Below are 72,089 nucleotides of genomic sequence, written 5' to 3'. Positions count from 1 at the left end.
ACTTCCCAATAACACAACCTCCAGAAACACATCCTCATCACCTCCACTAACTTCCCAATAACACAACCTCCAGAAACACATCTTCATCACCTCCACTAACCTCCCAATCACACTACCTCCAGAAACACATCCTCATCACCTCCACTAACTTCCCAATAACACAACCTCCAGAAACACATCGCCATCACCTTCACTAACTTCCCTATAACACAACCTCCAGACACACATCCTCATCACCTCCACTAACTTCCCTATAACACAGCCTGCAGAAACACATCAGCTCCACTAGCTTCCCAATAATAGAACCTTCAGATACCCATCCACATCACCTCCACTAACTTCCCAATAACACAACCACCAGAACCACATCCTCATCACCTCCACTAACTTCCCAATAACACAACCTCCCGAAACACATCCTCATCACCTCCACTAACCTCCCAATAACACAACCACCAGAAACACGTCCACATCACCTCCACTAACTTCCCAATAACACAACCTCCAGAAACACATCCTCTTCACCTCCATTAACCTCCCAATCACACAACCTCCAGAAACACTTCCTCATCACCTCCAGTAACTTCCCAATAACACATCCACCAGATCCACATCCTCATCACCTCCACTAACTTCACAATAACACAACCTCCAGAAACACGTCCTCATCACCTCCAATAACCTCCCAATAACACAACCTCCAGAAACCCATCTACATCACCTCCACTAACTTCCCAATAACACACCCTACAGAAACACATCCACATCACGTCCACTAACTTCCCAATAACATAACCTCCAGAAACACGTCCTCATCACTTCCACTAACTTCCCAATAACATAACCCCCAGAACCACATCCTCATCACCTCCACTAACTTCCCAATCACACAACCTCCAGAAACACATCCACATCACCTCCGCTAACTTCCCAATAACACAACCTCCAGAAACACATCCTCATCACCTCCACTAACTTCACAATAACGCAACCTCCAGAAACACATCCTCATCACCTCCACTAACTCCCCAATAACACAACCTCCAGAAACACATCGCCATCACCTTCACTAACTTCCCTATAACACAGCCTGCAGAAACACATCAGCTCCACTATCTTCCCAATAATAGAACCTTCAGATACCCATCCACATCTCCTCCACTAACTTCCCAATAACACAACCTCCAGAAACACATCCTCATCACCTCCACTAACTTCCCAATAACACAACCTCCAGAAACACATGCTCATCACCTCCACTAACTTCCCAATAACACAACCTCCAGAAACACATCCTCATCACCTCAAGTAACTTCCCAATAACACAACCTCCAGAAACACAGTCACATCACCTCCACTAACCTCCCAATAACACAACCTCCAGCAACACATCCTCATCACCTCCACTAACTTCCCTGTAACACAACCTCCAGAAACACATCCACATCACCTCAAGTAACTTCCCAATAACACAACCTCCAGAAACACAGTCACATCACCTCCACTAACCTCCCAATAACACAACCTCCAGCAACACATCCTCATCACCTCCACTAACTTCCCAATAACACAACCCCCAGAAACACATCCTCATCAACCCAACTAACTTCCCAATAACAAAACCTCCAGAAACACATCCTCATCACCTCCATTAACCTCCCAATCACACAACCTCCAGAAACACTTCCTCATCACCTCCACTAACTTCCCAATAACACATCCACCAGATCCACATCCTCATCACCACCACTAACTTCACAATAACACAACCTCCAGAAACACGTCCTCATCACCTCCAATAACCTCCCAATAACACAACCTCCAGAAACCCATCTACATCACCTCCACTAACTTCCCAATAACACACCCTACAGAAACACATCCACATCACGTCCACTAACTTCCCAATAACATAACCTCCAGAAACACGTCCTCATCACTTCCACTAACTTCCCAATAACATAACCCCCAGAACCACATCCTCATCACCTCCACTAACTTCCCAATCACACAACCTCCAGAAACACATCCACATCACCTCCGCTAACTTCCCAATAACACAACCTCCAGAAACACATCCTCATCACCTCCACTAACTTCACAATAACGCAACCTCCAGAAACACATCCTCATCACCTCCACTAACTCCCCAATAACACAACCTCCAGAAACACATCGCCATCACCTTCACTAACTTCCCTATAACACAGCCTGCAGAAACACATCAGCTCCACTATCTTCCCAATAATAGAACCTTCAGATACCCATCCACATCTCCTCCACTAACTTCCCAATAACACAACCTCCAGAAACACATCCTCATCACCTCCACTAACTTCCCAATAACACAACCTCCAGAAACACATGCTCATCACCTCCACTAACTTCCCAATAACACAACCTCCAGAAACACATCCTCATCACCTCAAGTAACTTCCCAATAACACAACCTCCAGAAACACAGTCACATCACCTCCACTAACCTCCCAATAACACAACCTCCAGCAACACATCCTCATCACCTCCACTAACTTCCCTGTAACACAACCTCCAGAAACACATCCACATCACCTCAAGTAACTTCCCAATAACACAACCTCCAGAAACACAGTCACATCACCTCCACTAACCTCCCAATAACACAACCTCCAGCAACACATCCTCATCACCTCCACTAACTTCCCAATAACACAACCCCCAGAAACACATCCTCATCAACCCAACTAACTTCCCAATAACAAAACCTCCAGAAACACATCCTCATCACCTCCATTAACCTCCCAATCACACAACCTCCAGAAACACTTCCTCATCACCTCCACTAACTTCCCAATAACACATCCACCAGATCCACATCCTCATCACCACCACTAACTTCACAATAACACAACCTCCAAAAACACATCCACATCACCTCCATTAACTCCCCAATAACAAAACCTCGAGAAATCCATTCTCATCACATCCACCATCTTCCTAATGACCCAAACCCCAGAAACCCATCCTGATCCCCTCCACTAACTCCCCAATAACACCAACTCCAGAAACACATCCACATTTCCTCCACTAACTTTCCAATAACACAACCTGCAGGAACACATCCTCATCAACTCCACTAACTTCCCAATAACACAACCTGCAGGAATACATCCTCATCAACTCCACTACCTCCTCAATCACAGAACCACCAGAAATCGAACCACTTCACCTCCACTGGCTTCCCAATAATTCAACCTCCAGAAACACGTCCTCATCACCTCCAATAACTTCCCAATAAAACAACCTCCAGAAACACGTCCTCATCACCTCCACTAGCTTCCCAATAATTCAACCTCCAGAAACACGTCCTCATCACCTCCAATAACTTCCCAATAAAACAACCTCCAGAAACCCATCCACATCACCTCCACTAGCTTCCCAATAATTCAACCCCCAGAAACACATCCTCATCACCTCCAATAACTTCCCAATAACACAACCTCCAGAAACACGTCCTCATCACCTCCACTAACTTCCCAATAAAACAACCTCCAGAAACACGTCCTCATCACCACCACTAACTTCCCAATAACACAACTGACAGAAACACATCATCATCACCACCACTAACTTCCCAATAACACAACCTCCAGAAACACGTTCACATCACATCCACTAACTTCCCAATAACACAACCACCAGAACCACATCGTCATCATCACCACTAACTTCACAATAACACAACCTCCAAAAACACAGCCTCATCACCTCCAATAGCTTTCCAATAACACAACCTACAGAAACACATCCACATCACGTCCACTAACTTCCCAATAACACAACCTCCAGAAACACATCCTCATCACCTCCACTAACTTCCCAATGACACAACCGCAAGAAACACATCCACATCACCTCCACTAACTCCTCAAGAACACACACTCCCGATACACATCCTCATCACCTCCATTAACCTCCCAATAACACAACCTCCAGAAACACATCCTCATCACCTCCACTAACTCCTCATGAACACAACCTCCAGAAACACATCCACATCACCTCCACTAACTTCCCAATAACACAACCTCCAGAAAGGCATCCTCATCACCTCCACTAAATTCCCATTAACAAAACCTCCAGAAACACATTCACTTCACCTCCACGAACTTCCCAATAACACAACATCCTGAATGACATCCACTTCACCCCCATAAACATCCCAATAACACAAACTCCATAAACACATCCTCATCTGCACAACTAACTTCCCAATAACACAACCTCCAGAAACACATCCTCATCACCTCCACTAACTTCCCAATAACACAACCTCCAGAAACACATCCTCATCACCTCTACTAACTTCCCAATAACACAACCTCCAGAAACACATCCTCATCACCTCCACTAACTTCCCAATAACACAACCTCCAGAAACACATCCTCATCACCTCCACTAACTTCCCAAGAACACAACCTCCAGATCTGGCAGATGGAATACAATGTTGACAAATGTGAGGTTATCCATTTTGGTAAGAATCACGGCAAAAGGGATTATTATTTAAATGATAAAAAATTAAAACATGCTGACGTGCAGAGAGATCTGGGTGTGCTAGTGCATGAGTCGCAGAAAGTTGGTTTTCAGGTGCAACAGGTCATTAAGAAGGCAAATGGAATTTTGTCCTTCATTGCTAGAGGGATGGAGTTTAAGACTAGGGAGGTTATGCTGCAATTGTATAAGGTGTTACTGAGGCCACACCTGGAGTATTGTGTTCAGTTTTGGTCTCCTTACTTGAGAAAGGCCGTACTGGCACTGGAGGGTGTGCAGAGGAGATTCACTAGGTTAATCCCAGAGCTGAAGGGGTTGGATTACGAGGAGAGGTTGAGTAGACTGGGACTGTACTCGTTGGAATTTAGAAGGATGAGGAGGGATCTTATAGAAACATATAACATTATGAAGGGAATAGATAGGATAGATGCGGGCAGGTTGTTTCCACTGGCGGGTGAAAGCAGAACTAGGGGGCATAGCCTCAAAATAAGGGGAAGTAATTTAGGACTGAGTTTAGGAGGAACTTCTTCACCCAAAGGGTTGTGAATCTTTGGAATTCCTTGCCCAGTGAAGCAGTAGAGGCTCCTTCATTAAATGTTTTTAAGATAAAGATAGATAGTTTTTTGAAGAATAAAGGGATTAAGGGTTATGGTGTTCGGGCCGGAAAGTGGAGCTGAGTCCACAAAAGATCAGCCATGATCTCATTGAATGGCGGAGCAGGCTCGAGGGGCCAGATGGCCTACTCCTGCTCCTAGTTCTTATGTTCTTATGTTCTATACACATCCTCATCACCTCCACTAACTTCCCAATAATACAACCTTCAGATACACATCCACATCACCTCCACTAACATCCCAATAACACAACCTCCAGAAACTCATCCACATCACCTCCACTAACTTCCCAATAATACAACCTCCAGTGACCCATCCTCATCACCTCATCTAACATCCCAATAACACCACCTCCAGAAACACACGCAGATCCCCTCACTAACTTCCCAATAACACAAACTCCAGAAACACATCCACAGCCCCTCCACTAACTCCCCAATAACGCACCCTCCAGAAACACATCCACAGCCCCTCCACTAACTCCCCAATAACGCACCTTCCAGAAACACACCCACAGCCCCTCCACTAACTCCCCAATAACGCACCCTCCAGAAACACATCCACAGCCCCACCACTAACTCCCCAATAACGCACCCTCCAGAAACCCCTCCACAGCCCTTCCACTAACTTCTCAATAACACAAACTCCAGAAAAACATCCACAGCCCCTCACTAACTCCCCAATAACGCACCCTCCAGAAACACATCCACAGCCCCTCCACCAACTCCCCAATAACACACCCTCCAGAAACACATCCACAGCCCCTCCACTAACTCCCCAATAACGCACCCTCCAGAAACACATCCACAGCCCCTCCACTAACTCCCCAATAACGCACCCTCCAGAAACACATCCACAGCCCCTCCACTAACTCCCCAATAACGCACCCTCCAGAAACACATCCACAGCCCCTCCACTAACTCCCCAATAACGCACCCTCCAGAAACACATCCACAGCCCCTCCACTAACTCCCCAACAACGCACCCTCCAGAAACACATCCACAGCCCCTCCACCAACTCCCCAATAACACACCCTCCAGAAACACATCCACAGCCCCTCCACTAACTTCCCAATAACACAACCACCAGAAACACATCCTCATCACCTCCAGTAACTTCCCAATTGCAGAACTGGACACTGAATGAAAATTAACTGTTTTCACTTTCGTTGGAAATGGTAGAAGTTATTGTGTGAGACTGTGGAGAATTTCAATCACAGAATGAGCACATTGATATTGAGATGCTGCCAGATTGGGAACCAATGTAGATCAGTGAGCAGAGGGACGGTACGTGACTGGCATTGTGTGTGGGTTAGGATATGGACAGCAGAGTTGGGTGTGATCTGTGCTTCATGAAGATTTATAACAGCAATTGAGTGACTCGAATTTAATTGCAATAGTCGAGTCTGGATTTGACACAGACACAGATGATGGATTGTTCTGCGATGAGGCGATGGCAAGTGGGCAGGATTGGGAATAGAAAGAACATCTGGATATAAATAATTTCTGTGTCAAAGGGAGCGCGGATATTGTGACCCCAGTCTCCGATTTCAGCCAGAGAGCGGTGTGTGGATACTGGATAGGGACTGAGATTAGTGACTGGAACTGAAGAACATGCATTCAATCTTTCCAAGATGGAAATGTCCAGAGCAATAATACACTTAAAGTAGTTTATACAATAAATAACTGGATAGTGAGACTTACTAGGGACACCGACAACAGCCAGGAGAGGATAATAACCCGCCTGAATTATCCAGAGTAGATCTTGGATCCAATATGCTGAAAGGAAAGGATCTCGAGCAATCCAATAAAGACCCTGGGATAAAATCCTGTCCATTGCTGTAACGTTCCTGTGGATAGTTCCCAGATTCTGATCCATTGCTGTAACGTTCCTGTGGGTAGTTCCCAGATTCTGATCCATTGCTGTAACGTTCCTGTGGATAGTTCCCAGATTCTGATCCATTGCTGTAACGTTCCTGTGGGTAGTTCCCAGATTCTGATCCATTGCTGTAACGTTCCTGTGGGTAGTTCCCAGATTCTGATCCATTGCTGTAACGTTCCTGTGGGTAGTTCCCAGATTCTCTCCCTCCTCTCGGTCTCTCTGGAGCCGCTGATCTCTGCCAGTGTTGGAATTGACGCTCCCGCTGACAGTTTGGGATAACACAATGAAAGGAATCGCTTATTAATACAGAGACAAACCCTCCAGTGACACGGTTAGAATCCATAGAGACTGACATTAATCACAGTCACTAAACAAACAGGCTCAGTTAACCTCTTTCAATCCAATACTTTTTCTATCACAATGAAATAGAAGATTAGCCGGGTCTGGATCGGTTGTGTGACAGTGACTGAGCGATGGAGTGTGGAAATAGTGGACACACTGACCCTGATACTCAATCCTCATTGATACCTGAGTGTTTCCAGGGGACTGGGGCATTTTCACTGTGCCATCCTGTTTATAAAAGGAGAGAGAGGGATAAACCCTGGAGTGACAGAGCAGTCAGTATAATGTTAGTCACCAGGACATTTCTAGGGCAGACTGGGCAACAGGAATATTGCTCCTTCGCGAGGAAATGGTGTTATGTGACCAGAAACACGGCGATATTCGTGGGAAATCACATCGCATGTTGTTATTGCAGTTATATTTCAAAATAACTGGAGGATTAATGAGGGAACTGATATGAATTTATGTACTGGGACATATTGTGATAAATGTCATTTATTAGAGATGTTCTCGAGTCCCAAAGCCGTGGATTAAAGGGTCTGTGACAGTGAGAATGTGATATTGGCTAAGAAACAGAAAGCAGAGAGAAGCGGTGAATGATAGTTATTCAGACAGGAGGGGAGGAGACACTGATGTTCACTCGGGGTCCACATGAGGACAATTGCTCTTCAAGACACAATTCACTGCGATAGGCTTCAATGGAAAGAATTTCAACATTCACAAATGGCAGAGACTCAGCAATGACACAGTGAGCAGGGTAGCAGCAATCTTCAGCAGCATGTTCCCAGATCTGTGAAAGGGAGGGTCACGGGGAAAGTAAATTTAAATCACTGTCGTGTGGGTGATGCATTAGGGAGGAGGGCAGAGGACAGGAAATATAAACTAAACGGGACAAGTTTAAAAAGTGTACAGGAAGGGAGCGGGTACTTGTCCACACTTTGCACTGGAAGGTCATGGGGAGAAGATTGGAAAAACCTCAGAAGATATTTAACTTGATCAATAGAGGCGGAGACTCCGAAAAGAAGGATGTTAGGATCATAGAGTCATCGAGGTCCAGAGCACAGAAAGGCCATTCGGCCCATCTGGACTGGGCAGGTCAAAAACAACCACCTGAGTATTTGAATCCCACTTTCTAACACTTTGCTAATAGCCTATAGAGTTATAACCAGGTTTATAGAGAGGACCATAGCTGAATAATTGCTTCTTGTTCTGCCGCTAAATATACAAAAGGATGTGAGGATCTTGGAGACAAAACAAAGGATATTTAATGGAGTGTTGTCAGGGATGGAGGATTTCAGTTCAATATGGGGATTAGTGAACTGGAATTGTAATCTGTAGATCAGTTTAAGGTAAAGAGCAATTTCACAGAGGACTCCAAATTAGGAAGGGGTTTAGAGAGAGTGAGAAGAAAGGGTTCCACTGGAGTGTGTGTGTGGGCTGGGGAGAGTGACCTGGAGTGTGTGTGTGGGCTGGCCGGGAGTGGCCTGGAGTGTGTGTGTTGGCTGGCCGGGAGTGGCCTGGAGTGTGTGTGTGGGCTGGCCGGGAGTGGCCTGGAGTGTGTGTGTGGGCAGGCCGGGAGTAGCCTGGAGTGTGTGTGTAGGCTGGCCGGGAGTGGCCTGGAGTGTGTGTGTGGGCTGGCCGGGAGTGGCCTGGAGTGTGTGTGTGGGCTGGCCGAGAGTGTCCTGGCCTGGAGTGTGTGTGTGTGGGCCGGCCGGGAGTGGCCTGGAGTGTGAGTGTGGGCTGGCCGGGAGTGGCCTGGAGTGTGTGTGTGGGCTGGCCGGGAGTGGCCTGGAGTGTGTGTGTGGGCTGGCCGGGAGTGGCCTGGAGTGTGTGTGTGGGCTGGCCGGGAGTGGCCTGGCCTGGAGTGTGTGTGTGGGCCGGCCGGGAGTGGCCTGGAGTGTGTGTGTGGGCTGGCCGGGAGTGGCCTGGAGTGTGTGTGTGGGCTGGCCGGGAGTGGCCTGGAGTGCGTGTGTGGGCTGGCCGGGCGTGACCGGGAATGTGTGTGTGGGCTGGCCGGGAGTGGCCTGGAGTGTGTGTGTGGGCTGGCCGGGAGTGGCCTGGAGTGTGTGTGGGCTGGCCGGGAGTGGCCTGGAGTGTGTGTGTGGGCTGGCCGGGAGTGGCCTGGAGTGAGTGTGTGGGCTGGCCGGGAGTGGCCTGGAGTGTGTGTGTGGGCTGGCCGGGAGTGGCCTGGAGTGTGTGTGGGCTGGCCGGGAGTGGCCGGGAGTGTGTGTGTGGGCTGGCCGGGAGTAGCCTGGAGTGTGTGTGTGGGCTGGCCGGGAGTGGCCTGGAGTGGGTGCGTGGGCTGGCCGGGAGTGGCCTGGAGTGTGTGTGGGCTGGCCGGGAGTGGCCTGGAGTGTGTGTGTGGGCTGGCCGGGAGAGCCTGGAGTGTGTGTGTGGGCTGGCCGGGAGTGGCCTGGAGTGTGTGCGTGGGCTGGCCGGGAGTGGCATGGAGTGTGTGTGGGCTGGCCGGGAGTGGCCTGGAGTGTGTGTGTGGGCTGGCCGGGAGAGCCTGGAGTGTGTGTGTGGGCTGGCCTGGAGTGGCCTGGAGTGTGTGTGTGGGCTGGCCGGGAGTGGCCTGGAGTGTGTGCGTGGGCTGGCCGGGAGTGGCCTGGAGTGTGTGTGGGCTGGCCGGGAGTGGCCTGGAGTGTGTGTGTGGGCTGGCCGGGAGAGCCTGGAGTGTGTGTGTGGGCTGGCCGGGAGTGGCCTGGAAAGTGTGTGTGGGCTGGCCGGGAGTGGCCTGGAAAGTGTGTGTGGGCTGGCCGGGAGTGGTCGGGAGTGTGTGTGTGGGCTGGCCGGGAGTGGCCTGGAGTGTCTGTGTGTGCTGGCCGGGAGTGTCCTGGAGTGTGTGTGTGGGCTGGCCGGGAGTGGTCTGGAGTGTGTGTGTGGGCTGGCCGGGAGTGGCCTGGAGTGTGTGTGCGGGCTGGCCGGGAGTGGCCTGGAGTGTGTGTGTGGGCTGGCCGGGAGTGGCCTGGCCTGGAGTGTGTGTGTGGGCTGGCCGGGAGTGGCCTGGAGTGTGTGTGTGGGCTGGCCGGGAGTGGCCTGGAGTGTGTGTGTGGGCTGGCCGGGAGTGGCCTGGAGTGTGTGTGTGGGCTGGCCGGGAGTGGCCTGGAGTGTGTGTGTGGGCTGGCCGGGAGTGGCCTGGCCTGGAGTGTGTGTGTGGGCTGGCCGGGAGTGGCCTGGAGTGTGTGTGTGGGCTGGCCGGGAGTGGTCTGGAGTGTGTGTGTGGGCTGGCCGGGAGTGGTCTGGAGTGTGTGTGTGGGCTGGCCGGGATTAGCCTGGAGTGTGTGTGTGGACTGGCCGGGAGTGGCCTGGAGTGTGTGTGTGGGCTGGCCGGGAGTGGCCTGGAGTGTGTGTGTGGGCTGGCCGGGAGTGGCCGGGAGTGTGTGTGTGGGCTGGCCGGGAGTGGCCTGGAGTGCGTGTGTGGGCTGGCCGGGAGTGGCCTGGAGTGTGTGTGTGGGCTGGCCGGGAGTGGCCCGGAGTGTGTGTGTGGGCTGGCCGGGAGTGGCCTGGCCTGGAGTCTGTGTGTGGGCTGCCCGGGAGTGGCCTGGAGTGTGTCTGTGGGCTGGCCGGGTTACCTGGTAGTCAGCCAGCAGGAAGAGTTACCCGCGCAGGAGGCCTCCTCCAGTCAGACCCAGTCCACCTCCAGCTCCCTTACACATCCCTTCACCCACTCCACGCTGACTGCTCAGTGATACAACAGAAGATTCAGCAGGGCCAGGCCGCCCAGTTGCCCCCTCATTGTAGAATCATCTTGCGTATTCTAGAAACTCGCCCCATTTGTTACAGTGTTTCCAGGGAATAATTTACAGTGGTCCCTGGGCAGTATATCATTATTTACAGTGGTCCCTGGGGAGTATATCATTATTTGCAGTGGTCCCTGGGTAGAATATAATTTTTTACTGCGGTCCTTGGGTTGAATATCATTATTTACAGTGGTCCCTGGGTAGTATATGATTATTTGCAGTGGTCCCTGGGTAGAATATCATTATTTACAGTGGTCCCTGGGCAGTATTTCATTAGTTACAGTGGTCCCTGGGCAGTATTTCATTAGTTACAGTGGTCCCTGGGAAGTATATCATTATTTAGTGTGGTCCCTGGGTAGTATATCATTATTTACAGTGGTCCCTGACTAGAATATCATTATTTACAGTGGTCCCTGGGTAGTATATCATTATTTACAATGGTCCCTGAGTAGAATATCATTATTTACAGTGGTCCCTGGGCAGTATATCATTATTTACAGTGTCCCTGGGCAGTATATCATTATTTACAGTGGCCTTGGGGAGGTAGCATAATTTACAATGGCCACTGGATCGTATTTCATTATTTACAGTGGTCCCTGGGCAGTATTTCATTAGTTACAGTGGTCCCTGGGAAGTACATCATTATATACAGTGGTCCCTGGGCAGTATTTCATTAGTTACAGTGGTCCCTGGGAAGTATATCATTATTTACAGTGTCCCTGGGTAGAATATCATTATCTTCAGCGGTTCCTGGGTTGTATACCATTATTTACAGTGGCCTTGGGGAGGTAGCATAATTTACTGTGGTCTCTGGGTCGTATTTCATTAGTTACAGTGGTCCCTGGGCAGTATTTCATTAGTTGCAGTGGTCCCTGGGCAGTATTTCATTAGTTACAGTGTCCCTGGGTAGTATATCATTATTTACAGTGGTCCCTGGGTAGTATATCATTACTTACAGTGGTCCCTGGGCAGTATATCATTATTTACAGTGGTCCCTGAGTAGAATATCATTATTTACAGTGGTCCCTGGGTAGTATATCATTATTTACAGTGGCCCCTGGGTAGAATATCATTATTTATTGTGGTCCCTGGGCAGTATATCATTATTTACAGTGATCCCTGGGTAGATTATTATCATTTGCAATGATCCTTTGTTAGTATAGCATTTTGTACACGGGTCCCTGAGTAGTATCTCAGTATTTACAGTGGTCCCTTGGAAGCATATCGTTATTCACCGTGGTCCCTGTGTAGTATATCATTATGCACAGTGGTCCCTGGGGAGAATAACATTATATATAGTTGTCCCTAGTTAGTAAATCATTATTTATACTTGTCCCTGGGTAGTATATCATTATTTACAGGGGCCTTGGGTAGTTATCATCATTTACAGTTTTCACTGGATAGTATTTCATTAGTGACAGTGGTCCCGGGGCAGTATGTCATTATTTACAGTGGTCTCTGGGTGGTTTATCTTTATTTACAGTGGTCCCCGGGTGGTTTTTCTTTATTTACAGTGGTCTCTGGGTGGTTTATCTTTATTTACAGTGGTCCCTGGGTGGTTTATGTTTATTTACAGTGGTCCCTGGGTGGTTTATCTTTATTTACAGTGGTCCCTGGGTGGTTTATGTTTATTTACAGTGGTCCCTGGGTGGTTTATCTTTATTTACAGTGGTCCCTGGGTGGTTTATGTTTATTTACAGCGGTCCCTGGGTGGTTTATCTTTATTTACAGTGGTCCCTGGGTGGTTTATCTTTATTTACAGTGGTCCCTGGGTGGTTTATCTTTATTTACAGCGGTCCCTGGGTGGTTTATCTTTATTTACAGTGGTCCCTGGGTGGTTTATGTTTATTTACAGTGGTCCCGGGGTGGTTTATCTTTATTTACAGTGGTCTCTGGGTGGTTTATCTTTATTTACAGTGGTCCCTGGGTGGTTTATCTTTATTTACAGTGGTCTCTGGGTGGTTTATCTTTATTTACAGTGGTTCCCGGGTGGTTTATCTTTATTTACAGTGGTTCCCTGGGTGGTATATCTTTATTTACAGTGGTACCTGGCGGGTTTATCTTTATTTACAGTGGTCCCCGGGTGTTTTATCTTTATTTACACTGGTCCCTGGGTGGTTTATATTTATTTACAGTGGTCCCTGGGTGGTTTATCTTTATTTACAGTGGTTCCCGCGTGGTTTATCTCTATTTACAGTGGTTATCTGGGTGGTTTATCTTTATATACAGTGGTACCTGGGGGGTTTATCTTTATTTACAGTGGTCCCCGGGTGGTTTATCTTTATTTACAGTGGTCTCTGGGTGGTTTATCTTTATTTACAGTGGTCCCTGGGTGGTTTATCTTTATTTACAGTGGTCCCTGGGTGGTTTATCTTTATTTGCAGTGGTCCCTGGGTGGTTTATCTTTATTTACAGTGGTCCCTGGGTGGTTTATCTTTATTTACTGTGTTCCCTGGGTGGTTTATCTTTATTTACAGTGGTCCCTGGGTGGTTTATCTTTATTTACAGTGGTTCCCTGGGTGGTTTATCTTTATTTACAGTGGTCCCTGGGTGGTTTATCTTTATTTACAGTGGTTCCCTGGGTGGTTTATCTTTATTTACAGTGGTACCTGGGGGGTTTATCTTTATTTACAGTGGTCCCTGGGTGGTTTATCTTTATTTACAGTGGTTCCCTGGGTGGTTTATCTTTATTTACAGTGGTCCCTGGGTGGTTTATCTTTATTTACAGTGGTTCCCTCGGTGGTTTATCTTTATTTACAGTGGTCCCAGGGTGATTTATCTTTATTTACAGTGGTCCCTGGGTGGTTTATCTTTATTTACAGTGGTCCCCGGGTGCTTTATCTTTATTTACAGTGGTCCCTGGGTGGTTTATCTTTATTTACAGTGGTCCCTGGGTGGTTTATATTTATTTACAGTGGTCTCTGGGTAGTTTATCTTTATTTACAGTGGTCCCTGGGTGATTTATCTTTATTTACAGTGGTCCCTGGGTGGTTTATCTTTATTGACAGTGGTTCCTGGGTGGTTTATCATTATTTACAGTGGTCCCTGGGTGGTTTATCTTTATTTACAGTGGTCCCTGGGTGGTTTATCTTAATTTACAGCGGTCCCTGGGTGGTTTATTTTTATCTACAGTGGTCCCTGGGTGGTTTATCTTTATTTACATTGGTTCCTGGGAGGTTTATCTTTATTTACAGTGGTCCCTGGGTGGTTTATCTTTATTTACAGTGGTCTCTGGGTGGTTTATCTTTATTTACACTGGTCCCTGGGTGGTTTATCTTCACTTACAGTGTTCCCTGGGTGGTTTATCTTTATTTACAGCGGTCTCTGGGTGGTTTATCTTTATTTATAGTGGTCCCTGGGTGGTTTATCTTTGTTTACAGCGGTTCCTGGGTTGTTTATCTTTATATACAGTGGTCCCTGGGTGGTTTATCTTTATTTACAGTGGTCCCTGGGTGGTTTATCTTTATTTACAGTGGTCCCTGGGTGGTTTATCTTTATTTACAGAGGTCCCTGGGTGGTTTATCTTTATTTACAGTGGTCCCTGGGTAGTTTATCTTTATTTACAGTGGTCCCTGGGTAGTTTATCTTTATTTACAGTGGTCCCTGGGTAGTTTATCTTTATTTACAGTGGTCCCCGGGTGGTTTATCTTTATTTACAGTGGTCCCTGGGTGGTTTATCTTTATTTACAGCGGTTCCTGGGTGGTTTATCTTTATATACAGTGGTCCCTGGGTGGTTTAACTTTATTTACAGTGGTCCCTGGGTGGTTTATCTTTATTTACAGTGGTCCCTGGGTGGTTTATCTTTATTTACAGTGGTCTCTGGGTGGTTTATCTTTATTTCCAGTGGTCCCTGGGTGGTTTATCTTTATATACAGTAGTCCCTGGGTGGTTTATCTTTATTTACAGTGGTCTCTGGGTGGTTTATCTTTATTTACAGTGGTCCCTGGGTGGTTTATCTTTATTTACAGTGGTCCCTGGGTGGTTTATCTTTATTTACAGTGGACCCTGGGTGGTATATCTTTATTTACAAATGTCCCTGGGTGGTTTTGTCTTTATTTACAGTGGTCCCCGGGTGGTTTATCTTTATTTACAGTGGTCCCTGGGAGGTTTATCTTTATTTACAGTGGTCCCTGGGTGGTTTATCTTTATTTACAGTGGTCACTTGGTGGTTTATCTTTATTTACAGTGGTACCCGTGTGGTTTATCTTTATTTACAGTGGACCCTGGGAGGTTTATCTTTATTTACAGTCGTCTCTGGTGGTTTATCTTTATTTACAGTGGTCCCTGGGTGTTTTATCTTTATTTACAGTGGTCCCTGGGTGGTTTATCTTTATTTACAGTGGTCCCTGGGTGGTTTATCTTTATTTACAGTGGTCCCTGGGTGGTTTATCTTTATTTACAGTGGTCTCTGGGTGGTTTATCTTTATTTACAGTGGTCCCCGGGTGGCTTATCTTTATTTACAGTGGTCCCTGGGTGGTTTATCTTTATTTACAGTGGTCCCTGGGTGGTTTATCTTTATTTACAGTGATCCCTGGGTGGTTTATCTTTATTTACAGTGGACCCTGGGTGGTTTATCTTTATTTACAGTGGGCCCTGGGTGGTTTATCTTTATTTACAGTGGTCACTGGGTGGTTTATCTTTATTTACAGTGGTTCCCGGGTGGTTTATCTTTATTTACCGTGGTTCCTGGGTGGTTTATCTTTATTTACAGTGGGCCCTGGGTGGTTTATCTTCATTTACAGTGGTCCCTGGGTGGTTTGTCTTTATTTACAGTGGTCCCTGGGTGGTTTATCTTTATTTACAGTGGTCTCTGGGTGGTTTATCTTTATTTCCAGTGGTCCCTGGGTGGTTTTTTCTTTATTTACAGTGGTCTCTGGGTGGTTTATCTTTATTTACAGTGGTCCCTGGGTGGTTTATCTTTATTTACAGTGGTCTCTGGGTGGTTTATCTTTATTTCCAGTGGTCCCTGGGTGGTTTTTTCTTTATTTACAGTGGTCTCTGGGTGGTTTATCTTTATTTACAGTGGTCCCTGGTTGGTTTATCTTTATTTCCAGTGGTCCCTGGGTGGTTTATCTTTATTTACAGTGGTCCCTGGTTGGTTTATCTTTATTTACAGTGGTCTCTGGGTGGTTTATCTTTATATACAGTGGTCCCTGGGTGGTTTATCTTTATTTACAGTGGTCTCTGGGTGGTTTATCTTTATTTACAGTGGTCCCTGGGTGGTTTATCTTTATTTACAGTGGTCCCTGGGTGGTTTATCTTTATTTACGGTGGTCCCCGGGTGGTTTATCTTTATTTACAGTGGTCCCTGGGAGGTTTATCTTTATTTACAGTGGTCCCTGGGTGGTTTATCTTTAATTACAGTGGTCACTGGGTGGTTTATCTTTATTTACAGTGGTCCCCGTGTGGTTTATCTTTATTTACAGTGGACCCTGGGTGGTTTATCTTTATTTACAGTGGTCCCCGTGTGGTTTATCTTTATTTACAGTGGACCCTGGGAGGTTTATCTTTATTTACAGTCGTCTCTGGTGGTTTATCTTTATTAACAGTGGTCCCTGGGTGGTTTATCTTTATTTACAGTGGTCCCCGGGTGGTTTATCTTTATTTACAGTGGTCCCTGGGTGGTTTATCTTTATTTACAGTGGTCCCTGGGTGGTTTATCTTTATTTACAGTGGGCCCTGGGTGGTTTATCTTCCTTTACAGTGGTCCCTGGGTGGTTTATCTTTATTTACAGTGGTCCCTGGGCTGTTTATCTTTATTTACAGTGGTCCCTGGGTGGTTTACCTTTATTTACAGTGTTCCCTGGGTGGTGTATCTTTATTTACAGTGGTCCCTGGGTGGTTTATCTTTATTTACAGTGGTCCCTGGGTGGTTTATCTTGATTAACAGTGGTCACTGGGTGGTTTATCTTTATTTACAGTGGTCCCTGGGTGGTTTATCTTTATTTACAGTGGTCCCTGGGTGGTTTATCTTTATTTACAGTGGACCCTGAGTGGTTTATCTTTATTTACAGTGGTCTCTGGGTGGTTTATCTTTATTTACAGTGGTCTCTGGGTGGTTTATCTTTATTTACAGTGGTCCCTGGGTGGTTTATCTTTATTTACAGCGGTCCCTGGGTGGTTTATCTTTATTTACAGTGGTCTCTGGGTGGTTTATCTTTATTTACAGTGGTCCCTGGGTGGTTTATCTTTATTTACAGTGGTCTCTGGGTGGTTTATCTTTATTTACAGTGGTTCCCGGGTGGTTTATCTTTATTTACAGTGGTTCCCTGGGTGGTATATCTTTATTTACAGTGGTACCTGGCGGGTTTATCTTTATTTACAGTGGTCCCCGGGTGTTTTATCTTTATTTACACTGGTCCCTGGGTGGTTTATATTTATTTACAGTGGTCCCTGGGTGGTTTATCTTTATTTACAGTGGTTCCCGGGTGGTTTATCTCTATTTACAGTGGTTATCTGGGTGGTTTATCTTTATATACAGTGGTACCTGGGGGGTTTATCTTTATTTACAGTGGTCCCCGGGTGGTTTATCTTTATTTACAGTGGTCTCTGGGTGGTTTATCTTTATTTACAGTGGTCCCTGGGTGGTTTATCTTTATTTACAGTGGTCCCTGGGTGGTTTATCTTTATTTGCAGTGGTCCCTGGGTGGTTTATCTTTATTTACAGTGGTCCCTGGGTGGTTTATCTTTATTTACTGTGTTCCCTGGGTGGTTTATCTTTATTTACAGTGGTCCCTGGGTGGTTTATCTTTATTTACAGTGGTTCCCTGGGTGGTTTATCTTTATTTACAGTGGTCCCTGGGTGGTTTATCTTTATTTACAGTGGTTCCCTGGGTGGTTTATCTTTATTTACAGTGGTACCCGGGTGGTTTATCTTTATTTACAGTGGTTCCTGGGTGGTTTATCTTTATTTACAGTGGTTCCCTGGGTGGTTTATCTTTATTTACAGTGGTCCCTGGGTGGTTTATCTTTATTTACAGTGGTTCCCTGGGTGGTTTATCTTTATTTACAGTGGTCCCAGGGTGATTTATCTTTATTTACAGTGGTCCCTGGGTGGTTTATCTTTATTTACAGTGGTCCCCGGGTGCTTTATCTTTATTTACACTGGTCCCTGGGTGGTTTATATTTATTTACAGTGGTCTCTGGGTAGTTTATCTTTATTTACAGTGGTCCCTGGGTGATTTATCTTTATTTACAGTGGTCCCTGGGTGGTTTATCTTTATTGACAGTGGTTCCTGGGTGGTTTATCATTATTTAGAGTGGTCCCTGGGTGGTTTATCTTTATTTACAGTGGTCCCTGGGTGGTTTATCTTAATTTACAGCGGTCCCTGGGTGGTTTATTTTTATCTACAGTGGTCCCTGGGTGGTTTATCTTTATTTACATTGGTTCCTGGGAGGTTTATCTTTATTTACAGTGGTCCCTGGGTGGTTTATCTTTATTTACAGTGGTCTCTGGGTGGTTTATCTTTATTTACACTGGTCCCTGGGTGGTTTATCTTCACTTACAGTGTTCCCTGGGTGGTTTATCTTTATTTACAGCGGTCTCTGGGTGGTTTATCTTTATTTATAGTGGTCCCTGGGTGGTTTATCTTTGTTTACAGCGGTTCCTGGGTTGTTTATCTTTATATACAGTGGTCCCTGGGTGGTTTATCTTTATTTACAGTGGTCCCTGGGTGGTTTATCTTTATTTACAGTGGTCCCTGGGTGGTTTATCTTTATTTACAGAGGTCCCTGGGTGGTTTATCTTTATTTACAGTGGTCCCTGGGTAGTTTATCTTTATTTACAGTGGTCCCTGGGTAGTTTATCTTTATTTACAGTGGTCCCTGGGTAGTTTATCTTTATTTACAGTGGTCCCCGGGTGGTTTATCTTTATTTACAGTGGTCCCTGGGTGGTTTATCTTTATTTACAGCGGTTCCTGGGTGGTTTATCTTTATATACAGTGGTCCCTGGGTGGTTTAACTTTATTTACAGTGGTCCCTGGGTGGTTTATCTTTATTTACAGTGGTCCCTGGGTGGTTTATCTTTATTTACAGTGGTCTCTGGGTGGTTTATCTTTATTTCCAGTGGTCCCTGGGTGGTTTATCTTTATATACAGTCGTCCCTGGGTGGTTTATCTTTATTTACAGTGGTCTCTGGGTGGTTTATCTTTATTTACAGTGGTCCCTGGGTGGTTTATCTTTATTTACAGTGGTCCCTGGGTGGTTTATCTTTATTTACAGTGGACCCTGGGTGGTATATCTTTATTTACAAATGTCCCTGGGTGGTTTTGTCTTTATTTACAGTGGTCCCCGGGTGGTTTATCTTTATTTACAGTGGTCCCTGGGAGGTTTATCTTTATTTACAGTGGTCCCTGGGTGGTTTATCTTTATTTACAGTGGTCACTTGGTGGTTTATCTTTATTTACAGTGGTACCCGTGTGGTTTATCTTTATTTACAGTGGACCCTGGGAGGTTTATCTTTATTTACAGTCGTCTCTAGTGGTTTATCTTTATTTACAGTGGTCCCTGGGTGTTTTATCTTTATTTACAGTGGTCCCTGGGTGGTTTATCTTTATTTACAGTGGTCCCTGGGTGGTTTATCTTTATTTACAGTGGTCCCTGGGTGGTTTATCTTTATTTACAGTGGTCTCTGGGTGGTTTATCTTTATTTACAGTGGTCCCCGGGTGGCTTATCTTTATTTACAGTGGTCCCTGGGTGGTTTATCTTTATTTACAGTGGTCCCTGGGTGGTTTATCTTTATTTACAGTGGTCCCTGGGTGGTTTATCTTTATTTACAGTGGACCCTGGGTGGTTTATCTTTATTTACAGTGGGCCCTGGGTGGTTTATCTTTATTTACAGTGGTCACTGGGTAGTTTATCTTTATTTACAGTGGTTCCCGGGTGGTTTATCTTTATTTACCGTGGTTCCTGGGTGGTTTATCTTTATTTACAGTGGGCCCTGGGTGGTTTATCTTCATTTACAGTGGTCCCTGGGTGGTTTGTCTTTATTTACAGTGGTCCCTGGGTGGTTTATCTTTATTTACAGTGGTCTCTGGGTGGTTTATCTTTATTTCCAGTGGTCCCTGGGTGGTTTTTTCTTTATTTACAGTGGTCTCTGGGTGGTTTATCTTTATTTACAGTGGTCCCTGGGTGGTTTATCTTTATTTACAGTGGTCTCTGGGTGGTTTATCTTTATTTCCAGTGGTCCCTGGGTGGTTTTTTCTTTATTTACAGTGGTCTCTGGGTGGTTTATCTTTATTTACAGTGGTCCCTGGTTGGTTTATCTTTATTTCCAGTGGTCCCTGGGTGGTTTATCTTTATTTACAGTGGTCCCTGGTTGGTTTATCTTTATTTACAGTGGTCTCTGGGTGGTTTATCTTTATATACAGTGGTCCCTGGGTGGTTTATCTTTATTTACAGTGGTCTCTGGGTGGTTTATCTTTATTTACAGTGGTCCCTGGGTGGTTTATCTTTATTTACAGTGGTCCCTGGGTGGTTTATCTTTATTTACAGTGGTCCCCGGGTGGTTTATCTTTATTTACAGTGGTCCCTGGGAGGTTTATCTTTATTTACAGTGGTCCCTGGGTGGTTTATCTTTAATTACAGTGGTCACTGGGTGGTTTATCTTTATTTACAGTGGTCCCCGTGTGGTTTATCTTTATTTACAGTGGACCCTGGGAGGTTTATCTTTATTTACAGTCGTCTCTGGTGGTTTATCTTTATTAACAGTGGTCCCTGGGTGGTTTATCTTTATTTACAGTGGTCCCCGGGTGGTTTATCTTTATTTACAGTGGTCCCTGGGTGGTTTATCTTTATTTACAGTGGTCCCTGGGTGGTTTATCTTTATTTACAGTGGTCCCTGGGTGGTTTATCTTTATTTACAGTGGACCCTGGGTGGTTTATCTTTATTTACAGTGGGGCCTGGGTGGTTTATCTTTATTTACAGTGGTCACTGGGTGGTTTATCTTTATTTACAGTGGTTCCCGGGTGGTTTATCTTTATTTACCGTGGTTCCTGGGTGGTTTATCTTTATTTACAGTGGGCCCTGGGTGGTTTATCTTCCTTTACAGTGGTCCCTGGGTGGTTTATCTTTATTTACAGTGGTCCCTGGGCTGTTTATCTTTATTTACAGTGGTCCCTGGGTGGTTTACCTTTATTTACAGTGTTCCCTGGGTGGTGTATCTTTATTTACAGTGGTCCCTGGGTGGTTTATCTTTATTTACAGTGGTCCCTGGGTGGTTTATCTTGATTAACAGTGGTCACTGGGTGGTTTATCTTTATTTACAGTGGTCCCTGGGTGGTTTATCTTTATTTACAGTGGTCCCTGGGTGGTTTATCTTTATTTACAGTGGTTCCTGGGTGGTTTATCTTTATTTACAGTGGTCCCTGAGTGGTTTATCTTTTTTTACAGTGGTCCCTGGGTGGTTTATCTTTATTTACAGTGGTCCCGGGTGGTTTAACTTTATTTACAGTGGTCTCTGGGTGGTTTATCTTTATTTACAGTGGTCACTGGGTGGCTTATCTTTATTTACAGTGGTCCCTGGGTGGTTTATCTTTATTAACAGTGGTCCCTGGGTGGTTTAACTTTATTTACAGTGGTCCCTGGGTGGTTTATCTTTGTTTACAGTGGTCCCTGGGTGGTTTCTCTTTATTTACAGTGGTGCCTGGGTGGTTTATCTTTATTTACAGTGGTCCCTGGGTGGTTTGTCTTTATTTACAGTGGTCCCTGGGTGGTTTATCTTTATTTACAGTGGTCCCTGTGTGGTTTATCTTTATTTACAGTGGTCTCTGGGTGGTTTATCTTTATTTACAGTGGTCCTTGGTGGTTTATCTTTATTTACAGTGGACCCCGGGTGGTATATCTTTATTTACAATGGTCCCTGGGTGCTTTTATCTTTACTTACAGTGGTCCCCGGGTGGTTTATTTTATTTACAGTGGTCCCTGGGTGGTTTATCTTTATTTACAGTGGTCCCTGTGTGGTTTGCCTTTATTTACAGTGGACCCTGTGTGGTTTATCTTTATTTACAGTGGTCCCTGGGTGTTTTATCTTTATTTACAGTGGTCCCCGGGTGGTTAATCTTTATTTACAGTTGTTCCTGGGTGGTTTATCTTTATTTACAGTGGTCCCTGGGTTGTTTATCTTTATTTACAGTGGTTCCTGGGTGGTTTATCTTTATTTACAGTGGTCCCTGGGTGGTTTATCTTTATTTACAGTGGTCCCTGGGTGGTTTATCTTTATTTACAGTGGTCCCCGGGTGGTTAATCTTTATTTACAGTGGTACCCGGGTGGTTTATCTTTATTTACAGTGGTCCCTGGGTGGTTTATCTTTATTTACAGTGGTCCCCGGGTGGTTTATCTTTATTTACAGTGGTCCCTGGGTGGTTTATCTTTATTTACAGTGGTCCCCGGGTGGTTTATCTGTATTTACAGTGGACGCTGGGTGGTTTATCTTAATTTACAGTGGTCCCCGGTTGGTTTTTCTTTATTTACAGTGGTCCCTGGGTGGTTTATTTTTATTTAAAGTGGTCTCTGGGTGGTTTATCTTTATTTACAGTGGTCCCTGGATGGTTTATCTTTATTTACAGTGGTCTCTGGGTGGTTTATCTTTATTTACAGTGGTCTCTGGGTGGTTTACCTTTATTTACAGTGGTTCCCGGGTGGTTTATCTTTATTTACAGTGGTCCCTGGGTGGTTTATCTTTATTTACAGTGGTTCCCGGGTGGTTTATCTTTATTTACAGTGGTCCCTGGGTTGTTTATCTTTATTTACAGTGGTCCCTGGGTGGTTTATCTTTATTTACAGTGGTCCCTGGGTGGTTTATCTTTATTTACAGTGGTCCCCGGGTGGTTTATCTTACTTTACAGTGGTCCCTGGGTGGTTTATCTTTATTTACAGTGGTCCCTGGGTGGTGTATCTTTATTTACAGTGGTTCCCGGGTGGTTTATCTTTATTTACAGTGGTCCCCGGGTGGTTTATCTTTATTTACAGTGGTCCCCGGGTGGTTTATCTTTATTTACAGTGGTCCCTGGGTGGTTTATCTTTATTTACAGTGGTCCCTGGGTGGTTTATCTTTATTTACAGTGGTCCCTGTGTGGTTTCTCTTTATTTACAGTGGTTCCTGGGTGGTTGATCTTTATTTAAAGTGGTCCCCGGGTGGTTTATCTTTATTTACAGTGGTCCCCGGGTGGTTTATCTTTATTTACAGTGGTCCCTGGGTGGTTTATCTTTATTTACAGTGGTCCCTGGGTGGTTTATCTTTATTTACAGTGGTCCCCGGGTGGTTTATCTTTATTTACAGTGGTCCCCGGGTGGTTTATCTTTATTTACAGTGGTCCCTGGGTGGTTTATCTTTATTTACAGTGGTCCCTGAGTGGTTTATCTTTATTTACACTGGTCCCTGGGTGGTTTATCTTTATTTACAGTGGTCCCTGGTTGGTTTATCTTTATTTACAGTGGTCCCTGAGTGGTTTATCTTTATTTACAGTGGTCCCTGAGTGGTTTATCTTTATTTACACTGGTCTCTGGGTGGTTTATCTTTATTTACAGTGGTCTCTGGGTGGTTTATCTTAATTTACAGTGATCCCTGGGTGGTTTATCTTTATTTACAGTGGTCCCTGGGTGGTTTATCTTTATTTACAGTGGTTCCCTGGGTGGTTTATCTTTATTTACAGTGGTCTCTGGGTGGTTTATCTTTATTTACACTGGTCTCTGGGTGGTTTATCTTTATTTACAGTGGTCTCTGGGTGGTTTATCTTTATTTACAGTGATCCCTGGGTGGTTTATCTTTATTTACAGTGGTCCCCGGGTGGTTTATCTTTATTTACAGTGGTGCCTGGGTGTTTTATCTTTATTTACAGTGGTCCCTGGGTGGTTTATCTTTATTTACAGTGGTTCCCTGGGTGGTTTATCTTTATTTACAGTGGTCTCTGGGTGGTTTATCTTTATTTACACTGGTCTCTGGGTGGTTTATCTTTATTTACAGTGGTCTCTGGGTGGTTTATCTTTATTTACAGTGATCCCTGGGTGGTTTATCTTTATTTACAGTGGTCCCCGGGTGGTTTATCTTTATTTACAGTGGTGCCTGGGTGTTTTATCTTTATTTACAGTGATCCCTGGGTGGTTTATCTTTATTTACAGTGGTCCCTGAGTGGTTTATCTTTATTTACACTGGTCTCTGGGTGGTTTATCTTTATTTACAGTGGTCTCTGGGTGGTTTATCTTTATTTACAGTGATCCCTGGGTGGTTTATCTTTATTTACAGTGGTGCCTGGGTGGTTTATCTTTATTTACAGTGGTTCCCTGGGTGGTTTATCTTTATTTACAGTGGTCCCTGAGTGGTTTATCTTTATTTACACTGGTCTCTGGGTGGTTTATCTTTATTTACAGTGGTCTCTGGGTGGTTTATCTTTATTTACAGTGATCCCTGGGTGGTTTATCTTTATTTACAGTGGTCCCCGGGTGGTTTATCTTTATTTACAGTGGTGCCTGGGTGTTTTATCTTTATTTACAGTGATCCCTGGGTGGTTTATCTTTATTTACAGTGGTCCCTGGGTGGTTTATCTTTATTTACAGTGGTTCCCGGATTGTTTATCTTTATTTACAGTGGTCCCTGGGTGGTTTATCTTTATTTACAGTGGTCCCTGGGTGGTTTATCTTTATTTACAGTGGTGCCTGAGTGGTTTATCTTTATTTACAGTGGTCCCCGGGTGGTTTATCTTTATTTACAGTGGTGCCTGGGTGGTTTATCTTTATTTACAGTGGTCCCTGGGTGGTTTATCTTTATTTACAGTGGTCCCCGGGTGGTTTATCTTTATTTACAGTGGTCCCTGGGTGGTTTATCTTTATTTACACTGGTCCCCGGGTGGTTTATCTTTATTTACAGTGGTCACTGGGTGGTTTATCTTTATTTACAGTGGTGCCTGGGTGGTTTATCTTTATTTACAGTGGTCCCTGGGTGGTTTATCTTTATTTACAGTGGTCCCTGGGTGGTTTATCTTTATTTACTGTGTTCCCCGGGTGGTTTATCTTTATTTACAGTGGTCCCTGGGTGTTTTATCTTTATTTACAGTGGTCCCTGGGTGGTTTATCTTTATTTACAGTGGTCCCTGAGTGGTTTATCTTTATTTACAGTGGTCTCTGGGTGGTTTATCTTTATTTACTGTGGTCCCTGGGTGGTTTATCTTTATTTACAGTGGTCCCTGGGTGGTTTATCTTTATTTACAGTGGTCCCTGGGTGGTTTATCTTTATTTACAGTGGTCCCTGGGTGGTTTATCTTTATTTACAGTGGTCCCCGGGTGGTTTATCGTTATTTACAGTGGTCTCTGGGTGGTTTATCTTTATTTACAGTGGTCTCTGGGTGGTTTATCTTTATTTACAGTGGTCCCTGGGTGGTTTATCTTTATTTACAGTGGTCCCTGGGTGGTTTATCTTTATTTACAGTGGTCCCTGAGTGGTTTATCTTTATTTACACTGGTCCCCGGGTGGTTTATCTTTATTTACCGTGGTCCCATGGGTGGTTTATCTTTATTTACAGTGGTGCCTGGGTGGTTTATCTTTATTTACAGTGGTCCCTGGGTGGTTTATCTTTATTTACAGTGGTCCCTGGGTGGTTTATCTTTATTTACAGTGGTCCCTGAGTGGTTTATCTTTATTTACAGTGGTTCCCGGGTGGTTTATCTTTATTTACAGTGGTCCCTGGGTGGTTTATCTTTATTTACAGTGGTCCCCGGGTGGTTTATCTTTATTTACAGTGGGCCCCGGGTGGTTTATCTTTATTTACAGTGGTCCCTGGGTGGTTTATCTTTATTTACAGTGGTCCCCGGGTGGTTTATCTTTATTTACAGTGATTCCCGGGTGGTTTATCTTTATTTACAGTGGTCCCCGGGTGGTTTATCTTTATTTACAGTGGTCCCTGGGTGGTTTATCTTTATTGACAGTGGTTCCCGGGTGGTTTATCTTTATTTACAGTGGTCCCTGGGTGGTTTATCTTTATTTACAGTGGTCCCTGGGTGGTTTATCTTTATATACAGTGGTTCCCGGGTGGTTTATTTTTATTTACAGTGGTCCCTGGGTGGTTTATCTTTATTTGCAGTGGTCCCTGGGTGGTTTATCTTTATTTACAGTTGTTCCCGGGTGGTTTATCTTTATTTACAGTGGTCCCTGGGTGGTTTATCTTTAAAAACAGTGGTCCCTGTGTGGTTTCTCTTTATTTACAGTGGTCCCTGGGTGGTTTATCTTTATTTACAATGGTCTCTGGGTGGTTTATCTTTATTTGCAGTGGTCTCTGGGTGGTTTATCTTTATTTACAGTGGACCCTGGGTGGTTTATCTTTATTTACAGTGGTCCCCGGTTGGTTTATCTTTATTTACAGTGGTCCCTGGGTGGTTTATCTTTATTTACAGTGGTCGCTGGGTGGTTTATCTTTATTTTCAGTGGTCCCTGGGTGGTTTATCTTTATTTACAGTGGTCTCTGGGTGGTTTATCTTTATTTACAGTGGTCCCTGGGTGGTTTATCTTTATTACAGTGGTTCCCGGGTGGTTTATCTTTATTTACAGTGGTGCCCGGGTGGTTTATCTGTATTTACAGTGGTCTCTGGGTGGTTTATCTTTATTTACAGTGGTCCCTGGGTGGTTTATCTTTATTACAGTGGTCCCTGGGTGGTTTATCTTTATTTACAGTGGTCCCGGGTGGTTTATCTTTATTTACAGTGGCTCCCTGTGTGGTTTATCTTTATTTACAGTGGTCCCTGGGTGGTTTATCTTTATTTACAGTGGTCCCAGGGTGGTTTATCTTTATTTACAGTGGTCCCCGGGTGGTTTATCTTTATTTACAGTGGTCCCAGGGTGGTTTATCTTTATTTACAGTGGTCCCCGGGTGGTTTATCTTTATTTACTGAGGTCCCTGGGTGGTTTATCTTTATTTACAGAGGTCCCTGGGTGGTTTATCTTTATTTACAGTGGTTGCCGGATGGTTTACCTTAATTTACTGAGGTCCCTGGGTGGTTTATCTTGATTTACAGTGGTCCCTGGGTGATTTATCTTTATTTACAGTGGTCCCTGGGTGGTTTATCTTTATTTACAGTGGTCCCTGGGTGGTTTATCTTTATTTACAGTGGTCTCTGGGTGGTTTATCTTTATTTACAGTGGTCCCTGGGTGGTTTATCTTTATTTACAGTGGTCCCTGGGTGGTTTATCTTTATTTACAGTGGTCTCTGGGTGGTTTTTCTTTATTTACAGTGGTCTCTGGGTGGTTTATCTTTATTTACAGTGGTCTCCGGGTGGTTTATCTTTATTTACAGTGGTCCCCGGGTGGTTTATCTTTATTTACAGTGGTCCCTGGGTGGTTTATCTTTATTTACAGTGGTCCCCGGGTGGTTTATCTTTATTTACAGTGGTCCCTGGGTAGTTTATCTTTATTTGCAGTGGTTCCCAGGGTGGTTTATCTATATTTACAGTGGTCCCTGGGTGGTTTATCTTTATTTACAGTGGTCCCTGGGTGGTTTATCTTTATTTACAGTGGTCCCTGGGTGGTTTATCTTTATTTACAGTGGTCCCCGGGTGGTTTATCTTTATTTACAGTGGTCCCTGGGTGGTTTATCTTTATTTACAGTGGTCCCTGGGTGGTTTATCTTTATTTACAGTGGTCCCTGGGTAGTTTATCTTTATTTACAGTGGTCCCCGGGTGGTTTATCTTTATTTACAGTGGTTCCCGGGTGGTTTATCTTTATTTACAGTGGTCCCTGGGTGGTTTATCTTTATTTACAGTGGTCCCTGGGTGGTTTATCTTTATTTACAGTGGTCCCTGGGTGGTTTATCTTTATTTACAGTGGTCTCTGGGTGGTTTATCTTTATTTACAGTGGGCCCTGGGTGGTTTATCTTTATTTACAGTGGTCCCTGGGTGGTTTATCTTTATTTACAGTGGTCCCTGGGTGGTTTATCTTTATTTACAGTGGTCCCTGGGTGGTTTATCTTTATTTACAGTGGTCTCTGGGTGGTTTATCTTTATTTACAGTGGGCCCTGGGTGGTTTATCTTTATTTACAGTGGTCCCTGGGTGGTTTTTCTTTATTTACAGTGGTCCCCGGGTGGTTTATCTTTATTTACACTGGTCCCCGGGTGGTTTATCTTTATTTACAGTGGTCCCTGGGTGGTTTATCTTTATTTACAGTGGTCCCTGGGTGGTTTATCTTTATTTACAGTGGTCCCTGGGTGGTTTATCTTTATTTACAGTGGTCCCGGGGTGGTTTATCTTTATTCACAGTGGTTCCCGGGTGGTATATCTTTATTTACAGTGGTCCCTGGGTGGTTTATCTTTATTTACAGTGGATCCTGGGTGATTTATCTTTATTTACAGTGGTCTCTGGGTGGTTTATCTTTATTTACAGTGGTCCCTGGGTGGTTTATCTTTATTTACAGTGGTCCCTGGGTGGTTTATCTTTATTTACAGTGGTTCCTGGGTGGTTTATCTTTATTTACAGTGGTCCCTGGGTGGTTTATCTTTATTTACAGTGGTCCCTGGGTGATTTATCTTTATTTACAGTGGTCCCCGGGTGGTTTATCTTTATTTACAGTGGTCCCTGGGTGGTTTATCTTTATTTACAGTGGTCTCTGGGTGGTTTTTCTTTATTTACAGTGGTCCCCGGGTGGTTTATCTTTATTTACAGTGGTCCCTGGGTGGTTTATCTTTATTTACAGTGGTCCCTGGGTGGTTTATCTTTATTTACAGTGGTCCCTGGGTGGTTTATCTTTATTTACAGTGATCTCTGGGTGGTTTATCTTTATTTACAGTGGTCCCTGGGTGGTTTATCTTTATTTACTGTGGTTCCTGGGTGGTTTATCTTTATTTACAGTGATCTCTGGGTGGTTTATCTTTATTTACAGTGGTCCCTGGGTGGTTTAGCTTTATTTACAGTGGTCCCTGGGTGGTTTATCTTTATTTACACTGGTCCCCGGGTGGTCCATCTTTATTTACAGTGGTCCCTGAGTGGTTTATCTTTATTTACAGTGGTCTCTGGGTGGTTTATCTTCATTTACAGTGGTTCCTGGGTGGTTTGTCTTTATTTACAGTGGTCCCTGGGTGGTTTATCTTTATTTACAGTGGTCTCTGGGTGGTTTATCTTTATTTACAGTGGTCCCTGGGTGGTTTATCTTTATTTACAGTGGTCCCTGGGTGGTTTATCTTTATTTACAGTGATCTCTGGGTGGTTTATCTTTATTTACAGTGGTCCCTGGGTGGTTTATCTTTATTTACTGTGGTTCCTGGGTGGTTTATCTTTATTTACAGTGATCTCTGGGTGGTTTATCTTAATTTACAGTGGTCCCTGGGTGGTTTAGCTTTATTTACAGTGGTCCCTGGGTGGTTTATCTTTATTTACACTGGTCCCCGGGTGGTCCATCTTTATTTACAGTGGTCCCTGAGTGGTTTATCTTTATTTACAGTGGTCTCTGGGTGGTTTATCTTCATTTACAGTGGTTCCTCGGTGGTTTGTCTTTATTTACAGTGGTCCCTGGGTGGTTTATGTTTATTTACAGTGGTCCCTGGGTGGTTTATCTTTATTTACAGTGGTCCCTGGGTTGTTTATCTTTATTTACAGTGGTCCCTGGGTGGTTTATCTTTATTTACAGTGGTCCCTGGGTGGTTTATCTTTATTTACAGTGGTCCCCGGGTGGTTTATCTTTATTTACAGTGGTCCCTGGGTGGATTATCTTTATTTACAGTGGTCTCTGGGTGGTTTATCTTCATTTACAGTGGTTCCTGGGTGGTTTGTCTTTATTTACAGTGGTCCCTGGGTGGATTATCTTTATTTACAGTGGTCTCTGGGAGGTTTATCTTTATTTACAGTGGTCTCTGGGTGGTTTATCTTCATTTACAGTGGTCCCCGGGTGGTTTATCTTTATTTACAGTGGTTCCTGGGTGGTTTGTCTTTATTTACAGTGGTCCCTGGGTGATTTATCTTTATTTACAGTGGTCTCTGGGTGGTTTGTCTTTATTTACAGTGGTCCCCGGGTGGTTTATCTTTATTTACAGTGGTCCCTGGGTGGTTTGTCTTTATTTACAGTGGTCTCTGGGTGGTTTGTCTTTATTTACAGTGGTCCCCGGGTGGTTTATCTTTATTTACAGTGGTCCCTGGGTGGTTTGTCTTTATTTACAGTGGTCCCTGGGTGGTTTATCTTTATTTACAGTGGTCCCCGGGTGGTTTATCTTTATTTACAGTGGTTCCTGGGTGGTTTGTCTTTATTTACAGTGGTCCCTGGGTGGTTTATCTTTATTTACAGTGGTCTCTGGGTGGTTTATCTTCATTTACAGTGGTTCCTGGGTGGTTTGTCTTTATTTACAGAGGTCCCTGGGTGGTTTATCTTGATTTACAGTGGTCCCTGGGTGATTTATCTTTATTTACAGTGGTCCCTGGGTGGTTTATCTTTATTTACAGTGGTCCCTGGGTGGTTTATCTTTATTTACAGTGGTCTCTGGGTGGTTTATCTTTATTTACAGTGGTCCCTGGGTGGTATATCTTTATTTACAGTGGTCCCTGGGTGGTTTATCTTTATTTACAGTGGTCTCTGGGTGGTTTTTCTTTATTTACAGTGGTCTCTGGGTGGTTTATCTTTATTTACAGTGGTCCCCGGGTGGTTTATCTTTATTTACAGTGGTCCCCGGGTGGTTTATCTTTATTTACAGTGGTCCCTGGGTGGTTTATCTTTATTTACAGTGGTCCCCGGGTGGTTTATCTTTATTTACAGTGGTCCCTGGGTAGTTTATCTTTATTTACAGTGGTTCCCTGGGTGGTTTATCTATATTTACAGTGGTCCCTGGGTGGTTTATCTTTATTTACAGTGGTCCCTGGGTGGTTTATCTTTATTTACAGTGGTCCCTGGGTGGTTTATCTTTATTTACAGTGGTCCCCGGGTGGTTTATCTTTATTTACAGTGGTCCCTGGGTGGTTTATCTTTATTTACAGTGGTCCCTGGGTGGTTTATCTTTATTTACAGTGGTCCCTGGGTTGTTTATCTTTATTTACAGTGGTCCCTGGGTGGTTTATCTTTATTTACAGTGGTTCCCGGGTGGTTTATCTTTATTTACTGTGGTCCCTGGGTGGTTTATCTTTATTTACAGTGGTCCCCGGGTGGTTTATCTTTATTTACAGTGGTCCCTGGGTGGTTTATCTTTATTTACAGTGGTCCCTGGGTGGTTTATCTTTATTTACAGTGGTCCCTGGGTGGTTTATCTTTATTTACAGTGGTCTCTGGGTGGTTTATCTTTATTTACAGTGGTCCCCGGGTGGTTTATCTTTATTTACAGTGGTCTCTGGGTGGTTTATCTTTATTTACAGTGGTCCCTGGGTGGTTTATCTTTATTTACAGTGGTCTCTGGGTGGTTTATCTTTATTTACAGTGGTCCCCGGGTGGTTTATCTTTATTTACACTGGTCCCCGGGTGGTTTATCTTTATTTACAGTGGTCCCTGGGTGGTTTATCTTTATTTACAGTGGTCCCTGGGTGGTTTATCTTTATTTACAGTGGTCCCTGGGTGGTTTATCTTTATTTACAGTGGTCCCGGGGTGGTTTATCTTTATTCACAGTGGTTCCCGGGTGGTTTATCTTTATTTACAGTGGTCCCTGGGTGGTTTATCTTTATTTACAGTGGATCCTGGGTGATTTATCTTTATTTACAGTGGTCTCTGGGTGGTTTATCTTTATTTACAGTGGTCCCTGGGTGGTTTATCTTTATTTACAGTGGTCCCTGGGTGGTTTATCTTTATTTACAGTGGTTCCTGGGTGGTTTATCTTTATTTACAGTGGTCCCTGGGTGGTTTATCTTTATTTACAGTGGTCCCTGGGTGATTTATCTTTATTTACAGTGGTCCCTGGGTGGTTTATCTTTATTTACAGTGGTTCCTGGGTGGTTTATCTTTATTTACAGTGGTCCCTGGGTGGTTTATCTTTATTTACAGTGGTCCCTGGGTGATTTATCTTTATTTACAGTGGTCCCTGGGTGGTTTATCTTTATTTACAGTGCTCCCTGGGTGGTTTATCTTTATTTACAGTGGTCTCTGGGTGGTTTTTCTTTATTTACAGTGGTCCCCGGGTGGTTTATCTTTATTTACAGTGGTCCCTGGGTGGTTTATCTTTATTTACAGTGGTCCCTGGGTGGTTTATCTTTATTTACAGTGATCTCTGGGTGGTTTATCTTTATTTACAGTGGTCCCTGGGTGGTTTATCTTTATTTACAGTGGTCTCTGGGTGGTTTATCTTTATTTACAGTGGTCCCTGGGTGGTTTATCTTTATTTACAGTGATCTCTGGGTGGTTTATCTTTATTTACAGTGGTCCCTGGGTGGTTTATCTTTATTTACTGTGGTTCCTGGGTGGTTTATCTTTATTTACAGTGATCTCTGGGTGGTTTATCTTTATTTACAGTGGTCCCTGGGTGGTTTAGCTTTATTTACAGTGGTCCCTGGGTGGTTTATCTTTATTTACACTGGTCCCCGGGTGGTCCATCTTTATTTACAGTGGTCCCTGAGTGGTTTATCTTTATTTACAGTGGTCTCTGGGTGGTTTATCTTCATTTACAGTGGTTCCTGGGTGGTTTGTCTTTATTTACAGTGGTCCCTGGGTGGTTTATCTTTATTTACAGTGGTCCCTGGGTGGTTTATCTTTATTTACAGTGGTCCCTGGGTGGTTTATCTTTATTTACAGTGGTCCCTGGGTGGTTTATCTTTATTTACAGTGGTCCCTGGGTGGTTTATCTTTATTTACAGTGGTCCCCGGGTGGTTTATCTTTATTTACAGTGGTCCCTGGGTGGATTATCTTTATTTACAGTGGTCTCTGGGTGGTTTATCTTCATTTACAGTGGTTCCTGGGTGGTTTGTCTTTATTTACAGTGGTCCCTGGGTGGATTATCTTTATTTACAGTGGTCTCTGGGAGGTTTATCTTTATTTACAGTGGTCTCTGGGTGGTTTATCTTCATTTACAGTGGTCCCCGGGTGGTTTATCTTTATTTACAGTGGTTCCTGGGTGGTTTGTCTTTATTTACAGTGGTCTCTGGGTGGTTTGTCTTTATTTACAGTGGTCCCCGGGTGGTTTATCTTTATTTACAGTGGTCCCTGGGTGGTTTGTCTTTATTTACAGTGGTCTCTGGGTGGTTTGTCTTTATTTACAGTGGTCCCCGGGTGGTTTATCTTTATTTACAGTGGTCCCTGGGTGGTTTGTCTTTATTTACAGTGGTCCCTGGGTGGTTTATCTTTATTTACAGTGGTCCCCGGGTGGTTTATCTTTATTTACAGTGGTTCCTGGGTGGTTTGTCTTTATTTACAGTGGTCCCTGGGTGGTTTATCTTTATTTACAGTGGTCTCTGGGTGGTTTATCTTCATTTACAGTGGTTCCTGGGTGGTTTGTCTTTATTTACAGTGGTCCCTGGGTGGTTTATCTTTATTTACAGTGGTCCCTGGGTGGTTTATCTTTATTTACAGTGGTCCCTGGGTGGTTTATCTTTATTTACAGTGGTCCCTGGGTGGTTTATCTTTATTTACAGTGGTTCCCGGGTGGTTTATCTTTATTTACAGTGGTCCCTGGGTGGTTTATCTTTATTTACAGTGGTCCCTGGGTGGTTTATCTTTATTTACAGTGGTCCCTGGGTGGTTTATCTTTATTTACAGTGGTCTCTGGGTGGTTTATCTTTATTTACAGTGGGCCCTGGGTGGTTTATCTTTATTTACAGTGGTCCCTGGGTGGTTTATCTTTATTACAGTGGTCCCTGGGTGGTTTATCTTTATTTACAGTGGTCCCTGGGTGGTTTATCTTTATTTACAGTGGTCTCTGGGTGGTTTATCTTTATTTACAGTGGGCCCTGGGTGGTTTATCTTTATTTACAGTGGTCCCTGGGTGGTTTTTCTTTATTTACAGTGGTCCCCGGGTGGTTTATCTTTATTTACACTGGTCCCCGGGTGGTTTATCTTTATTTACAGTGGTCCCTGGGTGGTTTATCTTTATTTACAGTGGTCCCTGGGTGGTTTATCTTTATTTACAGTGGTCCCTGGGTGGTTTATCTTTATTTACAGTGGTCCCGGGGTGGTTTATCTTTATTCACAGTGGTTCCCGGGTGGTTTATCTTTATTTACAGTGGTCCCTGGGTGGTTTATCTTTATTTACAGTGGATCCTGGGTGATTTATCTTTATTTACAGTGGTCTCTGGGTGGTTTATCTTTATTTACAGTGGTCCCTGGGTGGTTTATCTTTATTTACAGTGGTCCCTGGGTGGTTTATCTTTATTTACAGTGGTTCCTGGGTGGTTTATCTTTATTTACAGTGGTCCCTGGGTGGTTTATCTTTATTTACAGTGGTCCCTGGGTGATTTATCTTTATTTACAGTGGTCCCCGGGTGGTTTATCTTTATTTACAGTGGTCCCTGGGTGGTTTATCTTTATTTACAGTGGTCTCTGGGTGGTTTTTCTTTATTTACAGTGGTCCCCGGGTGGTTTATCTTTATTTACAGTGGTCCCTGGGTGGTTTATCTTTATTTACAGTGGTCCCTGGGTGGTTTATCTTTATTTACAGTGGTCCCTGGGTGGTTTATCTTTATTTACAGTGATCTCTGGGTGGTTTATCTTTATTTACAGTGGTCCCTGGGTGGTTTATCTTTATTTACTGTGGTTCCTGGGTGGTTTATCTTTATTTACAGTGATCTCTGGGTGGTTTATCTTTATTTACAGTGGTCCCTGGGTGGTTTAGCTTTATTTACAGTGGTCCCTGGGTGGTTTATCTTTATTTACACTGGTCCCCGGGTGGTCCATCTTTATTTACAGTGGTCCCTGAGTGGTTTATCTTTATTTACAGTGGTCTCTGGGTGGTTTATCTTCATTTACAGTGGTTCCTGGGTGGTTTGTCTTTATTTACAGTGGTCCCTGGGTGGTTTATCTTTATTTACAGTGGTCTCTGGGTGGTTTATCTTTATTTACAGTGGTCCCTGGGTGGTTTATCTTTATTTACAGTGGTCCCTGGGTGGTTTATCTTTATTTACAGTGATCTCTGGGTGGTTTATCTTTATTTACAGTGGTCCCTGGGTGGTTTATCTTTATTTACTGTGGTTCCTGGGTGGTTTATCTTTATTTACAGTGATCTCTGGGTGGTTTATCTTAATTTACAGTGGTCCCTGGGTGGTTTAGCTTTATTTACAGTGGTCCCTGGGTGGTTTATCTTTATTTACACTGGTCCCCGGGTGGTCCATCTTTATTTACAGTGGTCCCTGAGTGGTTTATCTTTATTTACAGTGGTCTCTGGGTGGTTTATCTTCATTTACAGTGGTTCCTCGGTGGTTTGTCTTTATTTACAGTGGTCCCTGGGTGGTTTATGTTTATTTACAGTGGTCCCTGGGTGGTTTATCTTTATTTACAGTGGTCCCTGGGTGGTTTATCTTTATTTACAGTGGTCCCTGGGTGGTTTATCTTTATTTACAGTGGTCCCTGGGTGGTTTATCTTTATTTACAGTGGTCCCCGGGTGGTTTATCTTTATTTACAGTGGTCCCTGGGTGGATTATCTTTATTTACAGTGGTCTCTGGGTGGTTTATCTTCATTTACAGTGGTTCCTGGGTGGTTTGTCTTTATTTACAGTGGTCCCTGGGTGGATTATCTTTATTTACAGTGGTCTCTGGGAGGTTTATCTTTATTTACAGTGGTCTCTGGGTGGTTTATCTTCATTTACAGTGGTCCCCGGGTGGTTTATCTTTATTTACAGTGGTTCCTGGGTGGTTTGTCTTTATTTACAGTGGTCCCTGGGTGGTTTGTCTTTATTTACAGTGGTCCCCGGGTGGTTTATCTTTATTTACAGTGGTCCCTGGGTGGTTTGTCTTTATTTACAGTGGTCTCTGGGTGGTTTGTCTTTATTTACAGTGGTCCCCGGGTGGTTTATCTTTATTTACAGTGGTCCCTGGGTGGTTTGTCTTTATTTACAGTGGTCCCTGGGTGGTTTATCTTTATTTACAGTGGTCCCCGGGTGGTTTATCTTTATTTACAGTGGTTCCTGGGTGGTTTGTCTTTATTTACAGTGGTCCCTGGGTGGTTTATCTTTATTTACAGTGGTCTCTGGGTGGTTTATCTTCATTTACAGTGGTTCCTGGGTGGTTTGTCTTTATTTACAGTGGTCCCCGGGTGGTTTATCTTTATTTACAGTGGTCCCCGGGTGGTTTATCTTTATTTACAGTGGTCCCTGGGTGGTTTGTCTTTATTTACAGTGGTCTCTGGGTGGTTTGTCTTTATTTACAGTGGTCCCCGGGTGGTTTATCTTTATTTACAGTGGTCCCTGGGTGGTTTGTCTTTATTTACAGTGGTCCCTGGGTGGTTTATCTTTATTTACAGTGGTTCCTGGGTGGTTTGTCTTTATTTACAGTGGTCTCTGGGTGGTTTGTCTTTATTTACAGTGGTCCCCGGGTGGTTTATCTTTATTTACAGTGGTCCCTGGGTGGTTTGTCTTTATTTACAGTGGTCTCTGGGTGGTTTGTCTTTATTTACAGTGGTCCCCGGGTGGTTTATCTTTATTTACAGTGGTCCCTGGGTGGTTTGTCTTTATTTACAGTGGTCCCTGGGTGGTTTATCTTTATTTACAGTGGTCCCCGGGTGGTTTATCTTTATTTACAGTGGTTCCTGGGTGGTTTGTCTTTATTTACAGTGGTCCCTGGGTGGTTTATCTTTATTTACAGTGGTCTCTGGGTGGTTTATCTTCATTTACAGTGGTTCCTGGGTGGTTTGTCTTTATTTACAGTGGTCCCTGGGTGGTTTATCTTTATTTACAGTGGTCCCTGGGTGGTTTATCTTTATTTACAGTGGTCCCTGGGTGGTTTATCTTTATTTACAGTGGTCCCTGGGTGGTTTATCTTTATTTACAGTGGTTCCCGGGTGGTTTATCTTTATTTACAGTGGTCCCTGGGTGGTTTATCTTTATTTACAGTGGTCCCTGGGTGGTTTATCTTTATTTACAGTGGTCCCTGGGTGGTTTATCTTTATTGACAGTGGTCTCTGGGTGGTTTATCTTTATTTACAGTGGGCCCTGGGTGGTTTATCTTTATTTACAGTGGTCCCTGGGTGGTTTATCTTTATTTACAGTGGTCCCTGGGTGGTTTATCTTTATTTACAGTGGTCCCTGGGTGGTTTATCTTTATTTACAGTGGTCTCTGGGTGGTTTATCTTTATTTACAGTGGGCCCTGGGTGGTTTATCTTTATTTACAGTGGTCCCTGGGAGGTTTTTCTTTATTTACAGTGGTCCCCGGGTGGTTTATCTTTATTTACACTGGTCCCCGGGTGGTTTATCTTTATTTACAGTGGTCCCTGGGTGGTTTATCTTTATTTACAGTGGGCCCTGGGTGGTTTATCTTTATTTACAGTGGTCCCTGGGTGGTTTATCTTTATTTACAGTGGTCCCGGGGTGGTTTATCTTTATTCACAGTGGTTCCCGGGTGATTTATCTTTATTTACAGTGGTCCCTGGGTGGTTTATCTTTATTTACAGTGGATCCTGGGTGATTTATCTTTATTTACAGTGGTCTCTGGGTGGTTTATCTTTATTTACAGTGGTCCCTGGGTGGTTTATCTTTATTTACAGTGGTCCCTGGGTGGTTTATCTTTATTTACAGTGGTTCCTGGGTGGTTTATCTTTATTTACAGTGGTCCCTGGGTGGTTTATCTTTATTTACAGTGGTCCCTGGGTGATTTATCTTTATTTACAGTGGTCCCCGGGTGGTTTATCTTTATTTACAGTGGTCCCTGGGTGGTTTATCTTTATTTACAGTGGTCTCTGGGTGGTTTTTCTTTATTTACAGTGGTCCCCGGGTGGTTTATCTTTATTTACAGTGGTCCCTGGGTGGTTTATCTTTATTTACAGTGGTCCCTGGGTGGTTTATCTTTATTTACAGTGGTCCCTGGGTGGTTTATCTTTATTTACAGTGATCTCTGGGTGGTTTATCTTTATTTACAGTGGTCCCTGGGTGGTTTATCTTTATTTACTGTGGTTCCTGGGTGGTTTATCTTTATTTACAGTGATCTCTGGGTGGTTTATCTTTATTTACAGTGGTCCCTGGGTGGTTTAGCTTTATTTACAGTGGTCCCTGGGTGGTTTATCTTTATTTACACTGGTCCCCGGGTGGTCCATCTTTATTTACAGTGGTCCCTGAGTGGTTTATCTTTATTTACAGTGGTCTCTGGGTGGTTTATCTTCATTTACAGTGGTTCCTGGGTGGTTTGTCTTTATTTACAGTGGTCCCTGGGTGGTTTATCTTTATTTACAGTGGTCTCTGGGTGGTTTATCTTTATTTACAGTGGTCCCTGGGTGGTTTATCTTTATTTACAGTGGTCCCTGGGTGGTTTATCTTTATTTACAGTGATCTCTGGGTGGTTTATCTTTATTTACAGTGGTCCCTGGGTGGTTTATCTTTATTTACTGTGGTTCCTGGGTGGTTTATCTTTATTTACAGTGATCTCTGGGTGGTTTATCTTAATTTACAGTGGTCCCTGGGTGGTTTAGCTTTATTTACAGTGGTCCCTGGGTGGTTTATCTTTATTTACACTGGTCCCCGGGTGGTCCATCTTTATTTACAGTGGTCCCTGAGTGGTTTATCTTTATTTACAGTGGTCTCTGGGTGGTTTATCTTCATTTACAGTGGTTCCTCGGTGGTTTGTCTTTATTTACAGTGGTCCCTGGGTGGTTTATGTTTATTTACAGTGGTCCCTGGGTGGTTTATCTTTATTTACAGTGGTCCCTGGGTGGTTTATCTTTATTTACAGTGGTCCCTGGGTGGTTTATCTTTATTTACAGTGGTCCCTGGGTGGTTTATCTTTATTTACAGTGGTCCCCGGGTGGTTTATCTTTATTTACAGTGGTCCCTGGGTGGATTATCTTTATTTACAGTGGTCTCTGGGTGGTTTATCTTCATTTACAGTGGTTCCTGGGTGGTTTGTCTTTATTTACAGTGGTCCCTGGGTGGATTATCTTTATTTACAGTGGTCTCTGGGAGGTTTATCTTTATTTACAGTGGTCTCTGGGTGGTTTATCTTCATTTACAGTGGTCCCCGGGTGGTTTATCTTTATTTACAGTGGTTCCTGGGTGGTTTGTCTTTATTTACAGTGGTCTCTGGGTGGTTTGTCTTTATTTACAGTGGTCCCCGGGTGGTTTATCTTTATTTACAGTGGTCCCTGGGTGGTTTGTCTTTATTTACAGTGGTCTCTGGGTGGTTTGTCTTTATTTACAGTGGTCCCCGGGTGGTTTATCTTTATTTACAGTGGTCCCTGGGTGGTTTGTCTTTATTTACAGTGGTCCCTGGGTGGTTTATCTTTATTTACAGTGGTCCCCGGGTGGTTTATCTTTATTTACAGTGGTTCCTGGGTGGTTTGTCTTTATTTACAGTCGTCCCTGGGTGGTTTATCTTTATTTACAGTGGTCTCTGGGTGGTTTATCTTCATTTACAGTGGTTCCTGGGTGGTTTGTCTTTATTTACAGAGGTCCCTGGGTGGTTTATCTTGATTTACAGTGGTCCCTGGGTGATTTATCTTTATTTACAGTGGTCCCTGGGTGGTTTATCTTTATTTACAGTGGTCCCTGGGTGGTTTATCTTTATTTACAGTGGTCTCTGGGTGGTTTATCTTTATTTACAGTGGTCCCTGGGTGGTATATCTTTATTTACAGTGGTCCCTGGGTGGTTTATCTTTATTTACAGTGGTCTCTGGGTGGTTTTTCTTTATTTACAGTGGTCTCTGGGTGGTTTATCTTTATTTACAGTGGTCCCCGGGTGGTTTATCTTTATTTACAGTGGTCCCCGGGTGGTTTATCTTTATTTACAGTGGTCCCTGGGTGGTTTATCTTTATTTACAGTGGTCCCCGGGTGGTTTATCTTTATTTACAGTGGTCCCTGGGTAGTTTATCTTTATTTACAGTGGTTCCCTGGGTGGTTTATCTATATTTACAGTGGTCCCTGGGTGGTTTATCTTTATTTACAGTGGTCCCTGGGTGGTTTATCTTTATTTACAGTGGTCCCTGGGTGGTTTATCTTTATTTACAGTGGTCCCCGGGTGGTTTATCTTTATTTACAGTGGTCCCTGGGTGGTTTATCTTTATTTACAGTGGTCCCTGGGTGGTTTATCTTTATTTACAGTGGTCCCTGGGTAGTTTATCTTTATTTACAGTGGTCCCTGGGTGGTTTATCTTTATTTACAGTGGTTCCCGGGTGGTTTATCTTTATTTACTGTGGTCCCTGGGTGGTTTATCTTTATTTACAGTGGTCCCCGGGTGGTTTATCTTTATTTACAGTGGTCCCTGGGTGGTTTATCTTTATTTACAGTGGTCCCTGGGTGGTTTATCTTTATTTACAGTGGTCCCTGGGTGGTTTATCTTTATTTACAGTGGTCTCTGGGTGGTTTATCTTTATTTACAGTGGTCCCCGGGTGGTTTATCTTTATTTACAGTGGTCTCTGGGTGGTTTATCTTTATTTACAGTGGTCCCTGGGTGGTTTATCTTTATTTACAGTGGTCTCTGGGTGGTTTATCTTTATTTACAGTGGTCCCCGGGTGGTTTATCTTTATTTACACTGGTCCCCGGGTGGTTTATCTTTATTTACAGTGGTCCCTGGGTGGTTTATCTTTATTTACAGTGGTCCCTGGGTGGTTTATCTTTATTTACAGTGGTCCCTGGGTGGTTTATCTTTATTTACAGTGGTCCCGGGGTGGTTTATCTTTATTCACAGTGGTTCCCGGGTGGTTTATCTTTATTTACAGTGGTCCCTGGGTGGTTTATCTTTATTTACAGTGGATCCTGGGTGATTTATCTTTATTTACAGTGGTCTCTGGGTGGTTTATCTTTATTTACAGTGGTCCCTGGGTGGTTTATCTTTATTTACAGTGGTCCCTGGGTGGTTTATCTTTATTTACAGTGGTTCCTGGGTGGTTTATCTTTATTTACAGTGGTCCCTGGGTGGTTTATCTTTATTTACAGTGGTCCCTGGGTGATTTATCTTTATTTACAGTGGTCCCTGGGTGGTTTATCTTTATTTACAGTGGTTCCTGGGTGGTTTATCTTTATTTACAGTGGTCCCTGGGTGGTTTATCTTTATTTACAGTGGTCCCTGGGTGATTTATCTTTATTTACAGTGGTCCCTGGGTGGTTTATCTTTATTTACAGTGCTCCCTGGGTGGTTTATCTTTATTTACAGTGGTCTCTGGGTGGTTTTTCTTTATTTACAGTGGTCCCCGGGTGGTTTATCTTTATTTACAGTGGTCCCTGGGTGGTTTATCTTTATTTACAGTGGTCCCTGGGTGGTTTATCTTTATTTACAGTGATCTCTGGGTGGTTTATCTTTATTTACAGTGGTCCCTGGGTGGTTTATCTTTATTTACAGTGGTCTCTGGGTGGTTTATCTTTATTTACAGTGGTCCCTGTGTGGTTTATCTTTATTTACAGTGATCTCTGGGTGGTTTATCTTTATTTACAGTGGTCCCTGGGTGGTTTATCTTTATTTACTGTGGTTCCTGGGTGGTTTATCTTTATTTACAGTGATCTCTGGGTGGTTTATCTTTATTTACAGTGGTCCCTGGGTGGTTTAGCTTTATTTACAGTGGTCCCTGGGTGGTTTATCTTTATTTACACTGGTCCCCGGGTGGTCCATCTTTATTTACAGTGGTCCCTGAGTGGTTTATCTTTATTTACAGTGGTCTCTGGGTGGTTTATCTTCATTTACAGTGGTTCCTGGGTGGTTTGTCTTTATTTACAGTGGTCCCTGGGTGGTTTATCTTTATTTACAGTGGTCCCTGGGTGGTTTATCTTTATTTACAGTGGTCCCTGGGTGGTTTATCTTTATTTACAGTGGTCCCTGGGTGGTTTATCTTTATTTACAGTGGTCCCTGGGTGGTTTATCTTTATTTACAGTGGTCCCCGGGTGGTTTATCTTTATTTACAGTGGTCCCTGGGTGGATTATCTTTATTTACAGTGGTCTCTGGGTGGTTTATCTTCATTTACAGTGGTTCCTGGGTGGTTTGTCTTTATTTACAGTGGTCCCTGGGTGGATTATCTTTATTTACAGTGGTCTCTGGGAGGTTTATCTTTATTTACAGTGGTCTCTGGGTGGTTTATCTTCATTTACAGTGGTCCCCGGGTGGTTTATCTTTATTTACAGTGGTTCCTGGGTGGTTTGTCTTTATTTACAGTGGTCTCTGGGTGGTTTGTCTTTATTTACAGTGGTCCCCGGGTGGTTTATCTTTATTTACAGTGGTCCCTGGGTGGTTTGTCTTTATTTACAGTGGTCTCTGGGTGGTTTGTCTTTATTTACAGTGGTCCCCGGGTGGTTTATCTTTATTTACAGTGGTCCCTGGGTGGTTTGTCTTTATTTACAGTGGTCCCTGGGTGGTTTATCTTTATTTACAGTGGTCCCCGGGTGGTTTATCTTTATTTACAGTGGTTCCTGGGTGGTTTGTCTTTATTTACAGTGGTCCCTGGGTGGTTTATCTTTATTTACAGTGGTCTCTGGGTGGTTTATCTTCATTTACAGTGGTTCCTGGGTGGTTTGTCTTTATTTACAGTGGTCCCTGGGTGGTTTATCTTTATTTACAGTGGTCCCTGGGTGGTTTATCTTTATTTACAGTGGTCCCTGGGTGGTTTATCTTTATTTACAGTGGTCCCTGGGTGGTTTATCTTTATTTACAGTGTTCCCTGGGTGGTTTATCTTAATTTACAGTGGTCCCTGGGTGGTTTATCTTTATTTACAGTGGTCCCTGAGTGGTTTATCTTTATTTACAGTGGTCCCTGGGTGGTTTATCTTTATTTACCGTGGTCCCTGGGTGGTTTATCTTTATTTACAGTTGTCCCTGGGTGGTTTATCTTTATTTACAGTGGTCCCCGGGTGGTTTATCTTTACTTACAGTGGTCCCTGGGTGGTTTATCTTTATTTACAGTGGTCTTTGGGTGTTGTATCTTTATTTACAGTGGTCCCTGGGTAGTTTATCTTTATTTACAGTGGTCCCTGGGTGGTTTATCTTTATTTACAGTGGTCCCTGGGTGGTTTATCTTTATTTACAGTGGTCCCTGGGTGGTTTATCTTTATTTACAGTGGTCCCTGGGTGGTTTATCTTTATTTACAGTGGTCCCCGTGCGGTTTATCTTTATTTACAGTGGTCCCTGGGTGGTTTATCTTTATTTACAGTGGTCCCTGGGTGGTTTATCTTTATTTACAGTGGTCCCTGGGTGGTTTATCTTTATTTACAGTGGTCTCTGGGTGGTTTATCTTTATTTACAGAGGTCCCTGGGTGGTTTATCTTTATTTACAGTGGTCCCTGGGTGGTTTATCTTTATTTACAGTGGTCCCTGGGTGGTTTATCTTTATTTACAGTGGTCCCCGTGTGGTTTATCTTTATTTACACTGGTCCCTGGGTGGTTTATCTTTATTTACAGTGGTCCCTGGGTGGTTTATCTTTATTTACAGTGGTCCCTGGGTGGTTTATCTTTATTTACAGTGGTCCCTGGGTGGTTTATCTTTATTTACAGTGGTCCCTGGGTGGTTTATCTTTATTTACAGTGGACCCTGGGGGGTTTATCTTTATTTACAGTGGGCCCTGGGTGGTTTATCTTTATTTACAGTGGCCACTGGGTGGTTTATCTTTATTTACAGTGGTTCCCGGGTGGTTTATCTTTATTTACCGTGGTTCCTGGGTGGTTTATCTTTATTTACAGTGGGCCCTGGGTGGTTTATCTTCATTTACAGTGGTCCCTGGGTGGTTTATCTTTATTTACAGTGGTCCCTGGGCTGTTTACCTTTATTTACAATGGTCCCTGGGTGGTTTAGCTTTATTTACAGTGTTCCCTGGGTGGTGTATCTTTATTTACAGTGGTCCCTGGGTGGTTTATCTTTATTTACAGTGGTACCTGGGTGGTTTATCTTTATTTACAGTGGTCCCTGGGTGGTTTATCTTTATTTACAGTGGTCCCTGGGTGGTTTATCTTTATTTACAGTGGTCCCTGGGTGGTTTATCGTTATTTACAGTGGTCCCCGGGTGGTTTATCTATATTTTCAGAGGTCTCTGGGTGGTTTATCTTTATTGACAGTGGTCCCTGGGTGGTTTATCTTTATTTACAGAGGTCCCTGGGTGGTTTATCTTTATTTACAGTGGTCCCTGGGTTGTTTATCTTTATTTACAGTGGTTCCCGGGTGGTTTATCTTTATTTACAGTGGTCCCTGGGTGGTTTATCTTTATTTACAGAGGTCCCTGGGTGGTTTATCTTTATTTACAGTGGTACCTGGGTGGTTTATCTTTATTTACAGTGGTCCCTGGGTGGTTTCTCTTTATTTACAGTGGTCCCTGGGTGGTTTATCTTTATTTACAGTGGTTCCTGGGTGGTTTATCTTTATTTACAGTGGTCCCTGAGTGGTTTATCTTTATTTACAGTGGTCCCTGGGTGGTTTATCTTTATTTACAGTGGTCCCGGGTGGTTTATCTTTATTTACAGTGGTCTCTGGGTGGTTTATCTTTATTTACAGTGGTCCCTGGGTGGCTTATCTTTATTTACAGTGGTCCCTGGGTGGTTTATCTTTATTAACAGTGGTCCCTGGGTGGTTTATCTTTATTTACAGTGGTCCCTGTGTGGTTTATCTTTGTTTACAGTGGTCCCTGGGTGGTTTATCTTTATTTACAGTGGTCCCTGGTTGGTTTATCTTTGTTTACAGTGGTCCCTGGGTGGTTTATCTTTATTTACAGTGGTCCCTGGGTGGTTTATCTTTATTTACAGTGGTCCCTGGGTTGTTTATCTTTATTTACAGTGGTTCCCGGGTGGTTTATCTTTATTTACAGTGGTCCCTGGGTGGTTTATCTTTATTTACAGAGGTCCCTGGGTGGTTTATCTTTATTTACAGTGGTACCTGGGTGGTTTATCTTTATTTACAGTGGTCCCTGGGTGGTTTCTCTTTATTTACAGTGGTCCCTGGGTGGTTTATCTTTATTTACAGTGGTTCCTGGGTGGTTTATCTTTATTTACAGTGGTCCCTGAGTGGTTTATCTTTATTTACAGTGGTCCCTGGGTGGTTTATCTTTATTTACAGTGGTCCCGGGTGGTTTATCTTTATTTACAGTGGTCTCTGTGTGGTTTATCTTTATTTACAGTGGTCCCTGTGTGGTTTATCTTTGTTTACAGTGGTCCCTGGGTGGTTTATCTTTATTTACAGTGGTCCCTGGGTGGTTTATCTTTATTTACAGTGGTCCCTGGGTGGTTTATCTTTATTTACAGTGGACCCTGGGGGGTTTATCTTTATTTACAGTGGGCCCTGGGTGGTTTATCTTTATTTACAGTGGCCACTGGGTGGTTTATCTTTATTTACAGTGGTTCCCGGGTGGTTTATCTTTATTTACCGTGGTTCCTGGGTGGTTTATCTTTATTTACAGTGGGCCCTGGGTGGTTTATCTTCATTTACAGTGGTCCCTGGGTGGTTTATCTTTATTTACAGTGGTCCCTGGGCTGTTTACCTTTATTTACAATGGTCCCTGGGTGGTTTACCTTTATTTACAGTGTTCCCTGGGTGGTGTATCTTTATTTACAGTGGTCCCTGGGTGGTTTATCTTTATTTACAGTGGTACCTGGGTGGTTTATCTTTATTTACAGTGGTCCCTGGGTGGTTTATCTTTATTTACAGTGGTCCCTGGGTGGTTTATCTTTATTTACAGTGGTCCCTGGGTGGTTTATCGTTATTTACAGTGGTCCCCGGGTGGTTTATCTATATTTTCAGAGGTCTCTGGGTGGTTTATCTTTATTTACAGTGGTCCCTGGGTGGTTTATCTTTATTTACAGAGGTCCCTGGGTGGTTTATCTTTATTTACAGTGGTCCCTGGGTTGTTTATCTTTATTTACAGTGGTTCCCGGGTGGTTTATCTTTATTTACAGTGGTCCCTGGGTTGTTTATCTTTATTTACAGAGGTCCCTGTGTGGTTTATCTTTGTTTACAGTGGTCCCTGGGTGGTTTATCTTTATTTACAGTGGTCCCTGGGTGGTTTATCTTTGTTTACAGTGGTCCCTGGGTGGTTTATCTTTATTTACAGTGGTCCCTGGGTGGTTTATCTTTATTTACAGTGGTCCCTGGGTTGTTTATCTTTATTTACAGTGGTTCCCGGGTGGTTTATCTTTATTTACAGTGGTCCCTGGGTGGTTTATCTTTATTTACAGAGGTCCCTGGGTGGTTTATCTTTATTTACAGTGGTACCTGGGTGGTTTATCTTTGTTTACAGTGGTCCCTGGGTGGTTTATCTTTATTTACAGTGGTCCCTGGGTGGTTTATCTTTATTTACAGTGGTCCCCGGGTGGTTTATCTTTATTTACAGTGGTCCCTGGGTGGATTATCTTTATTTACAGTGGTCTCTGGGTGGTTTATCTTCATTTACAGTGGTTCCTGGGTGGTTTGTCTTTATTTACAGTGGTCCCTGGGTGGATTATCTTTATTTACAGTGGTCTCTGGGAGGTTTATCTTTATTTACAGTGGTCTCTGGGTGGTTTATCTTCATTTACAGTGGTCCCCGGGTGGTTTATCTTTATTTACAGTGGTTCCTGGGTGGTTTGTCTTTATTTACAGTGGTCTCTGGGTGGTTTGTCTTTATTTACAGTGGTCCCCGGGTGGTTTATCTTTATTTACAGTGGTCCCTGTGTGGTTTGTCTTTATTTACAGTGGTCTCTGGGTGGTTTGTCTTTATTTACAGTGGTCCCCGGGTGGTTTATCTTTATTTACAGTGGTCCCTGGGTGGTTTGTCTTTATTTACAGTGGTCCCTGGGTGGTTTATCTTTATTTACAGTGGTCCCCGGGTGGTTTATCTTTATTTACAGTGGTTCCTGGGTGGTTTGTCTTTATTTACAGTGGTCCCTGGGTGGTTTATCTTTATTTACAGTGGTCTCTGGGTGGTTTATCTTCATTTACAGTGGTTCCTGGGTGGTTTGTCTTTATTTACAGTGGTCCCTGGGTGGTTTATCTTTATTTACAGTGGTCCCTGGGTGGTTTATCTTTATTTACAGTGGTCCCTGGGTGGTTTATCTTTATTTACAGTGGTCCCTGGGTGGTTTATCTTTATTTACAGTGGTTCCCGGGTGGTTTATCTTTATTTACAGTGGTCCCTGGGTGGTTTATCTTTATTTACAGTGGTCCCTGGGTGGTTTATCTTTATTTACAGTGGTCCCTGGGTGGTTTATCTTTATTTACAGTGGTCTCTGGGTGGTTTATCTTTATTTACAGTGGGCCCTGGGTGGTTTATCTTTATTTACAGTGGTCCCTGGGTGGTTTATCTTTATTTACAGTGATCCCTGGGTGGTTTATCTTTATTTACAGTGGTCCCTGGGTGGTTTATCTTTATTTACAGTGGTCTCTGGGTGGTTTATCTTTATTTACAGTGGGCCCTGGGTGGTTTATCTTTATTTACAGTGGTCCCTGGGTGGTTTTTCTTTATTTACAGTGGTCCCCGGGTGGTTTATCTTTATTTACACTGGTCCCCGGGTGGTTTATCTTTATTTACAGTGGTCCCTGGGTGGTTTATCTTTATTTACAGTGGTCCCTGGGTGGTTTATCTTTATTTACAGTGGTCCCTGGGTGGTTTATCTTTATTTACAGTGGTCCCGGGGTGGTTTATCTTTATTCAGAGTGGTTCCCGGGTGGTTTATCTTTATTTACAGTGGTCCCTGGGTGGTTTATCTTTATTTACAGTGGATCCTGGGTGATTTATCTTTATTTACAGTGGTCTCTGGGTGGTTTATCTTTATTTACAGTGGTCCCTGGGTGGTTTATCTTTATTTACAGTGGTCCCTGGGTGGTTTATCTTTATTTACAGTGGTTCCTGGGTGGTTTATCTTTATTTACAGTGGTCCCTGGGTGGTTTATCTTTATTTACAGTGGTCCCTGGGTGATTTATCTTTATTTACAGTGGTCCCCGGGTGGTTTATCTTTATTTACAGTGGTCCCTGGGTGGTTTATCTTTATTTACAGTGGTCTCTGGGTGGTTTTTCTTTATTTACAGTGGTCCCCGGGTGGTTTATCTTTATTTACAGTGGTCCCTGGGTGGTTTATCTTTATTTACAGTGGTCCCTGGGTGGTTTATCTTTATTTACAGTGGTCCCTGGGTGGTTTATCTTTATTTACAGTGATCTCTGGGTGGTTTATCTTTATTTACAGTGGTCCCTGGGTGGTTTATCTTTATTTACTGTGGTTCCTGGGTGGTTTATCTTTATTTACAGTGATCTCTGGGTGGTTTATCTTTATTTACAGTGGTCCCTGGGTGGTTTAGCTTTATTTACAGTGGTCCCTGGGTGGTTTATCTTTATTTACACTGGTCCCCGGGTGGTCCATCTTTATTTACAGTGGTCCCTGAGTGGTTTATCTTTATTTACAGTGGTCTCTGGGTGGTTTATCTTCATTTACAGTGGTTCCTGGGTGGTTTGTCTTTATTTACAGTGGTCCCTGGGTGGTTTATCTTTATTTACAGTGGTCTCTGGGTGGTTTATCTTTATTTACAGTGGTCCCTGGGTGGTTTATCTTTATTTAAAGTGGTCCCTGGGTGGTTTATCTTTATTTACAGTGATCTCTGGGTGGTTTATCTTTATTTACAGTGGTCCCTGGGTGGTTTATCTTTATTTACTGTGGTTCCTGGGTGGTTTATCTTTATTTACAGTGATCTCTGGGTGGTTTATCTTAATTTACAGTGGTCCCTGGGTGGTTTAGCTTTATTTACAGTGGTCCCTGGGTGGTTTATCTTTATTTACACTGGTCCCCGGGTGGTCCATCTTTATTTACAGTGGTCCCTGAGTGGTTTATCTTTATTTACAGTGGTCTCTGGGTGGTTTATCTTCATTTACAGTGGTTCCTCGGTGGTTTGTCTTTATTTACAGTGGTCCCTGGGTGGTTTATGTTTATTTACAGTGGTCCCTGGGTGGTTTATCTTTATTTACAGTGGTCCCTGGGTGGTTTATCTTTATTTACAGTGGTCCCTGGGTGGTTTATCTTTATTTACAGTGGTCCCTGGGTGGTTTATCTTTATTTACAGTGGTCCCCGGGTGGTTTATCTTTATTTACAGTGGTCCCTGGGTGGATTATCTTTATTTACAGTGGTCTCTGGGTGGTTTATCTTCATTTACAGTGGTTCCTGGGTGGTTTGTCTTTATTTACAGTGGTCCCTGGGTGGATTATCTTTATTTACAGTGGTCTCTGGGAGGTTTATCTTTATTTACAGTGGTCTCTGGGTGGTTTATCTTCATTTACAGTGGTCCCCGGGTGGTTTATCTTTATTTACAGTGGTTCCTGGGTGGTTTGTCTTTATTTACAGTGGTCTCTGGGTGGTTTGTCTTTATTTACAGTGGTCCCCGGGTGGTTTATCTTTATTTACAGTGGTCCCTGGGTGGTTTGTCTTTATTTACAGTGGTCTCTGGGTGGTTTGTCTTTATTTACAGTGGTCCCCGGGTGGTTTATCTTTATTTACAGTGGTCCCTGGGTGGTTTGTCTTTATTTACAGTGGTCCCTGGGTGGTTTATCTTTATTTACAGTGGTCCCCGGGTGGTTTATCTTTATTTACAGTGGTTCCTGGGTGGTTTGTCTTTATTTACAGTGGTCCCTGGGTGGTTTATCTTTATTTACAGTGGTCTCTGGGTGGTTTATCTTCATTTACAGTGGTTCCTGGGTGGTTTGTCTTTATTTACAGAGGTCCCTGGGTGGTTTATCTTGATTTACAGTGGTCCCTGGGTGATTTATCTTTATTTACAGTGGTCCCTGGGTGGTTTATCTTTATTTACAGTGGTCCCTGGGTGGTTTATCTTTATTTACAGTGGTCTCTGGGTGGTTTATCTTTATTTACAGTGGTCCCTGGGTGGTATATCTTTATTTACAGTGGTCCCTGGGTGGTTTATCTTTATTTACAGTGGTCTCTGGGTGGTTTTTCTTTATTTACAGTGGTCTCTGGGTGGTTTATCTTTATTTACAGTGGTCCCCGGGTGGTTTATCTTTATTTACAGTGGTCCCCGGGTGGTTTATCTTTATTTACAGTGGTCCCTGGGTGGTTTATCTTTATTTACAGTGGTCCCCGGGTGGTTTATCTTTATTTACAGTGGTCCCTGGGTAGTTTATCTTTATTTACAGTGGTTCCCTGGGTGGTTTATCTATATTTACAGTGGTCCCTGGGTGGTTTATCTTTATTTACAGTGGTCCCTGGGTGGTTTATCTTTATTTACAGTGGTCCCTGGGTGGTTTAACTTTATTTACAGTGGTCCCCGGGTGGTTTATCTTTATTTACAGTGGTCCCTGGGTGGTTTATCTTTATTTACAGTGGTCCCTGGGTGGTTTATCTTTATTTACAGTGGTCCCTGGGTAGTTTATCTTTATTTACAGTGGTCCCTGGGTGGTTTATCTTTATTTACAGTGGTTCCCGGGTGGTTTATCTTTATTTACTGTGGTCCCTGGGTGGTTTATCTTTATTTACAGTGGTCCCCGGGTGGTTTATCTTTATTTACAGTGGTCCCTGGGTGGTTTATCTTTATTTACAGTGGTCCCTGGGTGGTTTATCTTTATTTACAGTGGTCCCTGGGTGGTTTATCTTTATTTACAGTGGTCTCTGGGTGGTTTATCTTTATTTACAGTGGTCCCCGGGTGGTTTATCTTTATTTACAGTGGTCTCTGGGTGGTTTATCTTTATTTACAGTGGTCCCTGGGTGGTTTATCTTTATTTACAGTGGTCTCTGGGTGGTTTATCTTTATTTACAGTGGTCCCCGGGTGGTTTATCTTTATTTACACTGGTCCCCGGGTGGTTTATCTTTATTTACAGTGGTCCCTGGGTGGTTTATCTTTATTTACAGTGGTCCCTGGGTGGTTTATCTTTATTTACAGTGGTCCCTGGGTGGTTTATCTTTATTTACAGTGGTCCCGGGGTGGTTTATCTTTATTCACAGTGGTTCCCGGGTGGTTTATCTTTATTTACAGTGGTCCCTGGGTGGTTTATCTTTATTTACAGTGGATCCTGGGTGATTTATCTTTATTTACAGTGGTCTCTGGGTGGTTTATCTTTATTTACAGTGGTCCCTGGGTGGTTTATCTTTATTTACAGTGGTCCCTGGGTGGTTTATCTTTATTTACAGTGGTTCCTGGGTGGTTTATCTTTATTTACAGTGGTCCCTGGGTGGTTTATCTTTATTTACAGTGGTCCCTGGGTGATTTATCTTTATTTACAGTGGTCCCTGGGTGGTTTATCTTTATTTACAGTGGTTCCTGGGTGGTTTATCTTTATTTACAGTGGTCCCTGGGTGGTTTATCTTTATTTACAGTGGTCCCTGGGTGATTTATCTTTATTTACAGTGGTCCCTGGGTGGTTTATCTTTATTTACAGTGCTCCCTGGGTGGTTTATCTTTATTTACAGTGGTCTCTGGGTGGTTTTTCTTTATTTACAGTGGTCCCCGGGTGGTTTATCTTTATTTACAGTGGTCCCTGGGTGGTTTATCTTTATTTACAGTGGTCCCTGGGTGGTTTATCTTTATTTACAGTGATCTCTGGGTGGTTTATCTTTATTTACAGTGGTCCCTGGGTGGTTTATCTTTATTTACAGTGGTCTCTGGGTGGTTTATCTTTATTTACAGTGGTCCCTGGGTGGTTTATCTTTATTTACAGTGATCTCTGGGTGGTTTATCTTTATTTACAGTGGTCCCTGGGTGGTTTATCTTTATTTACTGTGGTTCCTGGGTGGTTTATCTTTATTTACAGTGATCTCTGGGTGGTTTATCTTTATTTACAGTGGTCCCTGGGTGGTTTAGCTTTATTTACAGTGGTCCCTGGGTGGTTTATCTTTATTTACACTGGTCCCCGGGTGGTCCATCTTTATTTACAGTGGTCCCTGAGTGGTTTATCTTTATTTACAGTGGTCTCTGGGTGGTTTATCTTCATTTACAGTGGTTCCTGGGTGGTTTGTCTTTATTTACAGTGGTCCCTGGGTGGTTTATCTTTATTTACAGTGGTCCCTGGGTGGTTTATCTTTATTTACAGTGGTCCCTGGGTGGTTTATCTTTATTTACAGTGGTCCCTGGGTGGTTTATCTTTATTTACAGTGGTCCCTGGGTGGTTTATCTTTATTTACAGTGGTCCCCGGGTGGTTTATCTTTATTTACAGTGGTCCCTGGGTGGATTATCTTTATTTACAGTGGTCTCTGGGTGGTTTATCTTCATTTACAGTGGTTCCTGGGTGGTTTGTCTTTATTTACAGTGGTCCCTGGGTGGATTATCTTTATTTACAGTGGTCTCTGGGAGGTTTATCTTTATTTACAGTGGTCTCTGGGTGGTTTATCTTCATTTACAGTGGTCCCCGGGTGGTTTATCTTTATTTACAGTGGTTCCTGGGTGGTTTGTCTTTATTTACAGTGGTCTCTGGGTGGTTTGTCTTTATTTACAGTGGTCCCCGGGTGATTTATCTTTATTTACAGTGGTCCCTGGGTGGTTTGTCTTTATTTACAGTGGTCTCTGGGTGGTTTGTCTTTATTTACAGTGGTCCCCGGGTGGTTTATCTTTATTTACAGTGGTCCCTGGGTGGTTTGTCTTTATTTACAGTGGTCCCTGGGTGGTTTATCTTTATTTACAGTGGTCCCCGGGTGGTTTATCTTTATTTACAGTGGTTCCTGGGTGGTTTGTCTTTATTTACAGTGGTCCCTGGGTGGTTTATCTTTATTTACAGTGGTCTCTGGGTGGTTTATCTTCATTTACAGTGGTTCCTGGGTGGTTTGTCTTTATTTACAGTGGTCCCTGGGTGGTTTATCTTTATTTACAGTGGTCCCTGGGTGGTTTATCTTTATTTACAGTGGTCCCTGGGTGGTTTATCTTTATTTACAGTGGTCCCTGGGTGGTTTATCTTTATTTACAGTGTTCCCTGGGTGGTTTATCTTAATTTACAGTGGTCCCTGGGTGGTTTATCTTTATTTACAGTGGTCCCTGAGTGGTTTATCTTTATTTACAGTGGTCCCTGGGTGGTTTATCTTTATTTACCGTGGTCCCTGGGTGGTTTATCTTTATTCACAGTTGTCCCTGGGTGGTTTATCTTTATTTACAGTGGTCCCCGGGTGGTTTATCTTTACTTACAGTGGTCCCTGGGTGGTTTATCTTTATTTACAGTGGTCTTTGGGTGTTGTATCTTTATTTACAGTGGTCCCTGGGTAGTTTATCTTTATTTACAGTGGTCCCTGGGTGGTTTATCTTTATTTACAGTGGTCCCTGGGTGGTTTATCTTTATTTACAGTGGTCCCTGGGTGGTTTATCTTTATTTACAGTGGTCCCTGGGTGGTTTATCTTTATTTACAGTGGTCCCCGTGTGGTTTATCTTTATTTACAGTGGTCCCTGGGTGGTTTATCTTTATTTACAGTGGTCCCTGGGTGGTTTATCTTTATTTACAGTGGTCCCTGGGTGGTTTATCTTTATTTACAGTGGTCTCTGGGTGGTTTATCTTTATTTACAGAGGTCCCTGGGTGGTTTATCTTTATTTACAGTGGTCCCTGGGTGGTTTATCTTTATTTACAGTGGTCCCTGGGTGGTTTATCTTTATTTACAGTGGTCCCCGTGTGGTTTATCTTTATTTACACTGGTCCCTGGGTGGTTTATCTTTATTTACAGTGGTCCCTGGGTGGTTTATCTTTATTTACAGTGGTCCCTGGGTGGTTTATCTTTATTTACAGTGGTCCCTGGGTGGTTTATCTTTATTTACAGTGGTCCCTGGGTGGTTTATCTTTATTTACAGTGGACCCTGGGGGGTTTATCTTTATTTACAGTGGGCCCTGGGTGGTTTATCTTTATTTACAGTGGCCACTGGGTGGTTTATCTTTATTTACAGTGGTTCCCGGGTGGTTTATCTTTATTTACCGTGGTTCCTGGGTGGTTTATCTTTATTTACAGTGGGCCCTGGGTGGTTTATCTTCATTTACAGTGGTCCCTGGGTGGTTTATCTTTATTTACAGTGGTCCCTGGGCTGTTTACCTTTATTTACAATGGTCCCTGGGTGGTTTACCTTTATTTACAGTGTTCCCTGGGTGGTGTATCTTTATTTACAGTGGTCCCTGGGTGGTTTATCTTTATTTACAGTGGTACCTGGGTGGTTTATCTTTATTTACAGTGGTCCCTGGGTGGTTTATCTTTATTTACAGTGGTCCCTGGGTGGTTTATCTTTATTTACAGTGGTCCCTGGGTGGTTTATCGTTATTTACAGTGGTCCCCGGGTGGTTTATCTATATTTTCAGAGGTCTCTGGGTGGTTTATCTTTATTTACAGTGGTCCCTGGGTGGTTTATCTTTATTTACAGAGGTCCCTGGGTGGTTTATCTTTATTTACAGTGGTCCCTGGGTTGTTTATCTTTATTTACAGTGGTTCCCGGGTGGTTTATCTTTATTTACAGTGGTCCCTGGGTGGTTTATCTTTATTTACAGAGGTCCCTGGGTGGTTTATCTTTATTTACAGTGGTACCTGGGTGGTTTATCTTTATTTACAGTGGTCCCTGGGTGGTTTCTCTTTATTTACAGTGGTCCCTGGGTGGTTTATCTTTATTTACAGTGGTTCCTGGGTGGTTTATCTTTATTTACAGTGGTCCCTGAGTGGTTTATCTTTATTTACAGTGGTCCCTGGGTGGTTTATCTTTATTTACAGTGGTCCCGGGTGGTTTATCTTTATTTACAGTGGTCTCTGGGTGGTTTATCTTTATTTACAGTGGTCCCTGGGTGGCTTATCTTTATTTACAGTGGTCCCTGGGTGGTTTATCTTTATTAACAGTGGTCCCTGGGTGGTTTATCTTTATTTACAGTGGTCCCTGTGTGGTTTATCTTTGTTTACAGTGGTCCCTGGGTGGTTTATCTTTATTTACAGTGGTCCCTGGGTGGTTTATCTTTGTTTACAGTGGTCCCTGGGTGGTTTATCTTTATTTACAGTGGTCCCTGGGTGGTTTATCTTTATTTACAGTGGTCCCTGGGTTGTTTATCTTTATTTACAGTGGTTCCCGGGTGGTTTATCTTTATTTACAGTGGTCCCTGGGTGGTTTATCTTTATTTACAGAGGTCCCTGGGTGGTTTATCTTTATTTACAGTGGTACCTGGGTGGTTTATCTTTATTTACAGTGGTCCCTGGGTGGTTTCTCTTTATTTACAGTGGTCCCTGGGTGGTTTATCTTTATTTACAGTGGTTCCTGGGTGGTTTATCTTTATTTACAGTGGTCCCTGAGTGGTTTATCTTTATTTACAGTGGTCCCTGGGTGGTTTATCTTTATTTACAGTGGTCCCGGGTGGTTTATCTTTATTTACAGTGGTCTCTGTGTGGTTTATCTTTATTTACAGTGGTCCCTGTGTGGTTTATCTTTGTTTACAGTGGTCCCTGGGTGGTTTATCTTTATTTACAGTGGTCCCTGGGTGGTTTATCTTTATTTACAGTGGTCCCTGGGTGGTTTATCTTTATTTACAGTGGACCCTGGGGGGTTTATCTTTATTTACAGTGGGCCCTGGGTGGTTTATCTTTATTTACAGTGGCCACTGGGTGGTTTATCTTTATTTACAGTCGTTCCCGGGTGGTTTATCTTTATTTACCGTGGTTCCTGGGTGGTTTATCTTTATTTACAGTGGGCCCTGGGTGGTTTATCTTCATTTACAGTGGTCCCTGGGTGGTTTATCTTTATTTACAGTGGTCCCTGGGCTGTTTACCTTTATTTACAATGGTCCCTGGGTGGTTTACCTTTATTTACAGTGTTCCCTGGGTGGTGTATCTTTATTTACAGTGGTCCCTGGGTGGTTTATCTTTATTTACAGTGGTACCTGGGTGGTTTATCTTTATTTACAGTGGTCCCTGGGTGGTTTATCTTTATTTACAGTGGTCCCTGGGTGGTTTATCTTTATTTACAGTGGTCCCTGGGTGGTTTATCGTTATTTACAGTGGTCCCCGGGTGGTTTATCTATATTTTCAGAGGTCTCTGGGTGGTTTATCTTTATTTACAGTGGTCCCTGGGTGGTTTATCTTTATTTACAGAGGTCCCTGGGTGGTTTATCTTTATTTACAGTGGTCCCTGGGTTGTTTATCTTTATTTACAGTGGTTCCCGGGTGGTTTATCTTTATTTACAGTGGTCCCTGGGTTGTTTATCTTTATTTACAGAGGTCCCTGTGTGGTTTATCTTTGTTTACAGTGGTCCCTGGGTGGTTTATCTTTATTTACAGTGGTCCCTGGGTGGTTTATCTTTGTTTACAGTGGTCCCTGGGTGGTTTATCTTTATTTACAGTGGTCCCTGGGTGGTTTATCTTTATTTACAGTGGTCCCTGGGTTGTTTATCTTTATTTACAGTGGTTCCCGGGTGGTTTATCTTTATTTACAGTGGTCCCTGGGTGGTTTATCTTTATTTACAGAGGTCCCTGGGTGGTTTATCTTTATTTACAGTGGTACCTGGGTGGTTTATCTTTGTTTACAGTGGTCCCTGGGTGGTTTATCTTTATTTACAGTGGTCCCTGGGTGCTTTTGTCTTTACTTACAGTGGTCCCCGGGTGGTTTATTTTATTTACAGTGGTCCCTGGGTGGTTTATCTTTATTTACAGTGGTTGGTCCCTGTGTGGTTTAGCTTTATTTACAGTGGTCCCTGGGGGGGTTATCTTTATTTACAGTGGTCCCCGGGTGGTTTATCTTTATTTACAGTGGTCCCCGGGTGGTTTATCTTTATTTACAGTGGTCCCTGGGTGGTTTATCTTTCTTTACAGTTGTCCCCGGGTGGTTTATCTTTATTTACAGTGGTCCCTGGGTGGTTTATCTTTATTTACAGTGGTCCCCGGGTGGTTTATCTGTATTTACAGTGGACGCTGGGTGGTTTATCTTAATTTACAGTGGTCCCCGGTTGGTTTATCTTTATTTAGTGGTCCCTGGGTTGTTTATCTTTATTTACAGTGGTCTCTGGGTGGTTTATCTTTATTTACAGTGGTTCCCGGGTGGTTTATCTTTATTTACAGTGGTCCCTGGGTGGTTTATCTTTATTTACAGTGGTCTCTGGGTGGTTTTTCTTTATTTACAGAGGTCCCTGGGTGGTTTATCTTTATTTACAGTGCTCCCTGGGTGGTTTATCTTTATTTACTGTGGTCCCCGGGTGGTTTATCTTTATTTACTGTGGTCCCTGGGTGGTTATCTTTATTTACAATGGTCCCTGGGTGGTTTATCTTTATTTACAGTGGTCCCGGGTGGTTTATCTTTATTTACAGTGGTCCCTGGGTGGTTTATCTTTATTTACAGTGGTCCCCGGGTGGTTTATCTTTATTTACAGTGGTCCCTGGGTGTTTTATCTTTATTTACAGTGGTCCCCGGGTGGTTTATCTTTATTTACAGTGGTCTCTGGGTGGTTTATCTTTATTTACAGTGGTCCCCGGGTGGTTAATCTTTATTTACAGTGGTCCCCGGGTGGTTTATCTTTATTTACAGAGGTCTCTGAGTTGTTTATCTTTATTTACAGTGGTCCCTGGGTGGTTTATCTTTATTTACAGTGGTCCCTGGGTGATTTATCTTTATTTACAGTGGTCTCTGGGTGGTTTATCTTTATTTACAGTGGTCTCTGGGTTGTTTATCTTTATTTACAGTGGTCCCTGGGTGGTTTAGCTTTATTTACAGTGGTCCCTGGGTGGTTTATCTTTATTTACACTGGTCCCCGGGTGGTTTATCTTTATTTACAGTGGTCTCTGGGTGGTTTATCTTTATTTACAGTGGTCTTTGGGTGTTTTATCTTTATTTACAGTGGTCCCAGGGTGGTTTATCTTTATTTACATTGGTCCCCGGGTGGTTTATCTTTATTTACAGTGGTCTCTGGGTGGTTTATCTTTATTTACAGTGGTCCCCGGGTGTTTTATCTTTATTTACAGTGGTCCCTGGGTGGTTTATCTTTATTTACAGTGGTCCCTGGGTGGTTTATCTTTATTTACAGTGGTCCCCGGGTGGTTTGTCTTTATTTACAGTGGTCCCTGGGTGATTTATCTTTATTTACAGTGGTCCCTGGGTGGTTTATCTTTATTTACAGTGGTCCCTGGGTGGTTTATCTTTATTTACAGTGGTCCCTGGGTGGTTTATCTTTATTTACAGTGGTCCCTGGGTGGTTTATCTTTATTTACAGTGGTCCCTGGGTGGTTTATCTTTATTTACAGTCGTCCCTGGGTGGTTTATCTTTATTTACAGTGGCCTCTGGGTGGTTTATCTTTATTTACAGAGGTCCCTGGGTGGTTTATCTTCATTTACAGTGGTCCCTGGGTGGTTTATCTTTATTTACACTGGTCCCTGGGTGGTTTATCTTTATTTACAGTGGTCCCTGGGTGGTTTATCTTTATTTACAGTGGTCCCTGAGTGGTTTATCTTTATTTACAGTGGTCCCTGGGTGGTTTATCTTTATTTACAGTGGTCCCTGGGTGGTTTATCTTTATTTACAGTGGTCCCCGGGTGGTTTATCTTTATTTACATTGGTCCCCGGGAGGTTTATCTTTATTTACAGTGGTCTCTGGGTGGTTTATCTTTATTTACAGTGGTCCCTGTGTGGTTTATCTTAATTTACAGTGGTCCCTGGGTGGTTTATCTTTATTTACAGTGGTCCCTGGGTGGTTTATCTTTATTTACAGTGGTCCCTGTGTGGTTTATCTTAATTTACAGTGGTCCCTGGGCGGTTTATCTTTATTTACAGTGGTCCCTGGGTGGTTTATCTTTATTTACAGTGGTCTCTGGGTGGTTTATCTTTATTTACAGTGGTTCCTGGGTGGTTTATCTTTATTTACAGTGGTCTCTGGGTGGTTTATCTTTATTTACAGTGGTCCCTGGGTGGTTTATCTTTATTTACAGTGGTTCCTGGGTGGTTTATCTTTATTTACAGTGGTCTCTGGGTGGTTTATCTTTATTTACAGCGGTCCCTGGATGGTTTATCTTTATTTACAGTGGTCCCTGGGTGGTTTATCTTTATTTACAGTGGTCCCCGGGTGGGTTCTCTTTATTTACAGTGGTCTCTGGGTGGTTTATCTTTATTTACAGTGGTCCCTGGGTGTTTTATCTTTATTTACAGTGGTCCCTGGGTGGTTTATCTTTATTTACAGTGGTTCCTGGGTGGTTTATCTTTATTTACAGTGGTTCCTGGGTGGTTTATCTTTATTTACAGTGGTCCCCGGGTGGTTTATCTTTATTTACAGTGGTCTCTGGGTGGTTTATCTTTATTTACAGTGGTCCCCGGGTGGTTTATCTTTATCTACAGTGGTCTCTGTGTGGTTTTTCTTTATTTACAGTGGTCCCTGGGAGGTTTATCTTTATTTACAGTGGTCCCTGGGTGTTTTATCTTTATTTACAGTGGTCCCTGGGTGGTTTATCTTTATTTACAGTGGTCCCTGGGTGGTTTATCTTTATTTACAGTGGTCCCTGGGTGGTTTATCTTTATTTACAGTGGTCCCTGGGTGGTTTATCTTTATTTACAGTGGTCCCTGGGTGGTTTATCTTTATTTACAGTGGTCCCCGGGTGGTTTATCTTTATTTACAGTGGTCCCTGGGTGGTTTATCTTTATTTACAGTGGTCCCTGGGTGGTTTATCTTTATTTACAGTGGTCCCTGGGTGGTTTATCTTTATTTACAGTGGTCTCTGGGTGGTTTATCTTTATTTACAGAGGTCCCTGGGTGGTTTATCTTCATTTACAGTGGTCCCTGGGTGGTTTATCTTTATTTACACTGGTCCCTGGGTGGTTTATCTTTATTTACAGTGGTCCCTGGGTGGTTTATCTTTATTTACAGTGGTCCCTGAGTGGTTTATCTTTATTTACAGTGGTCCCCGGGTGGTTTATCTGTATTTACAGTGGACGCTGGGTGGTTTATCTTAATTTACAGTGGTCCCCGGTTGGTTTATCTTTATTTACAGTGGTCCCTGGGTGGTTTATCTTTATTTACAGTGGTCTCTGGGTGGTTTATCTTTATTTACAGTGGTTCCCGGGTGGTTTATCTTTATTTACAGTGGTCCCTGGGTGGTTTATCTTTATTTACAGTGGTCTCTGGGTGGTTTTTCTTTATTTACAGAGGTCCCTGGGTGGTTTATCTTTATTTACAGTGGTCCCTGGGTGTTTTATCTTTATTTACAGTGGTCCCCGGGTGGTTTATCTTTATTTACAGTGGTCCCTGGGTGGTTTATCTTTATTTACAGTGGTCCCCGGGTGGTTAATCTTTATTTACAGTGGTCCCCGGGTGGTTTATCTTTATTTACAGAGGTCCCTGAGTGGTTTATCTTTATTTACAGTGGTCTCTGGGTGGTTTATCTTTATTTACAGTGGTCCCTGGGTGATTTATCTTTATTTACAGTGGTCTCTGGGTGGTTTATCTTTATTTACAGTGGTCTCTGGGTTGTTTATCTTTATTTACAGTGGTCCCTGGGTGGTTTAGCTTTATTTACAGTGGTCCCTGGGTGGTTTATCTTTATTTACACTGGTCCCCGGGTGGTTTATCTTTATTTACAGTGGTCTCTGGGTGGTTTATCTTTATTTACAGTGGTCTTTGGGTGTTTTATCTTTATTTACAGTGGTCCCCGGGTGGTTTATCTTTATTTACATTGGTCCCCGGGTGGTTTATCTTTATTTACAGTGGTCTCTGGGTGGTTTATCTTTATTTACAGTGGTCCCCGGGAGGTTTATCTTTATTTACAGTGGTCCCTGGGTGGTTTATCTTTATTTACAGTGGTCCCTGGGTGGTTTATCTTTATTTACAGTGGTTCCCGGGTGGTTTATCTTTATTTACAGTGGTCCCCGGGTGGTTTATCTTCATTTACAGTGGTTCCTGGGTGGTTTGTCTTTATTTACAGTGGTCCCTGGGTGATTTATCTTTATTTACAGTGGTCCCTGGGTGGTTTATCTTTATTTACAGTGGTCCCTGGGTGGTTTATCTTTATTTACAGTGGTCCCTGGGTGGTTTATCTTTATTTACAGTGGTCCCTGGGTGGTTTATCTTTATTTACAGTGGTCCCTGGGTGGTTTATCTTTATTTACAGTGGTCCCTGGGTGGTTTATCTTTATTTACAGTGGTCTCTGGGTGGTTTATCTTTATTTACAGAGGTCCCTGGGTGGTTTATCTTCATTTACAGTGGTCCCTGGGTGGTTTATCTTTATTTACACTGGTCCCTGGGTGGTTTATCTTTATTTACAGTGGTCCCTGGGTGGTTTATCTTTATTTACAGTGGTCCCTGAGTGGTTTATCTTTATTTACAGTGGTCCCTGGGTGGTTTATCTTGATTTACAGTGGTCCCTGGGTGGTTTATCTTTATTTACAGTGGTCCCCGGGTGGTTTATCTTTATTTACATTGGTCCCCGGGAGGTTTATCTTTATTTACAGTGGTCTCTGGGTGGTTTATCTTTATTTACAGTGGTCCCTGTGTGGTTTATCTTAATTTACAGTGGTCCCTGGGTGCTTTATCTTTATTTACAGTGGTCCCCGGGTGGTTTATCTTTATTTACAGTTGTCCCTGTGTGGTTTATCTTTATTTACAGTGGTCCCTGGGTGGTTTATCTTTATTTACAGTGGTCCCTGGGTGGTTTATCTTTATTTACAGTGGTCCCCGGGTGGTTTATCTTTATTTACAGTGGTCCCTGGGTGGTTTATCTTTATTTACAGTGGTCCCTGGGTGGTTTATCTTTATTTACAGTGGTCCCTGGGTGGTTTATCTTTATTTACAGTGGTCCCTGGGTGGTTTATCTTTATTTACAGTGGTCCCCGGGTGGTTTATCTTTATTTACAGTGGTCCCTGGGTGGTTTATCTTTATTTACAGTGGTCCCTGGGTGGTTTATCTTTATTTACAGTGGTCCCTGGGTGGTTTATCTTTATTTACAGTGGTCTCTGGGTGGTTTATCTTTATTTACAGAGGTCCCTGGGTGGTTTATCTTCATTTACAGTGGTCCCTGGGTGGTTTATCTTTATTTACACTGGTCCCTGGGTGGTTTATCTTTATTTACAGTGGTCCCTGGGTGGTTTATCTTTATTTACAGTGGTCCCTGAGTGGTTTATCTTTATTTACAGTGGTCCCTGGGTGGTTTATCTTTATTTACAGTGGTCCCTGGGTGGTTTATCTTTATTTACAGTGGTTCCCGGGTGGTTTATCTTTATTTACAGTGGTTCCCGGGTGGTTTATCTTTCTTTGCAGTGGTCCCTGGGCGGTTTATCTTTATTTACAGTGGTCCCTGGGTTGTTTATCTTTATTTACAGTGGTCCCTGGGTGGTTTATCTTTATTTACAGTGGTTCCCGGGTGGTTTATCTTTATTTACAGTGGTTCCCGGGTGGTTTATCTTTATTTGCAGTGGTCCCCGTGTGGTTTATCTTTATTTACAGTGGTCCCTGGTTGGTTTATCTTTATTTACAGTGGTCCCCGGGTGGTTTATCTTTATTTACAGTGATCCCTGGGTGGTTTATCTTTTTTTACAGTGGCCCCTGGGTGGTTTATCTTTATTTACAGTGGTCCCTGGGTGGTTTATCTTTATTTACAGTGGTCCCCGGGTGGTTTATCTTTATTTACAGTGGTCCCTGGGTGGTTTATCTTTATTTACAGTGGTCCCTGGGTGGTTTATCTTTATTTACAGTGGTCCCTGGTTGGTTTATCTTTATTTACAGTGGTCCCTGGGTGGTTTATCTTTATTTACAGTGTTCCCCGGGTGGTTTATCTTTATTTACAGTGGTCCCTGGGTGGTTTATCTTTATTTACAGTGGTCCCTGGGTGGTTTATCTTTATTTACAGTGGTCCCTGGGTGGTTTATCTTTATTTACAGTGGTCTCTGGGTGGTTTATCTTTATTTACAGAGGTCCCTGGGTGGTTTATCTTCATTTACAGTGGTCCCTGGGTGGTTTATCTTTATTTACACTGGTCCCTGGGTGGTTTATCTTTATTTACAGTGGTCCCTGGGTGGTTTATCTTTATTTACAGTGGTCCCTGAGTGGTTTATCTTTATTTACAGTGGTCCCTGGGTGGTTTATCTTTATTTACAGTGGTCCCTGGGTGGTTTATCTTTATTTACAGTGGTTCCCGGGTGGTTTATCTTTATTTACAGTGGTTCCCGGGTGGTTTATCTTTCTTTGCAGTGGTCCCTGGGCGGTTTATCTTTATTTACAGTGGTCCCTGTGTTGTTTATCTTTATTTACAGTGGTCCCTGGGTGGTTTATCTTTATTTACAGTGGTTCCCGGGTGGTTTATCTTTATTTACAGTGGTTCCCGGGTGGTTTATCTTTATTTGCAGTGGTCCCCGTGTGGTTTATCTTTATTTACAGTGGTCCCTGGTTGGTTTATCTTTATTTACAGTGGTCCCCGGGTGGTTTATCTTTATTTACAGTGATCCCTGGGTGGTTTATCTTTTTTTACAGTGGCCCCTGGGTGGTTTATCTTTATTTACAGTGGTCCCTGGGTGGTTTATCTTTATTTACAGTGGTTCCCGGGTGGTTTATCTTTATTTGCAGTGGTCCCCGTGTGGTTTATCTTTATTTACAGTGGTCCCCGGGTGGTTTATCTTTATTTACAGTTGTCCCTGGGTAGTTTATCTTTATTTACAGTGGTCCCTGGGTGGTTTATCTTTATTTACAGTGGTCCCTGGGTGGTTTATCTTTATTTACAGTGGTCCCTGGGTGGTTTATCTTTATTTACAGTGGTCCCTGGGTGGTTTATCTTTATTTACAGTGGTCTCTGGGTGGTTTATCTTTATTTACAGAGGTCCCTGTGTGGTTTATCTTTATTTACAGTGGTCCCTGGGTGGTTTATCTTTATTTACACTGGTCCCTGGGTGGTTTATCTTTATTTACAGTGGTCCCTGGGTGGTTTATCTTTATTTACAGTGGTCCCTGGGTGGTTTATCTTTATTTACAGTGGCCCCTGGGTGGTTTATCTTTATTTACAGTGGTCCCTGTGTGGTTTATCTTTATTTACAGTGGTTCCCGGGTGGTTTATCTTTATTTACAGTGGTTCCCGGGTGGTTTATCTTTATTTGCAGTGGTCCCTGGGCGGTTTATCTTTATTTACAGTGGTCCCTGGGTCGTTTATCTTTATTTACAGTGGTCCCTGGGTGGTTTATCTTTATTTACAGTGGTCCCTGGGTGGTTTATCTTTATTTACAGTGGTCCCGGGTGGTTTATCTTTATTTACAGTGGTCCCTGTGTGGTTTATCTTTATTTACAGTGGTCCCTGGGTGGTTTATCTTTATTTACAGTGGTCCCTGGGTGGTTTATCTTTATTTACAGTGGTCCCCGGGTGCTTTATCTTTATTTACAGTGGTCCCTGGGTGGTTTATCTTTATTTACAGTGGTCCCTGGGTGGTTTATATTTATTTACAGTGGTCTCTGGGTAGTTTATCTTTATTTACAGTGGTCCCTGGGTGATTTATCTTTATTTACAGTGGTCCCTGGGTGGTTTATCTTTATTGACAGTGGTTCCTGGGTGGTTTATCATTATTTACAGTGGTCCCTGGGTGGTTTATCTTTATTTACAGTGGTTCCCGGATGGTTTATCTTTATTTACAGTGGTTCCCGGGTGGTTTATATTTATTTACAGTGGTCCCTGGGTGGTTTATCTTTATTTACAGTGGTCCCTGGGTGGTTTATCTTTATTTACAGTGGTTCCTGAGTGGTTTATCTTTATTTACAGTGGTCCCTGTGTGGTTTATCTTTATTTACAGTGGTCCCTGGGTGGTTTATCTTTATTTACAGTGGTCCCTGGGTGGTTTATCTTTATTTTTTATTTACAGTGGTCCCTGGGTGGTTTATCTTTATTTACAGTGGTTCCTGAGTGGTTTATCTTTATTTACAGTGGTCCCTGGGTGGTTTATCTTTATTTACAGTGGTCCCTGGGTGGTTTATCTTTATTTACAGTGGTCCCCGGGTGGTTTATCTTTATTTACAGTGGTCCCCGGGTGGTTTATCTTTATTTACAGTGATCCCCGGGTGGTTTATCTTTATTTACAGTGGTCCCTGGGTGGTTTATCTTTATTTACAGTGGTCCCTGGGTGGTTTATCTTTATTTACAGTGGTCTCTGGGTGGTTTATCTTTATTTACAGAGGTCCCTGGGTGGTTTATCTTCATTTACAGTGGTCCCTGGGTGGTTTATCTTTATTTACACTGGTCCCTGGGTGGTTTATCTTTATTTACAGTGGTCCCTGGGTGGTTTATCTTTATTTACAGTGGTCCCTGAGTGGTTTATCTTTATTTACAGTGGTCCCTGGGTGGTTTATCTTTATTTACAGTGGTCCCTGGGTGGTTTATCTTTATTTACAGTGGTTCCCGGGTGGTTTATCTTTATTTACAGTGGTTCCCGGGTGGTTTATCTTTCTTTGCAGTGGTCCCTGGGCGGTTTATCTTCATTTACAGTGGTCCCTGGGTTGTTTATCTTTTTTACAGTGGTCCCTGGGTGGTTTATCTTTATTTACAGTGGTTCCCGGGTGGTTTATCTTTATTTGCAGTGGTCCCCGTGTGGTTTATCTTTATTTACAGTGGTCCCTGGTTGGTTTATCTTTATTTACAGTGGTCCCCGGGTGGTTTATCTTTATTTACAGTGATCCCTGGGTGGTTTATCTTTTTTTACAGTGGCCCCTGGGTGGTTTATCTTTATTTACAGTGGTCCCTGGGTGGTTTATCTTTATTTACAGTGGTTCCCGGGTGATTTATCTTTATTTGCAGTGGTCTCCGGGTGGTTTATCTTTATTTACAGTGGTCCCCGGGTGGTTTATCTTTATTTACAGTTGTCCCTGGGTAGTTTATCTTTATTTACAGTGGTCCCTGGGTGGTTTATCTTTATTTACAGTGGTCCGTGGGTGGTTTATCTTTATTTACAGTGGTCCCTGGGTGGTTTATCTTTATTTACAGTGGATCTTGGGTGGTTTATCTTTATTTACAGTGGTCTCTGGGTGGTTTATCTTTATTTACAGAGGTCCCTGGGTGGTTTATCTTTATTTACAGTGGTCCCTGGGTGGTTTATATTTATTTACACTGGTCCCTGGGTGGTTTATCTTTATTTACAGTGGTCCCTGGGTGGTTTATCTTTATTTACAGTGGTCCCTGGGTGGTTTATCTTTATTTACAGTGGTCCCTGAGTGGTTTATCTTTATTTACAGTGGTCCCTGGGTGGTTTATCTTTATTTACAGTGGTCCCTGGGTGGTTTATCTTTATTTACAGTGGTTCCCGGGTGGTTTATCTTTATTTACAGTGGTTCCCGGGTGGTTTATCTTTCTTTGCAGTGGTCCCTGGGCGGTTTATCTTCATTTACAGTGGTCCCTGGGTTGTTTATCTTTTTTACAGTGGTCCCTGGGTGGTTTATCTTTATTTACAGTGGTTCCCGGGTGGTTTATCTTTATTTGCAGTGGTCCCCGTGTGGTTTATCTTTATTTACAGTGGTCCCTGGTTGGTTTATCTTTATTTACAGTGGTCCCCGGGTGGTTTATCTTTATTTACAGTGATCCCTGGGTGGTTTATCTTTTTTTACAGTGGCCCCTGGGTGGTTTATCTTTATTTACAGTGGTGCCTGGGTGGTTTATCTTTATTTACAGTGGTTCCCGGGTGATTTATCTTTATTTGCAGTGGTCTCCGGGTGGTTTATCTTTATTTACAGTGGTCCCCGGGTGGTTTATCTTTATTTACAGTTGTCCCTGGGTAGTTTATCTTTATTTACAGTGGTCCCTGGGTGGTTTATCTTTATTTACAGTGGTCCCTGGGTGGTTTATCTTTATTTACAGTGGTCCCTGGGTGGTTTATCTTTATTTACAGTGGATCTTGGGTGGTTTATCTTTATTTACAGTGGTCTCTGGGTGGTTTATCTTTATTTACAGAGGTCCCTGGGTGGTTTATCTTTATTTACAGTGGTCCCTGGGTGGTTTATATTTATTTACACTGGTCCCTGGGTGGTTTATCTTTATTTACAGTGGTCCCTGGGTGGTTTATCTTTATTTACAGTGGTCCCTGGGTGGTTTATCTTTATTTACAGTGGCCCCTGGGTGGTTTATCTTTATTTACAGTGGTCCCTGTGTGGTTTATCTTTATTTACAGTGGTTCCCGGGTGGTTTATCTTTATTTACAGTGGTTCCCGGGTGGTTTATCTTTATTTGCAGTGGTCCCTGGGCGGTTTATCTTTATTTACAGTGGTCCCTGGGTGGTTTATCTTTATTTACAGTGGTTCCCGGGTGGTTTATATTTATTTACAGTGGTCCCTGGGTGGTTTATCTTTATTTTTTATTTACAGTGGTCCCTGGGTGGTTTATCTTTATTTACAATGGTTCCCTGGTGGTTTATCTTTATTTACAGTGGTCCCTGGGTGGTTTATCTTTATTTTTTATTTACAGTGGTCCCCGGGTGGTTTATCTTTATTTACAGTGGTCCCCGGGTGGTTTATCTTTATTTACAGTGGTCCCTGGGTTGTTTATCTTTATTTACAGTGGTCCCTGGGTGGTTTATCTTTATTTACAGTGGTCCCTGGGTTGTTTATCTTTATTTACAGTGGTTCCCGGGTGGTTTATCTTTATTTACAGTGGTCCCTGGGTGGTTTATCTTTATTTACAGAGGTCCCTGGGTGGTTTATCTTTATTTACAGTGGTACCTGGGTGGTTTATCTTTGTTTACAGTGGTCCCTGGGTGGTTTATCTTTATTTACAGTGGTCCCTGGGTGCTTTTGTCTTTACTTACAGTGGTCCCCGGGTGGTTTATTTTATTTACAGTGGTCCCTGGGTGGTTTATCTTTATTTACAGTGGTTGGTCCCTGTGTGGTTTAGCTTTATTTACAGTGGTCCCTGGGGGGGTTATCTTTATTTACAGTGGTCCCCGGGTGGTTTATCTTTATTTACAGTGGTCCCCGGGTGGTTTATCTTTATTTACAGTGGTCCCTGGGTGGTTTATCTTTCTTTACAGTGGTCCCCGGGTGGTTTATCTTTATTTACAGTGGTCCCTGGGTGGTTTATCTTTATTTACAGTGGTCCCCGGGTGGTTTATCTGTATTTACAGTGGACGCTGGGTGGTTTATCTTAATTTACAGTGGTCCCCGGTTGGTTTATCTTTATTTACAGTGGTCCCTGGGTGGTTTATCTTTATTTACAGTGGTCTCTGGGTGGTTTATCTTTATTTACAGTGGTTCCCGGGTGGTTTATCTTTATTTACAGTGGTCCCTGGGTGGTTTATCTTTATTTACAGTGGTCTCTGGGTGGTTTTTCTTTATTTACAGAGGTCCCTGGGTGGTTTATCTTTATTTACAGTGCTCCCTGGGTGGTTTATCTTTATTTACTGTGGTCCCCGGGTGGTTTATCTTTATTTACTGTGGTCCCTGGGTGGTTATCTTTATTTACAATGGTCCCTGGGTGGTTTATCTTTATTTACAGTGGTCCCGGGTGGTTTATCTTTATTTACAGTGGTCCCTGGGTGGTTTATCTTTATTTACAGTGGTCCCCGGGTGGTTTATCTTTATTTACAGTGGTCCCTGGGTGTTTTATCTTTATTTACAGTGGTCCCCGGGTGGTTTATCTTTATTTACAGTGGTCTCTGGGTGGTTTATCTTTATTTACAGTGGTCCCCGGGTGGTTAATCTTTATTTACAGTGGTCCCCGGGTGGTTTATCTTTATTTACAGAGGTCTCTGAGTTGTTTATCTTTATTTACAGTGGTCCCTGGGTGGTTTATCTTTATTTACAGTGGTCCCTGGGTGATTTATCTTTATTTACAGTGGTCTCTGGGTGGTTTATCTTTATTTACAGTGGTCTCTGGGTTGTTTATCTTTATTTACAGTGGTCCCTGGGTGGTTTAGCTTTATTTACAGTGGTCCCTGGGTGGTTTATCTTTATTTACACTGGTCCCCGGGTGGTTTATCTTTATTTACAGTGGTCTCTGGGTGGTTTATCTTTATTTACAGTGGTCTTTGGGTGTTTTATCTTTATTTACAGTGGTCCCCGGGTGGTTTATCTTTATTTACATTGGTCCCCGGGTGGTTTATCTTTATTTACAGTGGTCTCTGGGTGGTTTATCTTTATTTACAGTGGTCCCCGGGTGTTTTATCTTTATTTACAGTGGTCCCTGGGTGGTTTATCTTTATTTACAGTGGTCCCTGGGTGGTTTATCTTTATTTACAGTGGTCCCCTGGTGGTTTGTCTTTATTTACAGTGGTCCCTGGGTGATTTATCTTTATTTACAGTGGTCCCTGGGTGGTTTATCTTTATTTACAGTGGTCCCTGGGTGGTTTATCTTTATTTACAGTGGTCCCTGGGTGGTTTATCTTTATTTACAGTGGTCCCTGGGTGGTTTATCTTTATTTACAGTGGTCCCTGGGTGGTTTATCTTTATTTACAGTGGTCCCTGGGTGGTTTATCTTTATTTACAGTGGCCTCTGGGTGGTTTATCTTTATTTACAGAGGTCCCTGGGTGGTTTATCTTCATTTACATTGGTCCCTGGGTGGTTTATCTTTATTTACACTGGTCCCTGGGTGGTTTATCTTTATTTACAGTGGTCCCTGGGTGGTTTATCTTTATTTACAGTGGTCCCTGAGTGGTTTATCTTTATTTACAGTGGTCCCTGAGTGGTTTATCTTTATTTACAGTGGTCCCTGGGTGGTTTATCTTTATTTACAGTGGTCTCTGGGTGTTTTATCTTTATTTACAGTGGTCGCTGGGTGTTTTATCTTTATTTACAGTGGTCTCTGGGTGGTTTATCTTTATTTACAGTGGTCCCTGGGAGGTTTATCTTTATTTACAGTGGTTCCTGGGTGGTTTATCTTTATTTCCAATGGTCTCTGGGTGGTTTATCTTTATTTACAGTTGTTCCCGGGTGGTTTATCTTTATTTACAGTGGTCCCTGGGTGGTATATCTTTATTTACAGTGGTCTCTGGTGGTTTATCATTATTTACAGTGGTCCCTGGGTGGTTTATCTTTATTTACAGTAGTCCCTGTGTGGTTTACCTTTATTTACAGTGGTCCCTGGGTGGTTTACCTTTATTTACAGTGGTCCCTGGGTGGTTAATCTTTATTTACAGTGGTCCCTGGGTGGTTTATCTTTATTTGCAGTGGTCCCTGGGTGGTTTATCTTTATTTACAGTGGTCTCTGGGTGATTTATCTTTATTTACAGTGGTCCCTGGGTGGTTTATCTTTATTTACAGTGGTCCCTGGGTGGTTTATCTTTATTTACAGTGGTCCCCGGGTGGTTTATCTTTATTTACAGTGGTCCCTGGGTGGTTTATCTTTATTTACAGTGGTCTCTGGGTGGTTTATCTTTATTTACAGTGGTCCCTGGGTGGTTTATCTTTATTTACAGTGGTCCCCGGGTGGTTAATATTTATTTACAGCGGTCCCCGGGTTGTTTATCTTTATTTACAGAGGTCCCTGGGTGGTTTATCTTCATTTACAGTGGTCCCTGGGTGGTTTATCTTTATTTACAGTGGTCCCCGGGTGGTTTATCTTTATTTACAGAAGTCCCTGGGTGGTTTATCTTTATTTACAGTGGTCCCTGGGTGGTTTTTCTTTATTTACAGTGGTCCCTGGGTGGTTTATCTTCATTTACAGTGGTCTCTGGGTGGTTTATCTTTATTTACAGTGGTCCCTGGGTGGTTTATCTTTATTTACAGTGGTCTCTGGGTGGTTTAGCTTTATTTACAGTGGTCCCTGGGGGCTTTATCTTTATTTACACTGGTCCCCGGATGGTTCATCTTTATTTACAGTGGTCCCTGAGTGCTTTATCTTTATTTACACTGGTCCCCGGATGGTTCATCTTTATTTACAGTGGTCCCCGGATGGTTCATCTTTATTTACAGTGGTCCCCGGATGGTTCATCTTTATTTACAGTGGTCCCTGGGTGGTTTATCTTTATTTACAGTGGTCCCCGGGTGGTTTATCTTTATTTACAGTGGTCTTTGGGTGTTTTATCTTTATTTACAGTGGTCCCCGGGTGGTTTATCTTTATTTACAGTGGTCCCCGGGTGGTTTATCTTGATTTACAGTGGTCTCTGGGTGGTTTATCTTTATTTACAGTGGTCCCCGGGTGGATTATCTTTATTTACAGTGGTCCCTGGGTGGTTTATCTTTATTTACAGTGGTCCCTGGGTGGTTTATCTTGATTTACAGTGGTCCCCGGGTGGTTTATCTTTATTTACAGTGGTCTCTGGGTGGTTTATCTTTATTTACAGTGGTCACTGGGTGGTTTATCTTTATTTACTGTGGTTCCCGGGTGGTTTATCTTTATTTACAGTGGTCCCTGGGTTGTTTATCTTTATTTACAGTGGTCCCTGGGTGGTTTATCTTTATTTACAGTGGTCTCTGGGTGGTTTATCTTTATTTACAGTGGTCCCTGGGAGGTTTATCTTTATTTACAGTAGTCCCTGGGAGGTTTATCTTTATTTACAGTAGTCCCCGGGTGGTTTATCTTTATTTACAGTGGTCCCCGGGTGGTTTATCTTTATTTCCAGTGGTTCTTGGGTGGTTTATCTTTATTTACAGTGGTCTTTGGGTGTTTTATCTTTATTTACAGTGATCCCCGTGTGGTTTATCTTTATTCACAGTGGTCCCCGGGTGGTTTATCTTTATTTACAGTGGTTCCCGGGTGGATTATCTTTATTTACAGTGGTCCCTGGGTGGTTTATCATTATTTACAGTGGTCTCTGGGTGTTTTATCTTTATTTACAGTGTTCGCTGGGTGTTTTATCTTTATTTACAGTGGTCCCCGGGAGGTTTATCTTTATTTACAGTGGTCCCTGGGTGGTTTATCTTTATTTACAGTGGTCCCTGGGTGGTTTATCTTTATTTACAGTGGTCCCTGGGTGGTTTATCTTTATTTACAGTGGTCCCCGGGAGGTTTATCTTTATTTACAGTGGTCGCTGGGTGTTTTATCTTTATTTACAGTGGTCCCCGGGAGGTTTATCTTTATTTACAGTGGTCCCTGGGTGGTTTATCTTTATTTACAGTGGTTCCTGGGTGGTTTATCTTTATTTACAGTGGTCCCCGGGAGGTTTATCTTTATTTACAGTGGTCCCCGGGTGGTTTATCTTTATTTACAGTGGT

This window comes from Scyliorhinus torazame, chromosome 5 (assembly GCF_047496885.1).
Source record: "Scyliorhinus torazame isolate Kashiwa2021f chromosome 5, sScyTor2.1, whole genome shotgun sequence".
In the NCBI taxonomy this organism is placed as follows: Eukaryota; Metazoa; Chordata; class Chondrichthyes; order Carcharhiniformes; family Scyliorhinidae; genus Scyliorhinus; species Scyliorhinus torazame.
This window is presented reverse-complemented; position numbering follows the sequence as displayed.